Source organism: Triticum aestivum, chromosome 2D, assembly GCF_018294505.1.
Source record: "Triticum aestivum cultivar Chinese Spring chromosome 2D, IWGSC CS RefSeq v2.1, whole genome shotgun sequence".
In the NCBI taxonomy this organism is placed as follows: domain Eukaryota; kingdom Viridiplantae; phylum Streptophyta; class Magnoliopsida; order Poales; family Poaceae; genus Triticum; species Triticum aestivum.
The window spans coordinates 12,064,246-12,136,334 of record NC_057799.1 but is presented as its reverse complement, the minus strand read 5'-3'; the positions used below and the strand labels follow the sequence as shown (position 1 = coordinate 12,136,334).

Sequence of the window (72,089 nt, the reverse complement as noted above, 5' to 3'; positions counted from 1 at the left end):
AGAGTTTGGTAGCTTCTCCTAAAGTGATTTCCATAAAAGTGCCTCCCGCGGCGGAATCTAAAAGATTTCTAGAAGCAAAATTCAATCCGGCATAAATTTTTTGTATAATTATCCATAAATTCAAACCATGTGTAAGGAAATTACGTATCATTGTTTTCATCCTCTCCCAAGCTTGTGCAACATGTTCATGATCAAGTTGCTTAAAATTCATAATATCGTTTCTAAGAGAGATGATCTTAGCGGGAGGAAAATACTTAGAGATAAAAGCATCTTTGCACTTATTCCATGAATCAATACTATTTTTAGGCAAAGACGAAAACCAAGTTTTAGCACGATCTCTAAGCGAAAAAGGAAATAGCTTCAATTTAACAATATCATTATCCACATCTTTCTTATTTTGTATATCACACAAATCAACAAAGTTGTTTAGATGAGTAGCGGCATCTTCACTAGGAAGGCCGGCGAATTGATCTTTCATAACAAGATTCAACAAGGCAGCATTGATTTCACAAGATTCAGCATCAGTAAGAGGAGCAATCGGAGTGCTAAGAAAATCATTGTTGTTGGCATTGGAAAAGCCACACAATTTAGTATTATCTTGAGCCATCATGACAAGCAAACAATCGAACACACAAGCAAACGAGAAGCAAGCGAAAAAGAGGCGAACGGTAAAGAGGCAAATGGCAAATATTGTAATGCGAGGGATAAGAGTTTGTGATGGGTACTTGGTATGTCTTGACTTGTGCGTAGACTCCCCGGCAACGGCGCCAGAAATCCTTCTTGCTACCTCTTGAGCACTGCGTTGGTTTTCCCTTGAAGAGGAAAGGGTGATGCAGCAAAGTACCGTAAGTATTTCCCTCAGTTTTTGAGAACCAAGGTATCAATCCAGTAGGAGACCACGCGTGAGTCCCTCGTACCTACACAAACAAATAAGAACCTTGCAACCAACGCGATAAAGGGGTTGTCAATCCCTTCACGGCCACTTGCAAAAGTGAGATCTGATAGAGATGATAAGATAATATTTCTGGTATTTTTATGATGAAGATTGAAAGTAAAGAACGCAAAATAAAAGTAGATCGGAAACTTATATGATAAAGAATAGACCCATGGGCCATAGGTTTCACTAGCGGCTTCTCTCAAGATAGCATAAGTATTACGGTGGGTGAACAAATACTGTCGAGCAATTGATAGAATGAGCATAGTTATGAGAATATCTAGGCATGATCATGTATATATGCATCACGTCTGCGACAAGTAGACCGAAACGATTCTGCATCTACTGCTATTACTCCACACATCGACTGCTATCTAGCATGCATCTAGAGTATTAAGTCCATAAGAACAGAGTAACGCATTAGGCAAGATGACATGATGTAGAGGGATAAACTCAAGCAATATGATATAAACCCCATCTTTTTATCCTCGATGGCAACAATACAATACGTGTCCTTTCCCCTTCTATCACTGGGATCGAGCACCGCATGATTGAACCCAAAGCTAAGCACTTCTCCTATTGCGAGAAAGATCAAGTTAGTAGGCCAAACCAAACTGATAATTCGAAGAGACTTGCAAAGATATCAAATCATACATAAAAGAATTCAGAGGAGATTCAAATATTGTTCATAGATAATCTTGATCATAAACCCACAATTCATCGGATCTCGATAAACACACCGCAAAAAGAATTACATCGAATAGATCTCCAAGAAGATCGAGGAGAACCTTGTATTGAGATCCAAAGAGAGAGAAGAAGCCATCTAGCTAATAACTATGGACCCGAAGGTCTGAGGTAAACTACTCACACATCATCGGAGAGGCTATGGTCTTGATGTAGAAGCCCTCTGTGATCAATGCCCCCTCCGGCGGAGCGCCGGAAAAGGCCCCAAGATGGGATCTCATGGGTACAGAAGGTTGCGGCGGTGGAAATAGGGTTTCGTGGTGCTCCTGGATGTTTTTGGGTTATAAGAGTATATATAGGCGAAAGAAGTCGGTCAGGAGAGCCACGAGGGGCCCACGAGGGTGGGGGCGTGCCCAGGGGGCAGGCACGCCTCCCTGCCTCGTGGCCTCCTCGGTTGTTTCTTGACATCCACTCCAAGTCCTTTGGATCACGTTTGTTCCAAAAATCACACTCCCGAAGGTTTCATTCCGTTTGGATTCCGTTTGATATTCCATTTCTGTGAAACACTGAAATAGGCAAACACTACAGGAAACAGGTAATTTGCCGTCTGTGGATCACAGACGGCAAAGAGTTTGCCGTCAGGAAGCAGACGGCAAAGTCAGACGGCAAAGATAAGTCGGCAAAGAATACTTTGCCGTCTGCTTTTCATCAAACAGACGGCAAAGACTTTGCCGTCAGCCAAATCTACTTTGCCATCATCCTTATAAATCACAGACGGCAAAGAAAAGTACTTTTGCTGTCAGCCAGACTATATCTTTACAGTCAGCTATTTTTGTCTTTGCCGTCAGCCTCATATACACAGACGGCAAAGAAAAGGATCAAATAAAAAAACACATCAGTGTTGTTCCCAAGGAATGCGGTCAACGCACGCAGTGCACTGCCCATGTTTCTTCTTCTTTTAACAGGCAAAGGCTCGGCCATGTTTATTGCTTTCATTGCATGACAGTGCTGTCAGTACATAATGTAAACATGACCCAAAAAACTAAAGCTACAGAATAGTCCTGGAAATTAACACAAAGGACCCTAAAAATTAAATCTAAAAATCAATCGGGTCCTTCTTCTCCCCTGCAGTGCTCTGTTCGCCCCGCTGCCCGTCCTCAACGCTGGCCGCACTGCTCTGTCGTGCTCTGCTCGCTGCGCCGTCTCCAAGACCTGCTCAGCCATGTCGCTCCGGCCTAGCCGCGCTCGGGAGCTGACTCGCTCCGACGCCACAACGAGGCAGCGAGGGAGGTCGGGGATGGGCGGTGCTTGACCGACGAAGCTCACGAGGTGGAGCGCCCGGCTGCTCTGGCGGCGGAGCTCGCGAGGCGGAGAGCATGACCAGCGGGTGAGGAGGAGCTCGGAGTGTGGACGGGCTCGGGTGCGCGACCGGAGGAGCTGTGGTGCGAGGCGGTGGCAGGAGGATGCTGGGCGCGGCAGCGGACGGGCGGGAGGGCGGGCCGGAGGGCGGCGGCCGGAGGATGCTGAGCGTGGCGGCGGATGGACGGGCGGGAGGGCACTGGCCGCGGCGTGCACCTGTTTGGGGACGGGCGAGCGCTGGGATCAGCGTTCGGCTGCTCGGGGCGCCTTACGGGCGGGCGGGCATTGCCCTGCGGCCAGTGGCAGCTCGGGGGAGGAGCAGGGAGCAGGCAGCAGGAGAGATGAGGGCGCTGGCCGGCGGGGTGCTACTGCTCGATCGGGGAGGTGGAGGCTGGAGAGAAGAGGGAGCACGGGGGAGGAGATGGGAGTCGTGGGTCGAGCAGGTGGGGTCGTGGCCTCGTGGGTGGGGGCGTGCGTGGGGGTGCGTGCGTCGTGGGTAGGTGGAGGCGTGCGTCGTGCGGTGGGTGGAGGCATGCGTCCGACGGCGTGGGATGTGCGTTTGAGATATTGCCAAGTCATCAATCCGTGTGATTGATCCGCGTGATGTGCTTCTTCTTTGCCGTCTGCGAAAATAAATAGAGACGGCAAAGAGATCACTTTGCCATCTGCCAAAAAAACACAGACGGTAAAAAATCTTTGCCGTCTACCAAAACAAATAAAGATGGCAAAGTTTCTTTACCGCCTGTGATTTTTGCTGCAGACGGCAAAGCGAGCTTTTTGCCGTCTGTATTTATTTTCACAGACGGCAAAGTTTTTTTTACCGTCAGTTTTTCTTTGTCGTCTACTGATGACGGCAAACCCACTCGTTGCCGTCTTCCCGACGAAAAGCTGACGGCAAAGACGCCTCCTAACGGCAAATTACCTGTTTCCCGTAGTGAAAAAAAATGCAATTTGCACTGGGCCTTGGGTTAATAGGTTAGTCCCAAAAATAATATAAAAGTGTATAGTAAAGCCCATTAAAGATCCAAAACAGAATATATAATAGCATGGAACAATCAAAAATTATAGATACGTTGGAGACGTATCAAGCCGTCTCTAAAGCATAACCCCCAAACGATAGTGGTAAATCGATAAGAGACATCATAGATCGCACCATATCTGATAAAGTACGATTATGATGTTCGGACACACCATTACGCTGTGGTGTTCCAGGTGGCGTGAGTTGCAAAACTATTCCACATTGTTTGAAATGAAGACCAAACTCGTAACTCAAATATTCGCCTCCGCAATCAGATCGTAGAAACTTTATTTTCTTGTTATGATGATTTTCTACATCACTCTAAGTTTCTTTGAACTTTTAAAATGTCTCAGACTTATGTTTCATTAAGTAGATATACCCATATCTGCTCAAATCATCTGTGAAGGTCAGCAAATAACGATACCCCCGCGAGCCTCAACACTCATCGGACTGCATACAACAGTATGTATTATTTCCAATAAATCAGTGGCTCGCTCCATTGTTCCGGAGAATTGAGTCTTAGTCATCTTGCCCATGAGGCATGGTTCGCAACCATCAAGTGATTCATAATCAAGTGATTCCAAAAGCCCATCTGCATGGAATTTCTTCATGCGCTTTACACCAATATGACCTAAATGGCAGTGCCACAAATAAGTTGCACTATCATTATTAACTTTGCATCTTTTGGCTTCAATATTATGAATATGTGTATCACTACGATCGAGATTCAATAAAAATAGACCACTCATCAAGGGTGCATGACCATAAAAGGTATTACTCATATAAATAGAACAACCATTATTCTCTGATTTAAATGAATAACCGTCTCACATCAAACAAGATCCAGATATAATGTTCATGCTTAACGCTGGCACCAAATAACAATTATTCAGGTCTAAAACTAGTCCCGAAGGTCGATGTAGAGGTAGCGTGCCGACGGCGATCACATCAACCTTGGAACCATTTCCGACGCGCATCGTCACCTCGTCCTTAGCCAATCTTCGCTTAATCCGTAGCCCCTGTTTCGAGTTGCAAATATGAGCAACAGAACCAGTATCAAATACTCACACGCTACTACGAGCATTAGTAAGGTACACATCAATAACATGTATATCAATATACCTTTCACTTTTCCATCCTTCTTATCCGCCAAATACTTGGGGCAGTTCCGCTTCCAGTGACCAGTCCCTTTGCAGTAGAAGCGCTCAGTTTCAGGCTTAGGTCCAGACTTGGGCTTCTTCCCGGGAGTAGCAACTTGCTTGCTATTCTTCTTGAAGTTCCCCTTCTTCCCTTTGCCCTTTTTCTTGAAACTAGTGGTCTTGTTAACCATCAACACTTGATGCTCCTTCTTGATTTCTACCTCCGCAGCCTTAAGCATTGCGAAGAGCTCGGGAATTGTCTTTTCCATCCCTTGCATATTATAGTTCATCACGAAGCCTTTATAGCTTGGTGGCAGTGATTGAAGAACTCTGTCAATAACACTATCATCCGGAAGATTAACTCCACTACAAAAAAAAGACACATGCGTGACATTTTGGGCCGAACGAAAAAATATTCTGTCATACATATGACACTTCTATGACGATAATTGTGACAAAACCCGGTATCATCATAGATGTGGTGGGCTCCTACTTCTATGACAAAAAATCATGATAGAAAATGGGCTTTTCGTCCTGGGCAGGCCGGAGACGCAGCTACATGACATTCTTTGGGCCGTCCATGACGGAAAAAACCGTGGTAGAAGCGAGGGGGAGGAAAATTTCGGGGAGTTCCCGGTTACGGTGGGAGGTCGGGGGCCGAGCGATGTGCGTTTCTGTCGTACACGTACGCGCGTGTGTGCGAGGCGTTGGCTCTAACTGAACCCGAGCGAGGCGTTGGGCTCTAACTGAACCCGAGCGATTGCACTGCAGGCTACGCGTTACTGAACCCGAGCGATCGATCGATGGCTGTTAACTGAACCCGATCGAGCGATTCCTTCGCTACTGCTGCTAACTGAAGCCGAACGATTGGATGAACAATGAGCGTTGCGGGGGGGTGGGTTGGATGAACAGTGAGCGGTGGAGTTGCCTCTGGATGAACAGGACCCCGTGGTGTGGTGGAGGGCTGGATGAACAGTAGACGGTGGAGGGGTGCCCGTGGAGGGGTGGTTGAACAGTAGCCGGTGGAGTAGCGCGCGGTGGAGGCTGGATGAACAGGAGCCCGTGGAGGCTGGAGGAGGTCGACGGTGAAGATGAACAGTATCCCGTGGAGTCCCGTTTTGCGGTACGCCACACCCCTCCCGATGAACAGGACCCCCGTTTCGACCGTAGGAGGTCCGTTTCGTCCATTTTGCGGTACGCCACACCCCTCCCGATCAACAGGACCCCCGTTTCGACCGTAGGAGGTCCGTTTCGTCCGTTTTGCGGTACGCCACACCCCTCCAGATCAACAGGACCCCCGTTTCGACCGTAGGAGGTCCGTTTCGTCCGTTTTGCGGTACGCCACACCCCTCCCGGTCAACAGGACCACCGTTTCGACCGTAGGAGGTCTGTTTCCTCTGTTTTGCGGTACGCGACACCCCTCCCGATCAACAGGACCCCGTTCCGAACGTAGGAGGTCCGTTTCCTCCGTTCTGCGGTACGCCAGGCCTCGTTTCCATCGCCTGTTCCGTCCAAGCCCTCCTGATGAACACGACCACGCATTCCGTTCCGACCCAGCTGGTTGGCTCCCACGTGTTCCGTTGCCTCCCGATGAACACGACGCATTCCGTTGCCTCCCGATGAACACGACGCATTCCGTTGCCTCCCCATGAACACAACGCATTTCGTTGCCTCCCCATGAACACGACGATGACGCTGTTTCTCCGTTCCGACCCAGCCATGTACACGAGCCCTGGCCGTACGTATGCGCGAGTAGGCGTTCGAGACCCTGCCCGTATTTACAAATACGTGGCCGTATTTTCTTTCTTGCACCCTGGCCGCTGTACGTGCGCGCCTCTACTACGACACGTGCGCGCCTCTACATCGACCAGTATGTACGTACACGTTCGCGACCAGAATGACAACGCTACGTACGCTTCGACCAGGTGGGTCCCAACTGTCAAGCACTTCCTTGCCTGCGAAGATGTAGCTGGTGGGTCCCAGCAGCCAGGGGGCGAATCGTTTTGTTTTTGTTTTTGCCCGGACGCACTTCCTTGCGTGCGAAGGTGTAGCTGCTGGGTCCCAGCAGTCAGGGGGGCGACTCGTTTTTTTTTGCCTGGACGCACTTCCTTGCGTGCGAAGGTGTAGCTGGTGGGTCCCAGCAGTCGGGGGAGAATCTTTTTTTTTGGACGCACTTCCTTGCGTGCGAAGATGTAGCTGGTGGGTCCCAGCAGTCAGGGGGGCGAATCGTTTTTTCAGACGCACTTCCGTGCGTGCGAAGATGTAGCTCGTGGGTCCCAGCAGTCAGGGGGCGAATCATTTTTTCGCGAAATACGGTGGCCCGTCCGGTGGGTCCCCGCTATCAGGTGGAGGAATAATTATTTTGCGCGTAATAAGGAGGCACTTCCTTGCGGCTACCGTGGACCCAGCTGTCAGCCTCTCCACGTACAGTCCATGTCCGATGGAAGTCGTTCCATGACCACGTTGACCACGCCGCGCCGAGAGCACCAGGGTGGTGGACGACGGCGAGGCTTAGGAAGGGGACGACGCGGAGCCGGGGAAGACGCGGCAGTGGATGCACACGCGGAGAGGAGTACGAGGGTTCACTGGTTCGGCTGCGCTGCCGTCGCCGCAGAATAACAGGGGGTGTGGGTGAGTGGAGGGATGGCCTGGCCAGCGGTGGGAGTAGTAGGGGGCGGTGAGGCCTCCGCGGCAGCACAGCCGGCCACGGGAGGCAGGAGCAGGCGGCACGACCGGCGCTGCTTTGGGCGGCTGGAGCAAGAAGACCAGAGGTTGAAGAAGCACGACGGCCGTTGGATGGACATCGTACGGTCACTGCAGCTAGAATCGTTTATATTGACTAAGTTGACAAAGCCCTTGGTACGTCAACTTAGTAGGCCCACAGGTCAGCTTCCGAAACGGTGCGCCCCAGATGTCAGGGGGAGGAATCATTTTTTGGGCGGGTGAAGCTAGAATATCCGAGATTGAAGAAGAAGCACGGCATCCGTTGGATGGACATCCAACGGCCACTGCTGCTAGAACCGTGTGTTGACTATAAGTTGACAAAGCCTTGCATACGCGTCAACTCTGTTTTTTTAGGGGACGCGTCAACTTAGTAAGGCCAGAAGTGTGTGGCAGAGAACTTATAGCCCATTTGAGATTTGTAAGAATGTGTAGCCCATTTTTGAATTCTAATGGAATTTACTACAGCCCATTTACAGTTTGTTAAAAGTACAGCCCATTTCAACCAACCGTTCAAAACAGAATTCAATAAAATTTCCCACATTTTGATGGGATCCGAAATATTTTTATCCCGAAATTTCTAGTCAGATTAAATACAATTTCAATATAAATTTATATTACGTAAAAATCCAACGAAACATTGCGCTCGCAACAATTAATGAAATTAAAATTTTCAATATCCAAAAATAATATTTTATAAAGTAATCACGTGTTTGGTGCATTTTTTTATAGTTACTGCCCAGTTTTTATAATTACATCCCATTTATTATTTCTTAAAGCCCATTTTCTTGTTAAGCCTAATGCATCCCTCCTAGGAAAGATTTGCAGCCCAGCGGGGCGGAGAATAACAACTTGACCTTGCCTGGGTATTCCTAAAAAAAGTATAGCTGGGCTAGCCATTTTCTGCTTGAAAAAAATAATATCTGGGCTGGATATCAGGCCTGGGCTAGACGGGCCACAGCCCGCCCAGTTAATACCTGCAGCGATGTTTTCGTTGTTGTTCAGAGGAGAAAAATTAATATCTGGGCTAAACATTGAAAAACTCTGCAGTGCTCACACCTCAAAAACACAAATACTGCTCGAGCTGCTTGGTCCCAGCTGTCGGCCACTTCTTGTGCAATTCTCTCGTTTATTGACTACTACATAGGTTGACAATGGTGTGGGACCGTGATGTCAGGAAACCAGGAGGAAGCAAAATAAATTATAGTTTATATATATATATAATAAGGAGGCACTTGCGTACGTGAGGCTATGGACCTGGTGGGTCCCCATTGTCATCCTCTCCAAGTAAAGTCATCTCCTCGCCCGCGCGCGCTTTCCGCCCGAAACAGTCAGCGCCGCTCCGCCTTCAAACGACACAAGTGCCGTCCGTCCGTCCATCTGCCGCCCACATTAATGATACATGGTTGCCGAGGCGGCTACTCCGGCGCCAGACGTCCGTCCCTCCGCCCGCCCACCATTGCTATATAAACTGCTGCGCCGGCCATAGCCGCAGTCATCCGCATCCGTTCCCTTTCTCCTGTCCACACCACCACTGCCCACCATGGCTTCCTCGCGCTCCAGCGCTCTTCGGGACGGGCGGACGACGGACCACAAGGAGATGGCAGCCATTGCTGCCGACCGGCTGGCCGGCAGGCAGCCGGAGGACGACGACGTCCCAATGGAGAACATGGTAGTCGATGATCCGGCGCCAACCCCCTCCTCCGCGCCATCCTCGCCGGTGCATTGCACCATGACCATCGGCGAGGCCCGTGCCCAATATATGGACAGGGTGAGGCAGATGCGTGAGGAGCAGTTCCGGGAGGCGCAGGCCGACGCCGCGTACAACCACCATCTCCTCCAGGAGCACCTGTAGGCAGAGGAGCAGATCGCCGCGGAGCGGGCGGAGCAGGAGGCGCTGCTCGACTCGTACCGCTCCGCCCGCAAGGGCCGCCTCGAGCGCTGGCGGTACCGCATGCGGGTGGCGGAGGCTGCGGCCGCCTACAAAGAGGCTAGCAAAGAGGGCGATGAAGCGGGCGAGGCGCTGTTTGGCGAGACCGAGGACGAGGCAGAGGACAATGCCGGCTCCTACGAGTCCCCACTCCGCTGGCGTCGACGAGGCCCTGCTTCGCCGAGGCCCCGCGGCGCCAACAACAAGGCAGAGGACATCGCCGGCTCCGCCGAGGCCCCGCCCCGCCAACAACGAGGCAAAGGACATCACCGGCTCAGCCGAGGCCCCACCCTGCCGGCAATGTGGGGGAGGATTTCCACCGCTCCGCTGAGGCGCCGCCCGCCGGCAACGAGACAGAGGACATCGCCGGCTCCGCCGAGGCCCCGCCCCGCTGCCAATGAGGCCGCGCCACACAGAAAACGAGGAAGAGTAGAACACGGTAGGTCGCCGCCGCTCGGGTCCAAGTAAGGCCACCGCTGCTACCCTCCGGTTGAAGCCAAGCTAGGCGGGTTGACCATTGACGGCCGGTTAGCTTCTTGGCGGCGACGTGGAGTCGGAGAGCTGCGCTGGAGAAGAACGCTGCTTCTACTTAACTGCTGGTGCAGTTGGCTGACTGACACGTGGGCCCAACAGGCCACATGTCAGTTACGCAACTGCACCTGCAGTTAAGTCACTGAAGCTTCTGTTCGGCTCAGCGGGACACAGGTGGGTAGCTTCGGTTAATTAATTATACCTCCAGCGCACCCCTTTTTAGTTGAAGAATGTATGAAATGTAATGAAATCCGGCATGTTTATATGAAATCCGACCGTGTATGAATGAATTTATTTCGATTAGTTCGAATTCCTGTATCACTGGCATTGGATGAACATGCAAAACAATACGTACTAGCATTATTCCCAGGGTGATCACCTCGTTTGCAGCAGTTTCACATGTACTCCCTCCGGTCCTTTCTAGTCGTGCATACAAGTTTTGTCTGCAGTCAAAGTATCTCTACTTTGACCAATCTTATACAAAAAAGTATGCACTTTCACAATGTGCGAAGTAAAAAGGAACAGAAGGAGTACAAAGAGTTTGAGCAGCTTTTTAGCGTTTCTGTACATTGCAATCAAACACACAGGCCTGGCAATTCATAGAGAACATTCAAAACAATCGATGATTATGCATCTCAGCGACTCACATGTCAGAGGCAATATTTACTTCACAACTAAAGAATAAAGAAAAAATTGATCGACGCTGCTGACAGCAAAGGGCGTCCCATTCGAAAATATCAAACGCATGTCTTGCTAAAATCAATGAGCAAAATTTGACAAGGTTGTCCCATTCCAAAATATCAAATGCCTACGATTGTGGAATGGGCAGGGTTTGCCATCAGTTCGGACATTGACATGGCACCTCGTGCTAAATAAACCAGCTGTTCTTTTTGTGCAGTTCCACCAAAATCAACCAAATTCGCGCGTAGCTTGTATGATTTCGCCCTTATATGTTGCAACGCCTTGAACTTATCGGCACCTCCTTTCTTGTGGTGGAAATGAATGATTCGATGTATTCATGAACATTTTGTGCAGTTCCCATTGAAATCAAGCTGAGCACCCCTGTTTGCACAAATACAAAAAAGTGATTAGTATAAAGCAAACTGTACTATGAATTGACAGTTTCAACAGGCACATACATGGTCCATGTAGAGCACACTTTTAGAAAAATGGAACTCACCAGAAAGAATCCTAGAACAACATTGTACTCGCGCATCACAGCAAAAAAATGGAGATTTGTCAGTCCTTCTGAGCTGAAGTTAGTTTGGTCTTGTGGGGAGTAATGTAACCATCCTTCAACTGCTCCTTCTGATGAGAAGATAGACAGGGCTTCTTCATCCTGGCATAATCGGAACTAGTCACTTCACGTACTCCATATTCTTCTTCAGAGGAAGATGATCCTGTTGTGCAAAGACAAGAGGACTACTAAATGCTAGCATCCCTGTTTGCTCGAAAAAAAGGAAAGGAAATATTTAAAACAGCACAGATGAAGCACTTCTCAAGGACAATACCACTTTTTCATGACAGTATCTAAACAGTAGCACAACACCAATAGAGATGACAAAGCTCAATCATATGGATGAAATCAGTGGGCGAGTACCAACCTTTGTCAGGAGGCTTATTGTGTAGAGCATACAGATGAAGCACTTCTCCGGAACCATCTGTTGCTATCTACGGTGGTGGCCATGCTTACTATATACTCCTCGATTAGTTTAATGTTTCCAACATCTTCTTGTGCAGTTCCACTAAAATATATGGTATCTTCAAAGAAGATCCCTGTTTGCACAAGTAGAGATAATTACATATTACATTAAGAGTGGCATCAAATCAGTGGCAAAACAATTGCTCGTTCCAGCCATAGCAATAAATTAAGATGCAAAACTATATCATTACTTGTGTCATCACAGTTCCAGTGCTTCATTACAGCACCGGGAGTTGATTTTTGTTTTTCTTCCGCTTGTTCTTCCCCTTCATCACTTGGTTCAATAACAGACAAGCTTCGCCTTCAATGTAAGATTTGGCATGTCAATTAGGGAGCACAAGTATAGTACTAAACTTAATTTTCTGATGAAAGTGGCAAAATACAGGCCAGCAGTTGTGAAATATCCTTATCTTACCTCAATGGGATATTACGGTGCACATACAGATTGGAAGTCTTGTCTCCATTTGTGCAGTTCACTAAAATCAAGCAACATTATCGTACAAGTAGCACAACATATGAAAGCACACTGCAGAATCATGTGAAAGAAGGCTAGTACTGACCTCTCATGATGCGGAATTCAAACAACTCACAAGAAGAAGATCTGAACCAAATTCGCCTTAACGGATAGGAAGTAAGATCTCCTCTTGTGCAGTTCCACTAAGATCAAGCAATCAAGCAACGTTGTCGGTGTGACATTTTGGTTGAACTGCACAAAACACTCTTAAAACAAAAGTGTTTTGTGCAGTGCAACAAAAGGTCACAATGGCAACGAGGTGAAGTAGATAACCCTGTTTACACAGAGGTGCAAAGGAAACAATTAGTGGTCAATAACGGTGGATGACACAGAAGCCAACAAAAAGAAGCATCTACCTTATCTAAATGGGAAAGAAAGCAAGACAGTAGCATTTCTCAAACGGTGGCATTGATTAATATTAACATAGAGATTATATTAACAATAAAATTCGTTAAACATGTAATTTGCTTTTAACTGTGGCATTGCATCAATTTTCCAGCGGCATTATTAGAGGGTGTTTGTTTACAGGGACATTTTGGTGTAGGGACTAAAAAACTCCGTGTCAGTCCCATCTAAACCAAACAGGAGGGACTTTTAGGGACTAAAAGTGGGCATTTGGGACTAAAGAAAGAAGACCCCGAGGGAGTCTTTTTGGGACTTTTTCCAACAGTTGCCCCTGCCACGCATCGCACCTTGTCTCTATTAGTTCATTACTAGGGGTAACATGGTCTTTTAGCATGTCATTTAATAACCTCTAGTCCATGTTTAGTCCCTGGAACCAAGCAGGTAGGGACTAGGGAGTTTTTAACCAAACAGGGCCTTAGATTAACAACAGCTAATGAGTTGCACGGGACAGTGGACGCACCAGCACCATGTGCATCTACCGATGTACTGTGGTCATGCACAGTCTGTTGCAACAAAGAACAAACAACCAAGGAGCATATTTGTGTTGGTCCCAGTTTTGTTATCTTTAGACACCTTTCCCTATGTGAGCGCAGCAAATCTAGTCCTGCTCAAACTCTACAGCCTTGTCCCTTCCTTTCCTTTTTGAACTAGTACTTTCGCCCCTTCCTTTCCTCTTTGAACCACGTCCTAGATTTATGCGATACAACTTTCCCCACTACTTTCCCCCATTCCTTTCCTCTTTGAACCACGTCCTAGATTCATGCTATACAACTTTCCCCCTTCATTTCCTCTTTGAACCACGTCCTAGATTCATGCTATATACAACTTTTCCCACTACTTTCCCCCACTCCTTTCCTCTTTGAACCACGTCCTAGATTCATGGTATACATGCAGCTAGAGCAATGCATGTGGAGTAAGTAAATTATACCTTAAGGTTCTTGGGGCGTGGTTCGGTGGGCGACGGGACGGCGGCGAAGAAGAAGGGGTCGGAGGCCCTCCCGCGCCGCCGCTGGGTGGAAAGTGAACAGCTGCGCCGGTAGTCCCTCGCCGACGGCGACAGCGTTAAGCCTCCTTCCCTTCCCGGTGGACGGATCCTGCCGGCTCTTTGAGCAGCAGTGAGGGGAGAGAGAGGCCAACGAAGTCTTGTTTAGATCTGGAGAGGGCGAGAGAGTGTGAAGAGAGCAACTACAAGCGCTGAGGCTCCAGCGGGAGAGGGCGAGAGAGTGTGAAGAGAGCAACTACAAGCGTTGAGGCTCCAGCGTGTATATATATACTGGAGAGAGAGTGTGAAGCGTGCAAACCCTAGAAAACATTTTGACCAGTCAAAGAATCCTCCTGGCACAAATTATGCTCAAGTGTAGTTATCGAACCCGAGACCTCAAGTTTGATGAGCGAACAGGCTAACCAGCTACACAACCCTCCCGTTATGTTCAACGAGAGGGAAATAACCTTTTATACATTCCTGCATTCGTGTGACAAGCATGCCGTGTTTTTTTGTGTGTGTGGGAGTCATTGGGATTTCAATCATAATCGTGTCATGTGGCTTTGGTGGTAAGACTATCCACAGTGGTGCAGAAATAATGCAGCCTTAGTCACCTTACCTCTCTCCACGTAGTACGTTGGGTCCCACCAGTCAGAGGGTGAAACAAACAAATTAATAAGAAAAATTAAAAGCGCCAGCGGTGTATCTTACCTCACACATCTCGCTACTGCTCGGGAACACTGTCCAATTGATCCCTCTGTTCGCTCACGTACTATTTTAAGTGAATCCTTATTATAACATGCACACAAATTTTGGGCACTTGTATTCGACTTAAGTCAGTGTGCCACCGTATCTCGTATACTTACTACTCCCTCCGTCTAGGTGTAATAAGTCACGTTAGAAGGTGCAACGGGACCAAGGTGCGTGCGTGTGCGTGTGTGTGTGTGTTAACAGCATGTGTGTGTTAGAGAGAGCGACAGATCGACCTACTCCTACAGAGAGATGTTGTGTAGTGTACGATTTTAGCCGCGAGAGTCGGTGCATCCTCTCGTTTCCGGGCATGTCCGGTAGGGACATGCGGACAGCTGCCACGCCCGCTCCTGACCAGCCTGGCCCACCCAAAGCCCCTCCATCGCCCGCGCGCGCTTCCCGCCCGAAACGGTCAGCGCCGCTCCAAAGAATCGGTGCTGCATTCATGCCCGGGCAGAGCGGACGCGACCTCTCACTGGCGCAAGAGTGATGGTTGCTTCGTCCGTCCAACTTACTGCTGGGTCTATGTGATTTGACGGCTCATTGGTCTTTATTACTGAGGTGGTAGGACTGCTGGATGTCCCACGCTTTCGGCGAAAGGAGGTACTACTACTAGATTACAATTTTCTCCATTCTTACAGCGGAGGCGTGCAAGAGCAGTGAAAACACGCAGGCTCAGTGATTACATGGCCCACCTCACACTATCACCGTGCGACACCTAACTCTTTACATAGTACTCCCTCCGTTCCTAAATATTACTAGATGAGTCCCCGCGCGTTGCCGCGGAACAGCGGTATATCTCTCTGCGCAAAATTATCGATTTCATAGAACTAAAAAAACTCTATAACCGCATGACAAATGTGGTAGCCAAACTAAATAAACTCCCATCATCATTTAGATCATCCCACGTAAGGAAAAAAGATCAGCCAACTCCTACTGCATAATGGGATTATATTTTTCTTTTTGACATGTTAATGGGACTTAAAAGCTCACTTACATGCATGCTACCGGTGCATGCTTGCATGCAGACATGTTGATGTGATTTAAAACCCACTCACATGCATGTGCCACGGTATTTCTGCATGCTTGCATGTGGCTTAGTGCGGAGCCTCTCAACGTCTAGATCAGACGGCTATTATGGACTGATTTACTTCATCTAACGGCTACATCAATTTTGATGATGTGGCTCAAGGAGAGGATAGAGAAAGTCTTTGTAGAGATTCCACTACATACGGAACAAAATGAATGAATCTACACTTAAAATGCATCTATATACATCCGCATGTGGTTCATGGTGAAATCTCTACAAAGACTTATATTTAGGAACGGAGGAAGTACTAGTATAGTACGTACTGTAATTTATCAGCGAGATAAATTTGTACAATGCTATGAAGCTTCCAGCTTCTGTTACATGTATCTTGCGTCCAAGGTTGCCCGTTGCAACATTTCATCAAATACAAAGGAGACTAACATGCATGCTATTGCATCTCAATGATTGACAGATCATAGCAAATATGTACTCCCTCCGTTCCAAAATAAGTGTCTCAACTTTGTGCAAACTTTAGTACAAAGTTGTACTACTACTAAAGTTGACACTTATTTTGGAACAGAGGCAGCTAAAGAAAAAAACGATCCATGCAGTCCCTAGCCCTTGAACCGTGAACCCTGACCAGGCTTCAATTTGCTGGCAACGTTCGAGCTTCCTAATAAATGAAGTTTGCAACCTTTTGACCATCGGATCATTTTGTGCAGTTTCACCAAAATCGAGATGAGCATCCCTGTGGCAAAGAAATTGAAGAAGCGTGATTAGAATAAGATTACTGGGACTAGTTGATGAGACATAAACTCATCACAAATACAGTACGTAGAAGCCAGTAGAGGTATGTGCGGGCAAAGAAGTAGAGAAATATCCACAGGGAGTGATGTGGGCAGCTGGAGCAGTGGTGCAAGCCGGCTGTAAAGGGAGTTGTACCTGAGGGACGTAGCTCAACCTTGAGGAGGGCGGCGGGAGGCGGCAACTGCCCACGTCGCGGCAGTGAGCAAGGGACGAAGGCAACCTCACCGGCTTTGTGAGAGAGAACGGCGGGGACCCCTGATCGGGACGTGCCGACAGTGGGTTTTCGCCGTCGGCGACGGCCACCGCATCTACACTAAGCATCCACCCCTTCCCCAAGCGGACGTGATCCGCCGGGATGTTAGAGATGTGGCCACAGTCGTTTTGTGCGAGAGAGTGTGAAGAGAGCAACCCCAGCAAGCAACCGTGTAGGCTGGCCCGTCCTGACTATGTATATAGTGGAGCGGTTTCCTTTTCTCTCCATATGAACCTATCATATTGCGTACGTGCCACTGAAGAAAAAAAACTTTATTTATAAATGACGCGGCACCTACTACTCGTTCTCCTATAACCTTGCGCTTGGCATCTCCAAAATATTAACCTTGCGATTGGCTCTTCGCCTCTTCGGGAAGTCGAGCAATAATGGTAGTGCAGTATATATCGTTCTGGCTATATGAGACCGAATGAATTGCTGCACGTCCACCACGTGGGCGAGGGTCGAGGGGCGAGGGAGAGTGCTACATACGGAGCAAAATGAGTGAATCTACACTCTAAAATACGTCTATATACATCAGTGTTTGGAGTATGTACTAGTAGTTCATATTGAAATCTACTAAAGGACATATATATTCCAAACAATATGATATAATCTCTATAACCAAGGTAGTAGGGACGAGGAGTAAACGGAGGGAGTAGTAAATTTTTCTCCTCGTCCTGCGAGCCACCGCGCGCATGGGCGAGGGAGCGGGCGTAAGGCGGAGCAAGCTTCACCTCATCCTGCGAGCCACCGCGCCCGTGGGCGGGGGAGACGGCGTACTAAGCAAGCTTCTCCTCGTTCTGCGAGTTGACGGGACACATCAAAAGTACTCCAGTGTATAGAGCCTTGCCTCTAAGGTAGGCCCCACATGGTTTGCCTCTTTTTTTAACATAACACGTCAAGTCGCAATTTGTTTGTTCACCCGTGGTAGACGATCCTCCCTCCACCAAGTGGACAACCAGTACACGTGCCAAATTACCACGTGGGCTGCCTTTTTCGTACAGAAATGAGCTCCACCGTGTACCCGCGCGGGTGTGGTTGGGAAAGAGACGGGAGTACGTGCGCCGTGCATGCACCTCTTCTCTTCGTGCACGTCCCCCACCTACGTGGGTGTGTGAGAGAGATACAAACCGCGTTCGTGAGTGTTTTTTGTTTTGGGGTGGGGTGGGGTGGGGTGGGGGTTGATTTCGTGAATTATTTGTGGGAATATGTGTCGATGACATCTCAAACAAAATTTTGCATGCAATGTGTGTGAAATGGAGGCCTATCCATATCATACATAGAGGGTCGGGCAATCCACGAGAAGAGAGGGAGCGGTCATAGCTATCGATAGAGTCGAAGAGAGGATCAAGTGGGTGGGTGCGAGATCGATGAAGAGAGCCATCGAAATTGTGTGTGTGTGCAAGTCAAAGATATAGGGCGACTGGCCTACCGGAACGTTAGAGGGCACATGTCAAGTTTGTGTGTGGCAGGGAGACATGACTAGAGCGCTCGATGTATCGGTGTGTGTGGGGGGAGGGGGGTGGGGGGAGGGGTAGGCAGAGGCCTAACTATAGAGGTAGAACGACTCGTATATGTGTTGAGAAGGAGAGACCCAGCTATGTCTTGAGGGAGATCGGTCGACATCCATACATAACTGAAGGACGGGAAATATGATGGGACAGAGAGAGAGAGAGAGAGAGGAGAGAGAGGGAGGGAGAGGGAGGGAGAGGGGTAGAGTGCTGGATGGGTGATGGAGTTGCTTCTCGAAGATGGTGGGAGAGGCCTACTAGACAAACTGAGGGTGGAACTGCAATGTTATCAATAAGAGTGGGGATGTGTTTCTGTGTGTGCCTGTGCGTGATAGATCTGTCGGGACGCATCCATGGATGATGAAGGGGAACCATGTGTTTGGTAAGCAAACCTAACTAGATCGGTAGATCAATTGTTGTTTGTCGGAGGAAGGGAGAGACACAACTAATGAGGTAGATCGATTGACGTGTGGGTAAAAACGAGTTATAAGGACCTAGCTAGCTATATGTATAGCGAGAGATCGGTCGGTGTACGTCCATTTGTTAGAGGCAAATAAGGCCCAGCGAGACGGATAGACAGAGAGAATGGAGCTAGGAGGTGGTGCGAGAGGCCCAACTACTAGCTAGATAGGGGGAGGAGTGTGCGGTTGTGAGATCGATGAAAAGAGGGGCGAGAGTTTACACGTGTGTCTGACCGTATGAGAGACACGAGGCAAGGACACATAAAGGAGGAGATTGAAGGTGTGTGTGTATGTTGTAGGCAGGCATCGCTGGAGAGGTTTATCGATCGGTGTGTGTCGGAAAGGAGTTGTGGAGACTCTGGGAGAACGACCTAAAGAAAAAAATGAATGTGCCCGGTGGATAGAATGCCGAGGGAGGGGGAGGGCGAGGAGGGCGTGTGCATGCACGAGAGAAAGTTAGTGGTAGCTACAAAGGTTAGAGGATTGTGTGGGTGTAAGAGACTAACAAAGATCATAATTTGATATGAAAGCGGATTCATATATTTGAATAGGAGATCATAGTGTTTTAAACATTGCATGCATGAATATAGCGGTGATACACGTGCTGTGCACATGTTATACCATAATGTGATAATGCATGGCGTTTGCAACTCACAGCTAAATGCCGAACAATCTAAACCATACTATACATCAAACAATCTCACATTTTATTTGAATTTGTGATAATGTGTGGCGTTTGCAGCTTACAACTAAATATCGAACAATCTAAACAATACTATATATCGAACATTCTCACATTTTATTTGAATTTGTGGTAATGTGTGGTGTTTGCAACTCACATCTAAATACTTGTAGGCGTAGGGGGCGGGGCACCATACATAATGTGATAAACACATTATACATATGAGACATGGTTTAGATTATGAAGATCTAGCTAGAGCTAGAAATGTAATGTGATTTGAAATCAAAATAAAGTGGATTCAAAAAATCTAGTTCGAGTTCATATAGTACACATAGTTCATATGTAACTCGAGACTAATCATGTGGTGTGCTGTGAAGATAATACACAAACGATGGTTTAACTTGACAATAATGATGATTGTAGATCTTATTAAAACAGAGAAACGAATTCAAATGCTTTGACTTCACAACAATCATTACTGTAGATCTTATTCAAATAGAGAAACGAATTCAAATTTAGTTCATATTGAAGCGGTAGTATATACGTTTGGAATGCACTAAAACGTTCATTTGAGTAGTAGGTTGCATGCATTATACACGTAGAGAAATATTTTAATTGAACATAACATGAATTCAAAGTTTTGAATGACATTTGTAGTGCGCATTGATTTGGTACAGTACACGTTAGGCTTGTCCGGAAATTTCAACCCGCGCCTTGTTAGCCCGAAATATTTAAGATATATCTTTGTCTCGTTGTGCTCCGACAACTCCCTCCATCTCAACCCGCGCCTTGCTATTCCGAAATTACAACGCGCGCGAAAACTCCCACCTCCTGTGAAATCCCGACACGCGAAATGCCCGTGGTACCCCTGAACCGAAAGAACCGCCTCAAATCGGTGGGGGTACTTACGTAACTTACCCCACATTTCGGACAAGCACGTCTCTAAGCCATGGTTCCCCACTGTCATCCCATCCGCCCACCCATTCGTACACCGAGGCCTCGAAAACCCGTGACGAAACCCCACACCCTGCTCCGTCCGCCACCCAGCCGGAGCCTCTTCCCCGACGACGTCGTCCACAGCAACACCTCGACGTCCCTCATCCACCGTACCGGATGAGGATCCGTCGTCGATCTCATCGTCCCGCCGGTTCAGCCACCCCGTCCTCCACCTCCAAGGAGCTGCCCCGACGTTCCCCTCATCTTTCGCGCCACCTCCATTCCCACACCGCCGTCTTCACCTGCACCACCGGAAGAGCATCATCATCACCGTTTCCTCGGATGAAGCTGCGGCCTAATCGGCGCCACCAAAGAGGTTGTACACTAATCGCCGCATTTTCTTCTTGATTCGATCTCACGGTGCTGCCGGCGCTCGGTCCCGAGCCGACAGGGCACGGCTCCATCCACGGCGGCGTCGCCGGCCACTTCCTCCACGGCGTCGCACCCTCGGCGGCAACGTCCACATCAGTAGGAGTTGCTGCTGCTTTAGCTCTCGCTCGCGCTGCTGCTCTGCTCTCGCTCTCGGTCCCCTGCCTGGTCTGCTCTTGCTATTGCTCTGCTCGCGCTGCTGCTCTCGCTCTTGCTCTTGCTTGCGATGCTGCTCCGATTTAGCTACACTTCAGTCGACTGAATCGACTTTTGGGTCAGTCGATTTTCAGGGGGTGGGGGGCTCGCCGGGGTGAAGGAAGAACCAGCCGCAGAGGGGAGGGGGCTCGCCGAAGAGGTACCCCACTATCTATCTTAGGGTTCAGGATGGGGGCGGTGGTCGCCGGCCATGGCGGGGCGTTGGCGGGGCGGTGGCGTGGGGATCGCCGGAGAAAAAGCTCGGCATGGGGGGCCTAGAGGGATGGCCAGGGCGGCGGCGGACCGGCGGTGGGGAGTGTTTTCGGGGCGGGTGGGGCGGCGAACCACCGGCCGCGGGCGGCGGGGGGCTGTTGTTTGGCCGGTGGTGGCTGGCGGCTCAGGGGGGTGGAGGTTGAAGATGAACCGCAGGCCCTTGATTTCGTATCCAACGGCTGCAAAATCGACTGACCAGAGATGAAAAAGTCAGTCGACCGACGTGTAGCCTCACCTTGCTAGTGCGTTCAGTTTTGACAGCAAAATTCAGTTTCGACAGTTAAGTTCAGATTCGACAGTTAAGTTCAGTTTCGACAGTTAAGTTCAGAGATGAGCGGCTGATGTATTTTACATCTAGCACTTTGTGGTTATGTATTTTACGTCATGTATTGGAGATGCTATTAGAACTCCACTCAGGTTAATGTTGTTCGTTGTCTCTCTTGTCCTGCTTCAGCCTCGGCGTCGTACAACTCATCGGAGCTGCTCCAACGACGAAACCCTCCATCACAGCGGAGCAGTACCTCGGGCTCCATCTCCAGACGCCTAAGATCTTCTTCCCCTCCTCCGACAGCAAAGTCGGCCGAAGCATCCTCACCGGCCAACCCAATCACGCTGAGATCGACATGGCTTCACCAAAGAGGTTGTACACTTGTTGCATCTCTTTTTTACTCTCCATGTTATATATATTGTCCACTGAGCACACGGATTTGTTCCTTTAGTGTCTCCTTGAAATAAAAAATGTAGGAATTTTAATTTTCACTTGTCCTCCTTTTCAAATTCCTATTCATGAAGCACAAGACTAAGAGATAGTAGCATAATAGCATTATAACCGTACATTTTCTTGTGGTTTGACTTAATCTCACCATGCTTCTTTGCATCCTGTGATCTTCCAATTGTTGTGAATCAAACACCCAGATTGGCAGAAATCCTGTGTCTTTAAATTCTTTGTTTTGCATGTGCATTCCTATCCTATTCCTTTCTATTTCCTATCCCTGCATTGTTGGAATCCTCCAATTCAAACGAGCCCTTACAGAATTACTTCTCTTACAGATAGTTGTCAAAGAAAACCTTGTGTGGTTTGTCCCGCTCCTGCTGCGCCGTCGTCCACCCCAGCTCAGCTGCTCCAACGACAGAAGGGTCCAGCACAGCAGGGATCCGGCCTCCAGACTGTCTTTCGCCGCCTCAGATCTTCTTCCCCGCCACTGGCAGCCATGAAAACTGCATTACCATCATCAACCGAGCAGATGACCTCGAGGACTACACGGGTCCGCAAGAGAGGTCGCACTCTTTCGTGTCTGGTTACGTTATGCATCGCTTAATATTACATGCTACTTTATCGTCCTGTTCACCGATTAGACTCTGAGTCAGCTCCAAAATAATGGTCAAACTTGAGTTTTTAAATGGTTGTGGGGTACATATCGGGGCCCCTATCAATAGTATCTATCTACTATCTGGTTAATCTTTGGTGTCTACTATGAGTTTCATGTTGGGTGGGAAACAAACAGTAAAGAAGCCATTATCTGTATTTTTTAACTGAAGCCATTATCTGCCTGCTATTATTGGTTTTGGGTCTATCCACAGGTTGCTACCATCACTCTGGATTTCTGCATGCACTCCTTACATAATCTCACTATGTTTTATTCCTATGCATGACAGTTATTGTAAACAATGGAACTGAACATGTAGAGCAAAAGAGACGAGCCTTGCGTGGCAATAAAATTTCATGCAGACGTCGCTCCATGGTAGGCGCAAAGGCAGCCTCCCCTCCACTCATTTAGGATTGTAATCGAGAGGAAGATATCTGTTCTGAGGGGGATTCAGAAGGAGAAGACAACTCCTATTTACCCCCTGAGGTCTTCGCTCTAACTTGGCATGCTGATGTTGGTTATATCATGTATATGGTGTCTTGCATTGCTTACTTTATACATCAAATATGTCATCTGCTTAGTTTAGACATCCTTTGTGCGAATGCCATCTGTTTAGTTTATTCATCGTTTATGTGAATTGTGCAACGCCATCTTGTTTAGCCAGGCATCATATATGTGAATTTTGCAATGCCATCCTGCTTAGCCAGTCATCTTATATGTAAATTATATCAGGCCATCCTTTTTTTTTGTTACATATTACATTTGTCAACAATGTTAGTACATTCAACTGCTCTTCGTGTGCATCAGCCATTTGACCCGGTGATGGCAAATTCTGGAGTGAAAACAAGGTCTTCAGAGCAGACTATGCTATCTGACGAAACGCATATCTTGTTGGTTACGGAGAGCTCCTCAGAGGAGGATTCAGAGACAGATGACCAGTCCTATTCCCCCCCCCCCCGAGGTGTATGCTCTAACTTGGCAGGGTTATGTTGCTCATATCATGCGTATGGTGTCTCGCATTGCTATGTCATTTGATTAGTTTAGACATGCTTTGTGTGAATGCCACCTGTTCAGTGTCTAATTACCATATATGTGAATTATGCATTGCCATCTTGTTGCAAGACATTATATATGTGAATTATACAATGCTATCTTGTTGCAAAGGCATTATATATGTGAATTATGCAATGCCATGCTGTTTAGCCAATCATCATGTATGTGAATTATATCATTCTATCATTTTTTTTTGTATTACGTGTTCCATTTGTCGACAACGTTTGTATATTCAACTACTCTTCCTGTGTATCAGCCATTTGAAGCGGTGATGGAAGTATCTGGAGTGAAAACAAGGTATTCAGAGCAGACAATGCTACCTGCTGAAGCAGACATCTTGCTGGTTACAGAGAGCTCCTCAGAGGAGGATTCCGAGACTGATGACCAGTCCTATTTCCCCCCTGAAGTCTATGCTCAAACTTGGCAGGGTTATATTACCCATGTCATGCATGTTGTCTTGCATTGCTTAGTTTTTACATGATATATGGATTGCCATCTGCTTACTTGCTTACTATATAAATCATATATTTGAATTATATCATGCCATCATGTTTACATAGTACATACACATCATCTATCTGAATTATGGCATGGCAACCCATTTAATAAAGACATCATATAGTTATATCATCTCATCCTGTTTAGTGTTTACAGTCATCATATTTTGAATTATGGCATTCTATCCGTGAATATATGTGAATTATGGCATGCCAACCTATTTAATAAGCACATTATATAGTTATGTCATGTCATCCTGTTTACATAGTCTCATATTTTGAACTATGTCTTTCCGTCTTTTTTAGTTAGCCATCATAATGTGAAATTGTGTCATGCTTTCCTGTTTAGTTAGCCATCATATATGTGAAATTTGTCATGCTATCCTGTTTGGTTAGACAACATAAATATGAATTATTTCATGCCCTCTTTTATTCCCCACTATCCATTGCACCTGTCTATCATACAATGTCTATACTTTCAATTACTTTTCTTGTTTATCAGCCATTTGAATTGGAGAGCGTGATGGCAGTATCTAAGGGAGTAATAACACGGTCTTCAGAAAAGATAGTGCTACCAGTTGATGCAGATAGAACCACGGTTGTACTTGCCCAAGGACCAGATCCACCACACATAACCCAGACTCTCGCAGATTGTACCCCTACCCAGTTGGACAGAGAACCAGCTACACCCCTTCTAACCCCAGCCCCGGTAGATAGTAACCCAGTTCCAGTTGACACAGCACCGTCTCCACCACAGAGCACCCAAACACAAGCAGTTAGTAAGGGAACTGCAGTGCCCAAAGCACGAGGACCACCACTCCGAATCCGTAATACATCATCCCGTTACCAGCAAGTCTCTTTACTCGTTCCGTAATACATCATCCCGCAACTAACTCATTAGTTACAATGCTTGCAAGGCTTATAGTGATGTGCATTACTGAGTGGGCCCAGAGATACCTCTCCGACAATCGGAGTGACAAATCCTAATGTCGAAATACGCCAACCCAACAAGTACCTTTGGAGACACCTATAGAGCACCTTTATAATCACCCAGTTACGTTGTGACGTTTGGTAGCACACAAAGTGTTCCTCCGGTAAACGGGAGTTGCATAATCGCATAGTCATAGGAACATGTATAAGTCATGAAGAAAGCAATAGCAACATACTAAATGATCAAGTGCTAAGCTAACGGAATGGGTCAAGTCAATCACATCATTCTCCTAAGGATGTGATCCCGTTAATCAAATGACAACTCATGTCCATGTCTAGGAAACTCAACCATCTTTGATTAACGAGCTAGTCAAGTAGAGGCATACTAGTGACACTATGTTTGTCTATATATTCACACATGTACTAAGTTTCCGGTTAATACAATTCTAGCATGAATAATAAACATTTATCATGATATAAGGAAATAAATAATAACTTTATTATTGCCTCTAGGGCATATTTCCTTCACTTATAACACCCGATCATCACGTGGTGTCTCGGCACGACGAACTGTACCAACGGTGCATACTCAGGAAGAACACTTATACCTTGAAATTTAGTGAGGGATCATCTTATAATGCTACCGCCGTACTAAGCAAAATAAGATGTATTAAAGATAAACATCACATGCAATCAAAATATGTGACATGATATGGCCATCATCATCTTGTGCCTTTGATCTCCATCTCCAAAGCACCGTCATGATCTCCATCCTCACCGGCTTGACACTTTGATCTCCATCGTAGCATCGTTGTCGTCTCGCCAACTATTGCTTCTACAACTATCGCTACCGCATAGTGATAAAGTAAAGCAATTACATGGCGATTGCATTTCATACAATAAAGTGACAACCATAAGGCTCCTGCCAGTTGCCCATAACTTTTACAAAACATGATCATCTCATACAATAACGTATATCACATCATGTCTTGACCATATCACATCACAACATGCCCTGCAAAAACAAGTTAGACATCCTCTACTTTGTTGTTGCAAGTTTTACGTGGCTGCTACGGGCTTCTAGCAAGAACCGTTCTTACCTACGCATCAAAACCACAACGATTTTTCGTCAAGTGTGCTGTTTTAACCTTCAACAAGGACCGGCCGTAGTCAAATTCGATTCAAATAAAGTTGGAGAAATAGACACCCGCCAGCCACCTTTATGCAAAACAAGTTGCATGTCTATCGGTGGAACCGGTCTCATGAACGTGGTCATGTAAGGTTAGTCCGGGCCTCTTCATCCAACAATACCGTCGAATCAAAATAAGACATTGGTGGTAAGCAGTATGACTATTATCGCCCACAACTCATTGTGTTCTACTCGTGCATAACATCTACGCATAGACCTGGCTCAGATGGCACTGTTGGGGAACGTAGCATGCAATTTCAAAAAAAATCCTACGATCATGCAAGATCTATCTAGGAGATGCATAGCAACGAGAGGGATAGAGTGTGTCCACGTACCCTTGTAGACCGAAAGCGGAAGCGTTAGGTTAAGGCAGTTGATGTAGTCGAACGTCTTCACGATCCAACCGATCTAGTACCGAACGTACGGCACCTCCGAGTTCAGCACACGTTCAGCTCGATGACGTCCCTCGAACTCTTGATCCAGCAGAGGGTCGAGGGAGAGTTTCGTCAGCACGACGACGTGGTGACGGAGATCGTGATGTGATCCGCGCAGGGCGAATAAGCACTACGACGCTATGACCGGAGGAGTAAACTTTGGAGGAGGGCACCGCACACGGCTAAGAGAATAACTGTTGTGCTATGGGGTGCCCCCTACCCCCGTATATAAAGGAGGGGAGGAGGAGGCTGGCCACCAAGGGGGCGCGCCAAGGGGGGAGTCCTACTAGGACTCCACTCCTAGTAGGGTTCGCCCCCCCCCCCCCCCCTATTTTTCCTTTCTCATCGGAGGGAAAAGGGAAGGAGAGGGAGAGGCAAACAGGAAAGGGGGGCGCGCCCCCCTCCCCCTTGTCCAATTCGGACTCCCTTGGGGGGGCGCGCCACCCTGCGGGCTCCCCTCTCTTTCTCCCCTATGGCCCATGAAGGCCCATAACTTCCCCGGGGGGTTCCGGTAAACTCCCGGTACTCCGATAAATACCTGAAACGGTCCGGAACCATTCCGGTGTCCGAATATCATCGTCCAATATATCAATCTTTACCTCTCAACTATTTTGAGACTCCTTGTCATGTCCGTGATCTCATCCGGGACTCCGAACAATCTTCGGTCACCAAAACACATAACTCATAATACAAATCGTCATCGAACGTTAAGCATGCGGACCCTAAAGGTTCGAGAACTATGTAGACATGACCGAGACACATCTCCGATCAATAACCAACAGCGGAACCTGGATGCTCATATTGGTTCCTACATACTCTACGAAGATCTTTATCGGTCAAACCGCAATAACAACATACGTCATTCCCTTTGTCATCGGTATGTTACTTGCCCGAGATTCGATCGTCAGTATCCTCATACCTAGTTCAATCTCGTTACCGGCAAGTCTCTTTACTTGTTCCGTAATGCATCATCCCATAACTAACTCATTAGTCACATTGCTTGCAAGGCTTATAGTGATGTGCATTACCGAGAGGGCCCAGAGATAGCTCTCCGATACTCGGAGTGACAAATCCTAATCTTGATCTATGCCAACCCAACAAACACCTTCGGAGACACCTGTAGAGCATCTTTATAATCACCTAGTTACGTTGTGACGTTTGATAGCACACAAGGTGTTCCTCCGGTATTCGGGAGTTGCATAATCTCATAGTCAGAGGAATATGTATAAGTCATGAAGAAAGCAATAGCAATAAAACTTAACGATCATTATGCTAAGCTAACGGGTGGGTCTTGTCCATCACATCATTCTCTAATGATGTGATCCCGTTCATCAAATGACAACACAGGTCTATGGTCAGGAAACTTAACCATCTTTGATTAACGAGCTAGTCAAGTAGAGGCATACCATATCACACATGTACTAAGTTTCCGGTTAATACAATTCTAGCATGAATAATAAACATTTATCATGATATAAGGAAATATAAATAACAACTTTATTATTGCCTCTAGGGCATATTTCCTTCACAGCCCCCCTCCCTCCCAAGGCCATTTTTTATCGCCGGCGCGAATAAACGGCCCAGTCGCGCCCCCAGAAGCCCTTTTTTCGCCGGCTAGGGCCAAATTTGGCGCCGTCGAACCCACGCCGAACCCGGCACACTGGGGGACGCCGGGGGGAAAAAATTCGCATGAAAGCTTGGTGGACCCGTCGAGTCAGCGACTAGGCGCGTTCGTCATCCTCATCGCCTCGTTTTCCCGCGGGGAATCAATGTGAAGGTTGCCGCCGGTCAGCCTTCCATTGATTCCTCGTGGGCGGCGCAGTGAAGGTGCGCCGCCGCGCGCCCCGCCCCCTCCCACCATGCGTCCATGTGGCTGCCGCCCGCTCGCCACCCACCCGACGCTATAAAAACCGCTCTCCCTCGTCGCTGGCCGCACACTCCCTCGCCACAGTCCCTCTCTCGCCACTGACGCCCCCTCTCTCTCCACGTCTACAGCCACCGCGTCTACAACCGCCGATGGGCGTGTGATTCCCCGACGACGGAGCGGCTGCCAACGGCTTCGGCCACCGCCACTTTCACGAGTGGGAGGCGTACCTCCTCCACGAGGAGAACTATCCGACGCCGCCTGACATGCACGTGCCGGGCTCGTGGAGGCTCAGCGCCGGAGGCGTCCCCGTCCCCCCGCCGCCTACCGCCGCCTCGCCGATATCACGCGCGTTCGGGCGTCCCTACCGGAGGAGGTGTGGGGCCTTCCAAAGTATGCCGACGACAACCACGTTTTGTGGACGGTGTACTGCCATCGCCGCCACGAGGAGCAGCTCGCCTCCACCAACAATGCACCGGTGAGGGGATGTCACAACACCGACGGTCGCCGCCTGTGGTGGGGCGTCCCCAGGTGCATGCTCCATGCCGTCCTCGAGCACCTCAACGGCGGCAACGAGCCGCAGCTCGAGTACCCGGCGGCCCCGGCACCAGTCACCCACGAAGCGGCAGCTCTTAACTGCCGAGGCGCATGGTGAGCGGCTCCTCCCCCTCCTCCTCCTCCCGCTCCTCCGGCTCGCCGGCGCTCGCCACCGTCAAGGCAGAGCCAGTGGAGACGCCGCTCGGGTGCGGCGCCCTCGTCATCAATGAGGGTGGCCATGGCCCGTCACCTGCCTCCTCCCGCCTCGTCAAGCCGAAGACCGAGCCGGGGCTCCTCGCCGTGAAGACCGAGCCGGGGCTTCTCGCCGTGAAGAAGGAGCACGAGGACATGGCCGCCGACGAGGAGACCGCCCCCAAATGGGCGCGGGACGACTACGTCCGGCTGAAGATGGGGCGCTAGTGTCGCGCCCTCGAGGAGATCGCCGCTCGGCGTTGCGGCCGCGACGAGGCCGGCGTCATCGTCCTTGAGGACAACGCCGACGAGGCACCGCCGCCCACCAACCCCGTCCGGCAAGGCGACCCAGAGCAGGGCTACAGCAAGGACGGCGGCGGCGTGCAGGACGACGACGAGGACGGCGGGGACGGGGCGACTAGGGCGGTGATTACACCACCTTCTACAAGCTCCTCAGCATGTAGAAGGCTCGGGACGGCGGCAGTGGCGGCGGTGGCGGTGGCGGCGTAGTTTTAGGTTTTAAGTTACGTCTTTTAAATTATGTATAAATATGAATGAATGTCGTCCAAATTCTTCAAACTTTAGCCGAACTATATTCTCAAAATAAGTCGTATGGGGGCCAACTTGGGGCGGCAAGTGGGAACCCGGCCACCCCTACCGCAAAAATAACGCTGGCTCGCCCCGGGAGGCACTATTTTCATCCCTAGGGGTGCCGAACGAGTGGAGATGCTCTAACTACCAAGGCTAGATGTTGGCAAAGGAGAGTCTGGATCAACCATCGAGTCTAGGAAAGCATCAACCAGAGAAGTAGTTGCATGAAAAAGCCTCCTTCCACGACCCAGGGTATGCCGACCTTCCACCATGTCTGGATCTAGGGGGGAAATCAGCCATTTCAGCAACTGGCATCCGGCTCCACTTGATCTAGGCGGAGGCAGCCACAGGCCTATGACAAGAGCGGGACAACCCCACCCGCCAAGGCACAAGCCCCACGACCCTGCGAACAGCATCCAGTGAGAAAGCTAGAGGAGGCAACGGCGATGAGCACAGCACATGAGAGAGAGGGGGGGACCTACCGCCGCCGTGGCACCAACCGACATTGATGAGGGGGAGATGTGGCGGGTCGGCGTTTGGGGCGTCACCCGAGTCGTCTTTCGCGAGCAATGCAGGGGCCTAGGGTTTCTCTTTGTTTGCAACATCTCGTTCGATCATAAATGATATCTAGGTTGGCTTTAAGAATATATATGTTAATTTGTACCAACTCCTTTCTAATTATAAGACGTTTAGATATTTCAATATGGATTGAAATGAGTGCACAAACACACTGAAATTCGTCTATATACATCTGAATCGGGAAAAAGTTACAACATCTTATAATTCAAAATGTAGGGAATGGTTTAGATAGTCGTAGAAGGCTCGGGAACACTTTTGTTCCACAACTTCTTTCCTAATTAGTAGTTTTTTTTCTAATTGAGAAGCTCACGCTTGCTCAAGTTATGTTGAGCCGATATGAACATGCTATGTTTTCATGTGGTTGTTTTCGCAAATTACAGTGTTATTATAATCCCAAATGAACATTGCTCATCTCCTACAGGATATAAATTGCCCAAAACTAGAAAAATTAACATGGCCCCAAATTATTTTAGCGGTCCATATGTATTCTTTTCTCCAGAGGTCATATAATCTCCTACCTTCTAAGAGGTAAGATTACTGAATAGGTAATATTTTTCTGGAATAACAACAATTAATGATATAAAAATAAATTGCTAACAACTCTTACCATATCGAGTATTAGGTGAAAATAAAATACTATCTTTCATAGTACATTGTGCATGTTAATTTGTATACTCAGCAAGGTTGATAAATTACTAATTTTACATATGTGCTAAATACAGTTTTAAATTATTGCATATGTTTTCGATCAGATATGTCTTTCTATGAAACAAAACTTGAGAATCCATTGATAATAGTTTGTTCCACATACAACTTTGGTTTATTTTTATTTGGATTTTTTAAGGCACGTACAAGTTTTGGAGTTATTGATACATATTAAAATTGTTTTTCTAATGCATTAGAACATTTTTAAGTATGCCAAATCCTTGCACTTTTTTTGCATGGTGCCAAATCCTTGTACTACGGGAAGTAAAAGCTCTTTACAATTCGTATGTTTGATTTTCAAATATGTGGAGTTAACTAATGTGATCCCCTTGATTTGGTGAATAAAGTGTATAGTTTATAGCTCAAAAAAAATACTACTATATGGTAGCTTGTTTAGGAAATATTGTACATTAGTATTCTCTTTTTATGTGATGATGCATTAATTGGAGATGATCCCACATAATCTTTTTATGTGACGACGCATTAATTGGAGAGGATCCCACATAATCTTTTTAAGTACAATAATGTGCATTAGTATTCTCTTTTTATGTGACGACGCATTAATTGGAGAGGATCCCACATAATCTTTTTGCACAGTGAAAACATCCGCAATCAAAGGCCAGGATTCATTACGACCATGGTCCTGTCACTATTATTACCTCCGTGCTAAAATATTTGTCTTAAAATTATTTAGATACGGATGAATCTAACATCAAAACATGTCTAGGTACATCTGTATCTAGACAAATCTGTGACAAAATTTTTAGGGACGGAGGGAGTACTTGTCAACAAGCAAGTGCAATTTTCACCTCGAGCGCTCTTCTACAAATACTTGATGATGGCGACAAGCAGCAGCTCATCACTGAGCCAACATCCACGAGGTTAGAGAGAGAGAGAAAGAGAAGACGGAGAATGCTTACGTTTACCACTGCAGTCCAGCATGTTCCCGTGCTCGGCCAGTCGACAGCCGAGCCATGGCGACGACGTTCCCTGCTAAACTCTCAGCGTCGACAATGTGGTAATCTCCTGACCAAAATGCATGCATGGTTAAGAAAGAACTTGAGCGCTCCGGAAAAAACTCTACTTAATCAGTGTTCCTTGCTCACCTTCCCACAAAAAAATGTTTTCATGGTAGCTTTTGTCGCCTCTCAAAATAAATAGAACTTCTTCTATGCATCTTGTCTCTTGTGCACCTAGCGCTTGGAGTGATGTTGATCTAGAGGTTTAGGCCGGAAAAAAATCCATACTGCATCTAATCGTGAACACTTTTAATTTGGTACATCCCCTAAACACATGAATGGTTAAGATCACTCCGTACTCCTTCATAATTAAGGGTGTGGTGGACATTAAGAATTTCCTTTTTGAAATGTTAAGAAATAATTAAGTGAAGTCTAAAATTACGTACTCTGATCAGGGACAACGCTGATCTGGACGGATGAAGTAGGCCCTAAGCCCTGATTAATTGCTGAGTAATTGAGGGGATTAATTATTTGATTAAGGTGGATGGACGATAATATCCTATTCAAAGTTTTAGGGGGGAGGGGGGTGTGCCGAAGCAGGCCTCGTTGGTGAATTGGTGATAAGGTGCTTCAGTTGATAATTTTAAATGGGTATTAATTCCATATGACTTACATGTTATTTTTCCATTTGTCATGCCTGATATTTAGGGTTGATGCTAACTAGCAAATCCCCATCATATCCAGAGGTAGAAGTGGGTGAATTTTTTTTTTAGAACGAAGACGCTAGGAGCGTCCGGCTTTAAATTAATAAAGCCCACAACATAGGCAGCGTAGCAGACAACAACTCGAACACGAGCACGGAGGCTCAGGCATAGGTTTCGAAACAGAGCACGGAGGCTCAGACCACGACGGCACGAGGCGCACAAGTCTAGACCAGGCCAGCAGTCGCAAAGGCAAAATACAGGCCCGGAGGCAGAGCATAGAGCACGCAGGCTCGCTCGCAAGACAAAAGGGCCACTTCATGGCGCAGAGGTGGCAGATGGCTCCCTAGCCAAAACGTAGATCTGACGAAGGCGTTCTTGGGCGCGATTCAGTCTTTCAGCATCCTTGCGCTTCGCCAACGGACTCCACTGCTGCAGAAGAAGGTTGCATTTGTAGATTATGTTAGCAGGGTGAGAAGGGAAGATACCCTCGATTGCAAGTTTGTTCCTAGTGAGCCAGAGTGCCCAGGACAAGGCACCGAAACAGCTCCAGAGTACTCGGTTGATGCCACCGTGAAAACAGCCAATTATGGTTGCGAGGTCAGACGCAGACCGTGGGTCCCAGGAGGAGTTGGCTGCTGCACGGACGGCGCTCCAAGCAAAACGTGCCAGAGGACATAGGAAGAAGACATGGGTCGCGTCCTCCAGGACGTTGCAAATCGCACACAGACTAGTCGACGGCCCGTTACGTTTGGCGACGTTAGCGGAAGTGGGCAGTCTATTGCGGAACATTTGCCAGAAAAACACCTTAATCCTGAGCGGAAGGCGCGCGTTCCACAAGCCCTTTGGCACCTGGAAGGATGGGCCTAGGCACAGTTTACGGTATAGGGACTTGACCGAAAACTTGCCAGACTGGGTGAGGGCCCAGGTGACTGTGTCCACCGTCGGCGACAGTGTGACCGGCGCAATGGAATCAAGCAATTCCGTAAGGTGTGCTTGTTCTTCTTGCGATAGCTCTCTCCGGAAATGCAGTGCCGGAGGGGAAGAGGCAAGCGCCGTGGCCACTGAGATCTCCGGGTTGACAGCCAGGGTATAAAGGCTCTGGAAGTCGACCCAGAGGGGATGGGCTCCCACCCAGTGATCAAGCCAGAAGCGAGCCGAGCGACCATTACCAATGGAGAACTTGGCTCCCAGAGCGAAAGCTGGCCGTACCGCTTGCAGATCGTTCCAGAAAGGAGATCCCCTCGCCACGCCCTCGAAAAAATTCCCGTTCGGGAAGTACTTGGCCCGAAGCAGATCAACCCATAGACCCGTCGCTCCCTGCGAAAGTTTCCAGATCCATTTGCACAAGAGTGCAACGTTCTGGATTCTGGTGTTTGTGATCCCAAGCCCTCCCAGATCCTTGGGGCGGCACACCGCAGCCCACTTGACCATGTGGTACTTGCGTTTTGGTCCCGAGCCTTCCCAAAAGAAACGGGACCGCGGTGTGTCCATCTTGGCGTGTACCCCTTCCGCCAGGAGGAACAAACCCATTGCGAATTGTGGCAGCGAGGAGAGGCTCGCGTTCGTGAGCACTAACCTAGCTGCAGAGGAGAGGAACTTCCCCCTCCACGGACTGACCCGCTCTCCCACCTTGGTCCAGAGCGGCGCCCACCCGTCGATCTTGATGCGCTTGGCATCCAATGGGAGACCTAGGTAGGTAAACGGCATATTGCCAAGTTTGCAATTGAGCAGGTCCGCTATGTGTCTACCCTCATCCGCCTCCAATCCCATGGGCATCACTTCGCACTTGTGAAAGTTGATCTTAAGCCCTGACATAAGCTCGAAGCTAATCAGTAAGGCTTTGACCGTAGCCACACTATGGAGGTCGGGCTGGAACAGCAGTAGCGTGTCGTCTGCGTATTGCAGGTGCGAAATCCCCCCTGGGATGAGGTGTCCCAACGCCCCTTTAATGTGTCCTGCCTCCGTTGCTTTCCGCAACATCGCTGCCAACGCATCAGCGACGAAGTTGAACAAGAGCGGCGACATGGGGTCGCCTTGGCGTAAGCCACGCTTGTTCCTGAAGAAGTGCCCTACTTCTCCATTCACCGAGACCGCAGTTTGGCCCCCCGAGACCAATTGCAAGACTCGGTGCACCCAAACCGGTGAGAATCCTCGGCTGGTGAGGATCTGCCTGAGGAAGTCCCAATTAACTCTGTCGTAGGCCTTCTCAAAGTCTAGTTTAAGTAGAATCGCTGGTTCGTGTGTGCGCTTAAGCTCGTGAAGGGTCTCTTGCAGCGCTAGTGGTCCCTCCAGAATGTTCCTACCCCTAATGAACGCCGACTGGGCACGACTAATGGTGCGGTGGGCGATCGGCGCGAGCCGAGTGGCACAGCTTTTGGCGCAGATTTTAAACGGAACGTTAATCAGCGCGATAGGTCTGTACTGGCGTATGTTGTCCGCCCCTGGCACTTTTGGGATAAGCGATAGGACGCCGTAGTTTAACCTAGCAATATCCACAAAGCCACGCATGAAGCCATTACACACCTCGTAAATGGGCCCGCGGAGCAATGGCCAAAAGCGCTTAAACATCGCCACCGGCCACCCATCCGGCCCTGGAGCCGTGTCAGTTTTCATGCTTAAGAGAGCGTTGTCAATCTCCTTAGGGAGAAACGCGAGCCCCAGCTCTTCGTTCTCGCTGTGTAGTACCTTTTGGTACGGGAGCCACACCTCCGTGCTGAGGCGCGCTTGTTGTGCCTCGTCGGTCCCCATCAGACTTATGTAGAAGTCGTAGATATGATGGGTGATTTCCGAGTGTTGTAGAAGAAGCCCCTGCTCCGACTGCAACCTAAGGATTGAGCATTTCCTACGTCTGCCATTCGCGTACGCGTGGAAATACTGGGTGTTCGCGTCTCCTTTGAGCGTCCACTTGAGACCACCCCTGCGCCTCCAATATTCCTCCTCTGCCCGCAACAGAGCTTCGACTTGCCCTTCCAAGGCGTATCGATGCGCCCATTCTTGCTCTGAGAAAGGACGAGTGTCCGCTTGGTTATCAAGGACGATTAATTCAGCAAGAAGCCTCTCCCTGAGGATCTTGTCAGCACGCCCCTGGTTCGCGTCCCAACCCTTTAGGCTTGCGCGGAGGCGGCCTCCGACTGCGATCCAAAACTCCATAGGGCCACGTTGCTGGCCTGCGAGTTGGACGCTTCGCACCCATCTCTCCCTAAAGATGGAGTCGAAATCTGGGACCTCAAACCACGCGGTTTCGAAGAAGAACCGCGGGCTGCGGCGAATCCTGTCCTCCCCTGAGGAAAAGATGAGGGGCACATGGTCCGAACCAATCCGGGTTTCTGCAAGGAGTGAGCAGAGTGGAAACACCACTTCCCAGTCTGGAGACAGGAAAACCCGATCCAAGACGGATCGCACCGGGGCTAGTTTCTTGTTAGTCCAAGTGTACCTTGCCCCAGTTCTGGCCACTTCCCTAAGTGCCATAGATGCAACAGCATTGTTGAACATCGCCACCCTTGGCCAATTGATATTATCGTTGTTTTTGTCTACTCCTGACCGAATCAGGTTAAAGTCACCTCCCACCAATAACGGGAGTTGGGCTGCCGAAACCTCCCTCACCTTGGCTTCAAGTTCTCCCAAGAACTCGGCCGAGCGTGAGTGATCTGCTGGACCATAGACTTGCACGATCACAAGCTCGCGAAGCGACGCTCGCACGCGGATGTTGGCAGCAATGAAGAAGATGCCGACCTCCCAGGTCAGCACCTCAAATGTGGCGCTGCAGAAACCGAGTAACATGCCACCCGAATGGCCCGTTGCCGGCATATGGTGCCAGACAAAGCGCTCAAGGGGATCGATGGCTAGGATATCATGGTGCCTAAACTCTGCTCTAATCGTTTCCTGGAGCCCGACGATATCGATGGCTTCTTTCCTAATATACTCTTTAAGTTGGGTGCGCCGCCCTGCGTGACCGAAGCCACGGATGTTCCAAAGAAGCGCACGCATCTAGATGACGCGATTGCGCAGGCGCACCCCCCTTGAGGAGATCGCCTTGGCCACACGCCTCACCTTGCCGCAGCGAGGCGAGGGAGGAGCAGCAACCCCTGTTGCTGTCTCCCCTTCGGGCCGGACCGCTAGCGACGTCGAGGGCTCAGCCTCAAGTGCCAGACAATCCGCGTGTTGAGCAGCCGCCGCTGTCAGCGCCGCCTGCGCCATCTCCTTCGCGCGCACCAGTGAGATGAGTTCGCGCATCCCTCCCTCACCCATCGGTACAACCCCACTCCCTCCCAATACCTCGCTCAAGTGATCATCCGAAAAGGAGTCTAGAATCGTAAAACGAGGCAAGGGATTACCTGAGGTTTCGAGGTTCTTCTAAGCTTGGAGGAGTTGGGCACGTTGGAGAGACGGGAGATTCCCTTTGGCACCCTTGGCCCGAGCGCTGACCCGCACAGGGGCCGCCTGCCCCTCCACCACGGCCTTGGAGCGCTTGGCCTTCGGGAAGGACGTCGCCTTGGTCGCCTCCTGAGCTGGCGGGCCGGGAACAGGCACCGCCAGAGCCATGACCGCCTGGCGCGGCGTCGCCGGCGCGCCTAAGAGCTCCGCTGCACGCCCGGCCTCCACGATGACCTTGCGAACCGCCACCTTCTTGAGCTGCTTCACCACGCCAAGCTTGTTGCTGCTGCGGCCGCCTTGGGTCGGGGAACGCGAGGAGAGAGGCAACGAGGCTGCCGACGCCACACCCGGGGTGCGGGTATCGTCCTGCGGCTCCACCATCATGTCCGAAACCACCCCAACCTCCATCCGCGCCGGAGGAGACGTGACGGACCCCAGGTTGGAGCCGTACTGGTTTGGGATCGAGAGCTCCAACTCCACGGACCCCCCCACCAGGGGCTGCTCCATCATTGGCCCCTGCACTTGGTCCGCCGCCCCGCCTTTGTCGGTGATGCCCAGCTTCTCCCACGCCGCCGTATCGATGGAGTCATCCTCCATGCTAGCATCTTGATCCTTGTCGCCTTCACGCCCCGGCCCATCCGGGTCCCGGCCACGGTTGGGGGGAGGGGGGTTGGGGGACGGGAGGGCTGGAGCCGCGAGTTGCTCCGGGGGAAGCTCGGGCTCGATGGAGATGTTGAAGCCTTCGCCGTTGAACCAAATCTGGACCTGGCCACGGAGCTTGCTTGGATTGCGGCAGGCGAAGCGCATGCGGACAGGCCCCGGACGGGTCAAGGACGCCTCCTCGACCAACAGGGGACGGCCGAGCATGGTGGTGGCCGCCATGAGCCGGTCGGAGCGACGGTGCTTGGGTGGGACGCCGCCCAGCTTGACCCACACCTCCGGCATGGCCAGACCCTTGGGCGCGTCGAGAACCGCATCACGAATGTCCACCATGAGGTTGTGGAGGGAGAGGAAGAGCTTGCCGCTCCGCGTAGCCATCCTGAGCATAATGGGATCTGGGAACACCACCAGGAACTCGCCGCCGTGGATAGGCGAAATCTGCCAGTCCCAGTCTCCCTCAAAGAGGTGTGGCAGCTCCACTTCGAGGATCTCTTGCGTGAGCGCACCAGAGGGCATGGAGAGCACCGCCGAGTTGTCCCCCCTCAGAACCTGCGGCTCCTCCGCCGACTCTTCCGGGAACTGGAGGCAGAAGAAGCCCTCTCCAGATATGGCGTGGCCCATGGTTTGGAGGAGTAGGGGTTTGCCACGGGTCGGACACTGCGCCGAAGTGTGCCCCTCCTTGGTGCATACCACGCACAGCGGCTTGAAAGTGCAGAGGTTCTGGAAGTGACCCGCACGACCACACTTGAAGCACTCCGGGCCGTCGGCTTCTTCGATGGGGATCGGCTCCTCCTCCGTGCCCTTGGACGAGCCCGGTGCCGCAGATCTGGGCGGGAGGGGCGGTTTGGGAGCCGCCGCCCCCGCAGGCTTGAACTTCTGCTTCTTCACAAAGGGGTCGCCGACGCGGTCGCCACCCGCGGCGGACTGCTGCCCCTTGCGCTTGAGCTCGAGGCCGCGCTTCTTGTACTCTTCCTTCTTCTTCTTCTTGCGCTCCTGCTCCTTGATCCACCAGGCGGGCGACGGACCCCAGCCGCGCTCGTCGTCGGCCCGCCCAATGTTGCGCTCCCGTGGCGGCTCCATGGGCGGCTTCTCCCCCCGGCGGTCTTGCTTGGAGCCCATCGCCACCACCTCCGCGAAGGATCTCACCAGAGGAGGTGGGGAGGGAGCGGGTGAGGGATTGGGAGAGAGGAAGCGGGCGGAGTGGCCGAAGCGCCGCACTTCAGAAAAGGAGGCCGGAAAACCTAACGCGGTGTTTAGGGTTCCACGGGGAAGCCAAAGCCATTTATATGGCTGCGCAGAGCGGGTGGACCTGGGCTGGGCCTCCACCATTGGGCCAGGCTGTGACCTGAGGGCCAGCGGGGCTCCCTGCACCACTGGCTCGACCCTAGGCTGGGCCACCGCACACACAGGTCCCGCACTTGGGCTACAGACGTCCCGATGGGCCAGGCCCACCAGCGCCCCGGGCACCTCGTCCCCAACCCTAGCCAGGGTTCCGCCCGGATCCGCCGCCGCCGCCGTGGCCGCAGGGGCCGCCCACACCGAGCAGCGCAGCGGCTGCGCTGGCTGCAGGAGCAGCCCCGCTGCGGACGCGTCAGGGCTACCTCGACCCTCGCCCCGCAGAGATGCGCGCGGCGCCCTGCCCCCTAGCAGTGCGGTCCGCCTTGGGCCATGACCTCCGGGCGCAAAAGCGCGCCGGCGTCCAGCCTTGAAGGAGCCCCCGAGCTCCTCCGCGCGCGACACGAAGTCGCCAAGGGAGCAGGGCACACGGCCGCCCTCCCCTGACCCCGCCTCGCCGCGCGACTCCACCTCCTCATCGTCGTCAGAAACCTCATCTGCCAGAACCCAGAAACGACTCCCCGGCCGCATGTCCGCGCCCGGAGCAGGCGCGACCGCCCGCCTGGCCGCCGGCGAGGCAGCTGCCGACCAGCCTCCCTCCAAGGCCTGGGCAGAGCCGTCGGGAGCAAGGCCAGGCGCGGGCTCGCCGCCGTCGGCGCCTGGGGCGCCTGCAGACGCCTCCGCAGTCGCCTTCAACAGCCTCTCTCTCTCTCTCTCTCGCACGCACACACGCGCGCGCGCCATCCACAACGATTTTCCTTCAAGTGGGTGAATTGGATGTTGATAACAACAGACGACACATGGTGAGCATACATTGCATATGAATTAACTCATTGAGCAGATTAATTGGCTACTACACACAATCTTACAAACATACACTACTATACTGAACACTAATCAAAACAAAATGGCAATGTTCCTAAAGGATGAACCCAGCGAGATGCAACAGATGATCGATGCCATAAGAATGACGCTGGAGTTATTGGGTGATGGTGAAACGTCGACGAATATTTCTGCCTATGACACGGCATTGGTCGCCCTTGTCAAGAACCTTGAGGGAGGTGATGGACCGCAATTCCCCTCATGCATTGACTGGATTGTTCAAAATCAACTACCGGATGGTTCATGGGGTGACCCCGCTTTCTTTATGGTCCAAGATCGGATGATTAGCACCCTGGCATGTGTGGTAGCACTGAAGTCTTGGAAAATTGACAGCGCCAACTTGTATGATAGAGGTATATCGATCGCTGGATTCTTTCTTTTGACTAAGAATTGACTTGTTTATCCCCACAAAAAGATCATTTGTCTAATGTGTGGAGGACCATTTCTGTTGTAGGTGTGTCATTTATCCAAGAAAATATGAGCAGGTTGGTAGAAGAGGAACAGGATTGGATGCCATCCGGCTTCGAGATTAACTTCCCAGCACTCCTAGACAGGGCCAAGGACCTAAATTTGGACATCCCTTATAATCACCCTGTTTTGGAAGAGATATATGCCAAGAGAAATCTAAAGCTCTCGAAGTATGCATACCTACATCTAACCTTGATTTGCACATTCAGTTGAATAGTTTATGTAGTATTAGGCAATAATTAATCTGAGTCTCAAACTATAGGATCCCTCTGGAACTACTACACGCCACACCAACTACCCTACTTTTCAGCTTGGAGGGAATGACAGACTTGCAGTTGGACTGGGAAAAGCTACTCAAGTTGCAGTGCCCGGACGGCTCCTTCCACTCCTCGCCTGCTGCCACAGCTGCTGCCCTCAGTCACACTGGTGACAAGGAATGCCTTGCATTTCTGAGAAGTTCGACGGGGGAGGTAATTCAAAATCTCTCTACTTGTATAACCGGCACAAATTCACACTTTTCTAGGGTAGGAGACCCTTGCAATGCCCAATGTGTAGACTAAGAATTTCCCTTTTTTCAGTGCCATGTACCCATGCGATGGATATTTTTGAGCAGTTATGGGTGGTCGATCGGCTGATGCGTCTGGGGATATCAAGGCACTTCACAAGTGAAATTGAGCAGTGCATGGATTATATTTACAGGTAGAATAAACTACTTCTGTTGTATTGCAAATAAATGATGGAAATAATTCCACTCAAGAGTTCCTAACTTAATTGAGGCATATACACGACTATTTTGTTTGGTAAAGCCATCAAAGTATCAGCAGATTTATCATAAAATACATGCTCATATATATATTTTGTTTAGCAACATATTGCGTATCAAAATAGCAGTTAGAGGCATGGTGGAGACTTCCAAATCATAAATCAGATTTCACTTTTAACCAAGGGAGTACATGTTTGGAAACTCATTGCCTAAACTTAAGTCAGACTTTTACTTTGATCTCCCACATTCATGACCGCTATTATTCATACCTATATATTAGCACAAAACTAGCCAAAATCATATTTTATATGACTAAATGTTAATAATTTCAGTGATACTACCTTCACCCAATACATTTAAGTACTAGTTATATATTTTTTGAAATGGAGTATTAATAGTGTTTTTCCTCAAGACCAATAGGGTACTATTTTGAGCGGAGCTGTGTATATATACACTTTGAACAGGCGCTGGACTCAAAAGGGACTGGCTCATAATGCGCACTGCCCAACCACGGATATTGATGACACGGCCATGGGTTTCCGTCTCCTCCGTCAGCATGGCTATGACGTCACTCCATGTATGTAACTAATATTTTGTCAGTCAAATTTATGAATGAAACTAGATTCAAAATTCGAGAAGTGCTTCTTTGTTTGTTTTGAGGTAGTAGCGCTTTGGCATGTATAACTACTCTGTCATGCTAGATCAAATTTTACTAATGTGTATCCACAATGCAGCCGTGTTTAAGCACTTTGAGAAGGACGGCAAGTTTGTATGCTTCCCCATGGAGACCAACCACTCATCTGTCACCCCAATGCACAACACTTATCGTGCATCTGAATTTATGTTCCCCGGTGACGACGATGTCCTAGCACGGGCTGGGCACTATTGCCATTCATTCCTCCAAGGGAGACAAGCCTCCAACAAACTGTACGACAAGTGGATCATCGCCAAGGACCTGCCGGGTGAGGTATGTCCCAACACATTCAGGTTAATTATATATGAGGGAATGCGGTCCAGCTAGAACTTAATTTCCTTGGTTGACAATAGACACAGAGTAATGAGTAATTCTATGGTGCCTTGTGCTTGTAAAAATAGGTTGAGTACACACTGAACTTCCCCTGGAAAGCAAGTTTGCCTCGAATTGAAACAAGGATGTATCTGGATCAGTATGGAGGCAACACCGATGTTTGGATAGGCAAGGTCCTCTACAGGTAACAACCATCCTATATGTAGTGTGTAGTAATGGTATTCAGCTAGCACCAAGTCTTAATTGCAGTTATGGAAGTCATATATTTGGTTCTGACACCTGACTTTTCAGAATGAAACTTGTGAGCAATGACTTGTACCTTAAAATGGCAAAAGCTGATTTCAGAGAATATCAAAGACTCTCCCGACTTGAGTGGAATGTCCTCAGAAAGTAAGTCACGGTCAATTTTATCTACCACTCTATCCTCGCGTTCAGTTAATTCGCTTCTACATAAGACAACTAGATTTGGTTGTATGACGAATCCTTGTCATGCAGAGGCAGGGTGTTGACTCATTTTGCTTTGCATCCTATTGATGTTATGTTAAGATTTAATAAAAGGGATCTTTGCTAGGGGGAAATGACAACTACTACCTCCATTCCTAAATATAAGACGTTGGGTCAGTTTAAAGATTCTTACTCGAGAGTACATGCAGGTGGTATTTCAGGAACCGTCTGCAGAGGTATGGTGGCACTCCAAAGAGTGCGCTCACGGCTTACTTCTTAGCTTCAGCAAACATCTTCGAACCTGATCGAGCAGCAGAGCGTCTAGGGTGGGCTCGCATGGCGGTGCTTGCCGGGGCGGTGACCTCTCACTTTCGACACACTGGGTATGAAATGCATACGGCTTCATAGTTTTTTCCCTCTCCGGAGTCTAGCTTTAGTGGTGGTCAATGTAACATGGCGGGAAATTTCTTTTGACCAAAACTGTTGAAATAATTTGACCGAAACACAAAATTTCAGTACATACAACAATTACTGAAATTGCCGAAAATTCACTAAAAATATTTTCCATACTGCATACAACATTGCCTGCTGATTGAAGGAATCCGCTTTTGTGAACCAACTAAACCTATTCAGAATCATGCTTGTACTAACCAAAGGAGTAGCTTAATCAGAAGCTACTTATAGAAGGCTCGACAATCAAACGGGCTAAGAACAATCATTCAAACATATTTGTAAATTTGTGGAGAAAATGAGCTCCATGTAGCCCGAGCACCAAAAGCCATTTCTGTAGTTGTTTGTAAATTATACGACAAAAACTATACATTGGGAAAATTTATTTCGAACACTAATCTAACACAGGTATAATTTTGTGTTACATCATTACATGTAACTTATATCTTGCTACTCAAATTTATAGTTAAAATTTTGTAAAAGAAAAAATACGAGGGGGGCTTACAAACCGGAATCTAGCGAGTATTCGTATTTTTGTGCGAAAAACATCACTACTATATGGTGCATGTATTTATATTTTGTTTGCTTATCTACAAAAGAGATGCATACTATACAGCAAAGTTAATTACTGGCTACTACTCTAGATACGAATATTATACAAAAGAAAGTATAAATGGGGTTACTTGGTAAAAGATAAATATGACGCGGCAGAACACAGAAGTTGGAAAACGGAAGCGGGAAATGTGCCATCTTTGCTCCACTCTCTCTGGCTTCCGTTGCCATTTTTCCATCTATCGGGCATCAAAGTTTTTAGGCTTCCTGCACAGTTACCCTGCGATTAACCTGCAATGTCTCGGCCGTGCTGCCATGGTCTCATCCTCATCTTGGCCACCGTGATCTTCTTTGCGCCACCACCGTTGGCGAGAGCAGCTGCTGCCAAGCTCGCCGACGTCGATGATCATGGCGGGGACCTGCCGGCCGACGCCATCTACCTCGTGCTGCTGCGCGGCGAGCCGCACCTGAAGGCACCGCGACGGCGGCAGCACGACAACGCGACGTGGTACCATGAGCTCGAGCTGCGGGCACAGGAGAAGAAGAAGATGAGGAGACAGCGGGCGCGTCTCCACGACGGCATCCTCCGCCGCGCCATGGCCGGCGCAGGCGGCAGCAAGTACCGCAAGCTCTACAGCTTCCACCACGCCGTGAACGGCTTCGCTGTCCATGTGGCGGAGGGCTCGCGGGCGGCTGAGAGGCTGAGAGCGGCGCCGGAGGTGGCGGCCGTGGAGGAGGACAAGGGGACCAGGCTCATGACCACCTACACGCCGCGCCTCCTCGGCCTCCCCGGCCGCGTGTGGCGGCATAAACACGATGGCGGCGGTAGCGGGGAGGGCGTGCTGGTCGGCGTCGTCGACACCGGCGTCGACCCGGCGCACCCCAGCTTCGCGTACGTGCCGTCCTGGCAGCCCCCACGCACGGGTGTCTGCAGCGCCGGGCCACGGTTCCCGCGGAGCTCGTGCAACGGCAAGATCGTCACGGCGAGGTACTTCGCGGACGGCGCCGCGGCCGTGCTCCCGCTCGACACCTCGCGCGACCTGTCGCCGTTCGACGCCGATGGCCACGGCAGGTATGTGTATGCGCGGTGTTGTTCAGTCAGTGTTCACTGTTCAGTTGGGTTGTTTAGCTCTGATTTGAAGGAATGCCCGGCCTAACACGCACGCACTTGTCGCTCTGTTTCTTCTTACTAGCTTTTCTTTATCTTTTGTGAAGTCCCAAAATTCTGTAAATTCAAAATATATGGAAGTCCCAAAAAATATGAATCTCTGAAAGTTTTGACAATCGTGAAAATTTCAAATTCTAAAAGCTATGGCAAGAATTTTCTGAAAGCGGTGTACTACATTTTCTGAAAGTGTCAAAGTGAAAACTTGACATGATCAGTGCGATGGACAGGGCTATCTCGAGGCGATGTGAAGTAATTTGCCTTCCACTTATGGCATTGTACCGTCGGAAGTGATCGGCAGGCGCCCGCCAGATAGCCCTGCCCACCATAGTGCATTGCCCATTAACATTAGGTGGGACCTGGCGTTTAGAGTCTTGACTTTTATGATTGAACTGAATCTTATGTTCGGTTATCCTTATGATAATTGAACCCTGCTAAATGTTGGTGGTATGGAAAGAATGTGTGCAAGAAAAACGACTTCGATGTTGCTTTAATCCTTCATCTTGGTTAAACTTGCATTCATGATTGCTCGAGACCAATACAATAACATAAGTGGTGTGGATTATTATTGTAGCCATGTGGCTTCGATTGCCGTGGGGAACAGGGGAGCGCCCGTGGTTGCCGGTGGCGCAATGTATGGCTTCGCCAGCGGAATGGCACCACATGCAAGGTAAGACATGCATATAGCCAAAATCAGAACTGTAATCTACATAAATATCAAGTGCAACTTGAATTTTATTCACCACTAAAATGTTGCAGTTTAACCAAAACATTTGGAATAACCACATTTTGTTTTCGCTACGATATACTCAGATTAGCTGTGTACAAGGCAATGTACCCGGCAGGGGGGACTACCGCCGATCTGATTTCTGCCATTGATCAGGTAAAGATATGCACATTTTTCTTGTAATAATCAAACAAAGAAGTAGGAACATGTATGATTTTTGTTTAAAGAAATGATATTTTTGCTCTTGAATTCATAGGCAGTGCAAGACGAGGTGGACGTGCTAGTGCTGTCCATCGGGCCAGACGCGCGCCCTCCCACCAAGGTCACCTTCCTCGGCATGCTCGACGTGGCTCTCCTGTTCGCGAGGAGGGCCGGCGTGTTCGTGGCTCAGGCCGCCGGCAACGGCGGCCCGGCTCAGTCATCCGTCACCTCCTACAGCCCGTGGGTGACGGCCGTCGCCGCCGGCACCACTGGCCGAACCTACACGCCGTGGCTGGTCCTCGGCAACAACCGCCGGGTCCCAGGGCTCGGCCTCTCGGCACCCACTCCGGGCGGTGGCCTGCTACAGCACAGGCTTGTCGCCGCCGGAGAGGATGAGGAATGCCAGGACGCGGAGGCGCTGCGGAGGCGCGTTGGTGGGGTGGTGCACGGCAACGTCGTCCTCTGCTCGTTCTCGCGGGGATTCTACGAGGGCAGGTCGACGGTGGCCGCCGTCATCACCGTGGCGGAGGCGCTCGGGCTCGCCGGCTTTGTCCTTCTCGCCGATGCTCGGTACGGTGACTTCGTCGCGCAGCCCATCCCGTTCCCCATCCCCGGCGTCATGGTCCCCCGCGTCGCCGATGCCCACCTGGTGTGGTCGTACTACGCAGAGTGCACGATGTTCGGTGGTCTCGCCACGGCGGCGATCACGGAAGGGAGAGCCGCGGCGTTCACAGACGCGGCGCCGGTGGTGGCACGGTACTCGTCTCGGGGGCCGGACCTGGCCGACGCAGAGTCCACGCCCGCGGACGTGCTCAAGCCGGACGTGCTCGCGCCCGGCGACCAGATATGGGCGGCCTGGAGCACGCTGAGCGCCAACGAGCCCATACTCGCCGGCAACCATTTCGCGATGATCTCCGGCACCAGCATGGCGGCGCCGCACGTCGGTGGCGTCGCGGCGCTTATCAAGCAGCGGCACCCGTCATGGGGGCCGTCGGCCATCGCCTCCGCGCTGTCGACCACCGCGTTGAGGCATGACAACCGCGGGAGACCCATCATGGCGGAGGGCTTCGAGCTTGGCATGTCGCAGCCGGCGACACCATTCGATTGCGGCGCAGGGTTCATCAACCCTGCCGGCGCAATGGACCCCGGGCTCGTTCTCGAGTCCGGGTTCGACGACTACATCAGCTTCCTCTGTTCGTTGCCGCAGCTCAGCCCCGACGATGTCCGAGGAGCCACCGGAGAGACATGCCAGGCTGCACTTGATTCTCCAGCGGACCTCAACCTGCCGTCCATCACCGTCTCTGCGCTGCAAGGGTCTCTGACCCTGCGGCGCAGGGTGACGAATGTGGCCAGCAATGCCGAGAGATACCTCTGCTCCGCCCTACCGCCGGACGGGGTAGTCGTCGGCGTGCGGCCGGGGTGGTTCGACATTGCTCCAGGAGAGACACAGGAGGTTGTGATTGAGATGAATGTGAGCAGGGCGTCAGGGGCTTTCAGCTTCGGAGAGATAGTCCTTACTGGCAGCCTAGATCACCTGGTCAGGCTGCCTCTGGCAGTCCGGGCGCCCTCAACCACATGATCAAGTGTACAAATGGAAATGGCTGATGCTTAATTAAACTGGTACACATATTTGCCTTTTCAGAACAAATAATTAATCTGGCTGAAAAGTCTACTGCTGTTAGATAATCTGGCTTGACGAGGCTTTGTATTTTACTAATTTACAAGTTACAGGCAGTAAATCACTCTGAAAATAGAGAATGTGTTTACATGGCACCTCTAAATCTCTGAATCTCTTTTTTTTTTGCGGATTAAATCTCTGAATCTCTTCTGAATGGAAGGGTAGACAGAGGCGGGCCTTCATCATCAAAATCTCTTCTCCATGTCCCTCGACAACCTCGCCAAGAATGAAGTTCAGCATTGCTCAAGTATCCGAGATTACACCGGCAATTGCAGACCACCTGCAAAATAAAATGCAAATTCTGTGTCTTATGATTTGGCTGTAGATAGCTTGCACGGTATGGCAGTAACCATTTCAGCTAAAGGCCTCGAGTTGCTGAATAAAAAGCACATGAATTCATATCTCATGTTTCAACACTAATTTGATACTCAGACTCATCGGGCAATGCAGCGTCTTAGATAGCTTGTTACCATAACAAAGATCAGGACCTCGTCACCTTTGTTACCATAACAAAGATCGGGACAAATAAAAAATGCAAATTCTGCATCTTATGAGTTGGCAGTAGATAGATAGATAGATAGATAGCTTGCACGATAACCATTTCAACTAAAAGCTTCAATTTTTCGAAGAAAAAAAAGCAGGTCAGTTCATTTCTCGTGTTTCAACGCTCATTTGATATTCAGACTCTTAGGACCGGACCTTCAATTATACATTAACTTATTCTTAAGTGTGCATCTTACAGAAAAAGGGCCAGACCATCCAATATACATACCCTGATATCCATATTAACACGCTGATACTATATGAAGATGCAATAATTAATACAATTTGGAGAAACTGAGCAGGCAATAAGAGTACCTGTTATGAATTGTAGTAACACATCAGTTGCGACTGAAGGAAATAGGAATCCTTATATTTTCTGCCACTCCCAACATGAACACCATTTTTAATCCAATCTTCTCTATGGATCCAAGCATCACGAGTAGTATCAAGGACGCCCAAAATCTGTCCGAGCGTGTAAAGTAGGATTTAGGGACCCGAAACATTGGAGCACAAGAAAGGACAGATATAAAGGTATGAGCAAGACACACCACCTTCAACAAATGATAGCCAAATTCAAAATAGATACTACTTACCACTCCACCTTTCCATGGGATAAACAATGGATTCCTCCTTGACTGTAATACCTATGAATTTAAAATGAGAGGTTAAGCCAAGAAAAATAAATCACGAGTCTAAATTACGGTATAATGTAAAACTGGGATATAAACCTCACACAATCAATCCAGGTATGTTAATTTCAAGAAATGGGGTGTGCATTCTAATTTATAAAAAGATACAGATGCATATCCTTGCAAGAAGACATACCTCAACCTTCTCAACGGGTTGATTCGATGGAATAGTATTAAGAACCCTGAAAAAAAAAAATTGATCAATAAATTTATTGTTGATTTGCAAGACATTATGTTGAAAAAAATTCAAGTGTCATAGTATTTTCTCCCGAAAACACAAGAGCCACATTAGCAATTTTTATTGCACCAGCTCTGTGCTATTCATTCTTACAAAAATTCTTTCAACAAACAATGTTAACAATAAATAGTAAATACAAAAAAGGATCAGAACAGTTGCTTGGCACACTTTTTGCTACATAGGGTGGCACATTTTTATTCATTAGCACAATTATTCCAGTAGTCTTCCATTAAATAATGCCAAAATAAGGTAACAATTAACCTTTGTTCAAGAACTGGTGCAAGACCTGCTGTTGAAGCTGCGCCACCAACCTGCAAAGATCATTCCTCTCAGCTATTGCTTCTTGCGTAATACAGCAATACTGATATGAAAAACGAGACTGATACTTTACCAGCTGAATACTACAGAATAGCTTCCTTTGGAGGTCAACACGTCCTGTTGTAGGAAGTTGTTAGAAAAGATTCTCTCAGGGAAGCGAGATACAGTACTAAGAAAGAGACTACCTGTTGAAAGAACACTGCTGACAATGGCTTCTACGAGGCCGATATTATCAAACTTCTTTACTCTAGTGGGAAGCATTTGATAACTGTCCCATGCACCAAGCCCACCATTTCCAGAAAGACCGTCGTTTGTTTGCCAAGTATCTTCCAGCATGTCATCACAATCTTGGAACCTGCAAACATACACATATCTTGTCTGAAGAAATCATCGTATCAAAGGGCACAATCACCAAAGTAGAGAACAAAGTCTCACCAAGGTCGGGGAGGTGGAGGGAACTCTTCTGGAATGAGAAGCCGGGGATAAAGAAGCCCCATAGGAGGAACCTATTTTATCACAACAAATATGAATTTGTAGATATATGATCTAACAGGAAACACTTTAAGCATACATATAACTACTCCAACTACAACTCAACCACCACTACAGATTTTACAAATAGAGTGAAGGAGCGAGGGAGGGAGGGAGAGTGCCTGCAGTCGTGCACTTTTTCGAAACACACCCTCAGCAAAAAAAACAGACAAAAGGAGAAGAGAATAAGTGGTTTAAAAAAATTACACTGAGAGCTGACAGCCTTGTCTTCTGATGCCCAACAGACTTTTCATGCTCATATGAATGAACAACAGAAACAGCATCGTAACTCCCGCTCTGTGGAAAACAAAATACTAGAAAAGTTCAAGGGAAGCATTCTACCTCAACTAAAAAAATATCATTTCAGTTTAAGAATTAAGAAAATCAAAGTTCAGAGGAGGAGGTTGGATGTTATGGGTTCAAGCATCCACTGAAAGACTGCAGTTCTTTCTGGTTTCTACGTATACTAGTTTTGTCTTTTGTCCATTTTCATTTTGTTCAACAATTTGCACACAAACTGTGTTGGTATATAATATGTAAATATATGAAGTTTATGTTTACAACGAATTCATCTGTATTGATAGATGATTGTATTTCTTCGTGACTAAGAGGACAACAAAAGGGAAGGATCTGAAAATGGAAAGGTAGCAACACTAAAAACAAAATGCACACGGGCAGTACTTAGGCAAATAGGATAGCTCCAAACCAGATATCTTTGTCTTCCTAGAGGATTCATCGACTTAAACATAAAACAGAAACAGGGGATATGCCCAATGTCATCGGCAAATTATATCCAATGTTATCAAGTTTATTCATCTTCCTATTCCCCATGTATGAATGTTTCCACAAGGTCAGCTACTAATTTACTATCTTTTGATGAGATAGGGCAGAGCTCACACGCAAAGAGATTTAGAGAAAAGGTTTCTGGTTATGAATGTATTGATTCTAGAAGTGCTCTAGTCCCATGCACTGGAGAAAATGTGTAGAAATGATTTGCACGAAGGCACATGCATATGTTATTGCGATTTATCCTCTTTGTATACAGTTTCAGGTGAAATTAATCAATATACAACAATATTATAATGAACTTTGCGCAGAGGACACAAATCTTGCTTTCCACAGGGAATATTCAAACTGAAACACAAGCAGACTGTCCAACAATCAAATCCTTTACAGATACGAGCTTTCAAGATTTAGTAAAGCTTATAACAAGCCACTTACCCTTATTTGGCTATATCCCTCTTTTATCTTGTTCAGCATTAGCATATCTATAGGCTTCTTCATGGGATCGGTTTTAAAGTTTGGCCATGTCCGATGACGTTGTTGAACCCAAAGTAGGCATCTGGATATGTCCTACAAAAGAAAATAAAAATGGCAGAGGATGTAACAGAAGGAAACATAATGAAAATAATAATGTAGAGCACAAGCAATTGACGTTCAAAAGCCATAAAAACAAGTCATGCAGTTGTACAAAGTAAAGTAGGAATATGATCATCAGACTATCTAGCATGTAGCCTCGAGGGAGATCCTCCGTAAAAAAGAGCACTTGATAACTGACAATAATACCATCCGACAATCATGTTATAACTAAGGTGACATCACAATGACTGATATTTACAGAAATATTCCATTGAAGTTGTCCTTGGCAGATCAGTGTCATCAGAAAGGCCCAAAAATCATCGGAAATACTGTCAATGTAATGGTTCAGCCAATTTTCATTTTAAAGCCAAATCCCACACTCATATACTCTCCGGGCCTTCCCTCCCTCTCATTGCCACTTACGGATAAAAGCCCCCCCCCACCCCCCCCCCCCCCCCCCCCCCCCCCCGCCATAAACGACTTGTGCCAAGTGGCACTGACAATGAGTTCTGGTTGTCATGATACTTTCCATGCCTTTGCAATGGCATATTGCTAGATGTTGCTCTTCACAATGACAATGGCATAATTTTTCGAAACCACAGTACAGCCAAATCTCAACTGAGAAACTACTCAGAAGGAATAGATTGTTGCTCGTATTTGTAAGATGATATTACACTAAAAACAGGAGGAAAGAGCTAAAATATGCATATCTTCCGATTGGGAAAAGGTGGCATGACACAAAGTCGTACACAACAGTCACATGAGATGAAACCTAACAAAGATTCGTTTTTCTGACAGAAAAAAGGGACTGGGTGCATGATAGTAGATAATAACTTGAAAAAATAGAATCACAGATTTCTACCATGTAACCAAATTATACAGATATAATGACCATGAACAACAGATTGCTCAAGTAACGGAAATATCTTGTCTACGTTAAAGAGAACAGTTGAGAACATACGTCTCCACCATATGGGAGCGCCAAAGCTGTGTGGGGCAAAGCTACTCCATCCTGCAAAAAGACCATACATTAATATGATGATATCTAAATTTCGTGGTGGTTTCAAAGAAATATAGAAGTACTAAGGTTATTACCTCAACACAAACTACTTGTGTAACTTGAGCACCAATGTTGACCACACAAGCTGTCGACAAACCATTCCCAAATGCCGCAGCTAGAGCTTCCTAATTAAGTATTAACATAAGCAGAGTAAATAAGGAAGCTCAATTCTCTTCATGTTTCAATTTGTAAATCATCAAATACAAGAGCTTGGTTATATCTCTACAAGTCTATAGTCTGGAAAGGTATTCTAGACAAAAAAAAAGCCTATAGTCTGGAAAGTGGATAATATTACCCAAAATGAAGGTATCAAGTTCTAGTTTCTCACTAGTAATATTACATTAAACTTAGTTGTCATAGTACTATAGTAGTATATTAGTAGAGATAAGCTAAAATTAGAAAAAGGCAACTAGCACGAAAACAACTCCAGAAATGGGCTAACTCCCAAGTGTACAGCACACCAGATTAAAAACATGAAAGTTAAAATCCAGCCTTTAGGTGCAAAATATTAATATTTTTTGAGAAAACGCAAAAGACTTGCGTTTCTTTGTATTGACCCAATAGCATGAAAGGTTTCATGAGTACCTGATTTAAGGTACCAAGCTGCTAACAAAATATGGACTGGTGTTAATCCAGAATAGTTGGCACCAGGCAAGCAGTGTCAAGCTGTAGCATGGCAATTTCTCTCTACCCTTATCTTGGCTGCATGCCCTCCATAATCCCCGTTCTAGATGAAAATACACCTTATGAAAAGAAACGGTGGTATTGACTAATAAACGTACAGCTCCCTTTCGTCATATATATACAGAAAATTTTCACTCTTTTGAAATGAATAGTTTTGCTTCACCGCAAGTGGTTTTGACAATCGGACTCCCCTTGCCAGCATTATGTAGTTATGTAAAAAGAAAAAGAATATAAACATCAACCCATGAGTAAAATTACTTCATCACAGCAATTCCGTAAAGGCGACTGCATCATGCACTATGCCAGATCGCACTCCACTCGGGAAATACAACTTTTAAGTGGTTAGCATAGTACAATAGTCTCAGAATTGAGGAAATTATCCCAGCATCCATGGAGTAAACTTACATAAATTATCGAAAGACGTTCCATTTTGGGATGAACAGTCCAATTACTTTGCTTAGCAATTGCAAATGGAGAAATAAATCTTGCATTCAAAACATAATAGAAAGTAAATGCTAAATGGACGATGGGGATGAACCTGATGTACCACTGCCGTGCTAAACCCCAAATCGCAAAGTACAATGGACAGCATCTCCTTCATTTCTGATGGATGGATATATATTTAAAAAATCACAATTAAAAAAATAAGAAAATCTTCCTTATGCAGTAGAACATGCACTTTGCACTGGAACTGTAGAAGATGTTGAAAAAAGATAAAGCAAACAGTATGTACTCAAGATTTCCTATATGAATCATCAATTCAAGGCTATTACACTAACGGGGTAATGGATCATGGATTTCATGAAAGAATCTATTGAAGAACTAATGGTGTAAATTTCTATCGTTGCTAAGAAAGTGTGTTCTGCCCAGCATTTGAAATTCATGTCGAATGAACAGATTTGAGTTGTTAGAAGTTTAGAAAAAAGGAATTACACATAAACATCGGTATTGGCAGAAAACATGGGCATTGACAACTAGTCAAATGCTGGAATCTTGATCTTCACATACACAAGGTATTTCTGCATTTATTTTTTCCTGCGACTGTTGTTTAGTGCCATGTAATTTATAGGGAAAATAATAGTGAAAGGTATTCATTGCTGTTGTACATGTGGGATAACTACAGTGTTGATGTCCAAATTGACAGGTAAAGCAAAACGAGGTGATCTTTGTTCCACATCAGTGTAAACTACCAAGCAGAAGGTGGCCAGATGACATGGATGAAGGAGAGGGACTTAAGAAGAAAGAGACAATATATTGGGATGATGAACTTTAGATGGGAGATTTAATCTTCAATGCTTGATTAATAATGAATAGTGAATGCATGATATGCCTTTACTAGGGTGACAAACTTGATTTGAAACCAAATTTTTAACTGATCTCTACCTGCATGATATGCCTTTTCTTGGGCTCACAAACCTGATCTAAAACCTAATTAATGGATCTCTATCTCTAACCGAACTTATCTCTAAGGGCATATACAAAGGTAGAACAGCTGCTGACTCTTCAACCTTTCCAGGTCATCTTAAGTCAACACCAAAGACATCTTAGGCAATGGGTTATCTCTTAAGCCATTTACACGAAGAGTCAATACTAAGGGACAATAACGTTCAGTGGTATTGGGGTCGACTCTTCGGCTTTCGCCTCTTTAGAGTCAGGGCTTTCGCCACTATAGAGCCTGAGTTTCCGTGAAGAGATAACTTTCCACCCTTCCTCCACGTCAGCGATAACGCCTGTGAGTGAAAGTCAGCTACGGCTGTGTACATGCCCTAATGCATGGACTATATCTATAAGGAATAAAACCCAACTAACAAGGAGACTAATTACTTTTATTTCATCTTCTCAACTAATACTGCTCCAGCAGGGGGCATGTGAAGAGTATGCTGCTGCTACAGCCGTTCTACAGCACCGTGCCTGAGTTTCTTAGGTGCTTTTGACTTCGGAGTTGCCAAGATGACAATCGGACAGCCCTGGGATTGAACTAATGTCCTTCAATATGATGATTTCTTTCAAAGCCTAATTGATTTACTTGCTAGAAATCAACAAATTTGACAAGGGTAATTTTGTACTAATGTATCTATAATTTGTTGCCTTGGTCACCGTGCCCAAAAATATACACCTTAGATAAAGGAACGGAGGGAGTATATAGGTTTCAGAGATGAGGAAAGCTTGAGCAAATGTCAAGGATAAGGCAAGCGAACAAACTTAAAAACTAACTACCTAATTATTACTAAGGATATCCTGCTCCACCTGAGGATCATGCCACCAGCCCTAAAGGATACTCATCCTTGCGGCGGCACATGTGAGCAGCACTACATGACATACGTCTACATATCACAGATAGTATTACATGAAAAGAGAAATACCTCGGTTGTCAAATGTTTCCCCAAGAACAAGAATTGCAGAATATAGATGTCTGTCCTTTGGGTTGATATGCAACTTCTCCGTCAGCATCCAGTTCCAAATAGTGCGCAAATCTTCTAAAACCTGCAATAGCCAATATTTGCTTTTCCAAATCATCTACCATTATGATGCTATATATAAGGAAAAATGGTATGCACGCACATAGGTTTGGTAACCAGTTAGAAACAGAGGGTTATCATGTGCATCATCTCTTCTCCAACAATTTCTGCACCAGATACCATCAATTTCAACCAAGAAAAATAATCCAGCTGTGTTTTTAATGTAAATATTCTAATATGTAGGCCAGGGTTTCAACTCATGACCTAATTCTTAGTCTTTCTTTACGGTTCGTCACTGGCAGCAAACAAATGCAGTAAAAAAAATAAACCATCAAGGCAAAGAATAACAGGTAATATGGAACAATTTTAGTTCTTAGCTTTGAACCCAAGCTCCACAGTGTTAGCATAAGGACTTCATGGTTCAATTCCATTAAGCTAATATAGATACTCTAAAATATTAGACACAAGACTTTATATTTAAAACTTAATAACTGCCTTACCGGCAGAATAAACTGCTCAATTTTATGTTTTACCAGTGAAGTAGCTGCAAAATACAGTGTATGCAAGGTGCAGCGGGAGCTTTTTCATGAAGATCTGTTTAGGATTGGCTGATGGAACATTTGCGCGCAAACAAATAGGCAGAATTTCAACGTGTTCCTACTAATTGTTTCAGATGGAAGAGATTGGGTTAAAGCCTTCTTCAGTACATTTCTGTAGACCTCTCGCCTACTGTTTTCCATAAATTTCAGTAAATATTTGCAACTGGATTGACCAAAATCCTGGCACAAATCTGATTCAAAACATTTTTTCCCTTGATAAACAATGCTGCAAGAAATATCATTCCCCATACTGATTACAGTGGAGCCAAATAAATACACCCCTACTAGATATTCATAGAACTGACAGTGTAACAATGGAAAGTCTCAGCCAATGAACTCAAACTGAACTTCCCATTTAAAGGGCAAAGTTGTTTAATACATACCAAGAGGGGCATTACTATAACTAAATGATTCTTTAAGATGAGGATCATACGGAATCTAGAGGCGTACCTGATGTAACGAATAATTCTGAGAAATATTAAAATGGCCTCTCCTGATCGGGCGACCCAAACAGTATGGTGCAGAAGGAAGGATTTTCAAAGCATCCTCTCCAAATATCATTTCCTTGTACTTGCTTTCTTCGGAGTTGGGCTTGTTACCATGATCAGATGTGCTTTGTGAAGGATCTTCATCGGCGTCACTGTTTACTGACCTTTCTGGCGAATTTGAGGGATCATCAATATTTTGATATTATAAAATGCTCTGAAATATATGCTACTTAATATGCTGTAGAACTGCTCTTTGAACCTACTGTCAATACTTAATAATCCAAAGAACTGAGCATAACTAAGTAACTCTGATTATAGGGACAAACAGTCAGAAAATAATCCATGATATAACTCCAACAATTCCACTAAAACTGTGTGACGCCTCACCGAACAATCTGAAGCAGCTAAACAAAACAGAGTGATTGATGGGATGTCGTTCTGATGGGTACATGCCGTATGTAAGAAGAGATGGGACAAAAAATATGTGGATCTCGTACCAAAGCAATAGCTAACCTGACATAAGAATTTCAGTCCTCTAGGCTTCAGAGCTAGCTAGCTCCAGCACACACACAAAATCATTGTGTCATAATGTAACATCCAAGGTGTAGACCAAAGCGCCAACACCACATAGGCACAGACAAACATAACAACTCACTTAGGCTTTTGTCCTTGATTCGCAAAAAATAGGTTAATGCTGATTTAGACTCGTTCCTTTTTTGTATATATACAGTTCAAACGCATGAAAAATCTGATGTGGTACAAAATCAACCACAACCATGCACATGAGTGACACAGGCCCATACTAACTGAGGACAGGTGTTACATGTAAGTCATACCAAAAAGAATTACAGTTTCCTTCTTTAAAAAAATCAAAAATGCCTCCAAAACATAAGTACACTGTAACATTTTATTAACAACAGAAGATTCCAAAATTGAAAGGGGGGGAAATAAAAAGGTACTTCAGTTAAAGAACCAAAAGATCAGAAAGTACCAATTGACGTGGATGCCTTGATGCTTTTATCCATCACATCTGTCCATGTGAGTATACTATCATCTTTGTTTTGCTGTGAAGAAAGACCATCAAGACGTCCCATCTAAAGTGGTCAATATAACAAAATCAGCAAACAGAGACCATGATTTGACCTTTCTAAACAAAAGGAAATTGATGCCAAATCATATAATAGATCTATATTGCACACATCAAACAGGCATAGTTGTTGAAATAAGGATTTGTAAGATTGCAAGAAATGGCAACAATTTTCGAACTTGGCAATATATAATTCCAACATAATTCTATAAATTTGGAAGAGATGAACTAATGAGTTCATATTACTACAAATTTAGAATATTCACATGTAAATGCATGTCACATACTTTATAAATTATGTAAGGACAACCAACTAGGTAATAGTTTAAGCCCTGAACCCTAGGTAAACTCGGCTTATAAGCCTCAATGTCCAAAGCTTATCAAATAAGCTCAAGCTATGTTCTATTATGTTGTCCCTGGCTTGAGCTTACTAGGATTAAAGATAAAGCTTAAGCCATAGGGAAAACAAGTCCCAAAGTTCCTTTCCTCCCACTCGCTGTATGTCCCGTAGTGAACTGGATCATTATCAGAATATTATCATAATGCAGCGTACTACAGATCAAATAATTTCGGCAACCTAAAATAAAACAACTAATTTAGTGAGATGTAGCATATGGCCACTGTTTCACCGGTAACTTACTCTAAGTAGCTAGTTCTCCTTTAATGCCCAAGTATAGCATGCAACCAGATAGACAGACCAAATAACTCCTTGAGAAGCATAAGAATAACCATTGATAAGTAACCAATGTGTAGGAAAAGATAAATGCATTGCCCATACTCTAGACTAGTTGGACATTACTATGGAACTTCAAGGAGATGGTACTTTTCCCAGTTATAATATGAAAAAAAAAGCTTAAGCTGGGTGACAAAAGGTTATATATCCTACCGTCACAAAAAAAAAAACAGGTATGCAAAGTATTCATCACATAGACTGTACACGGTACCTTAGGAGGTAATGGTTGGTTCTCTGAAGGCGATACTTCACCCAAAAATGGGATTTTGAGCATTGAAGCGATCTGCAAGAGTCAGGCGTGATTAGTTCGAGCCGCACACATGATCCAAATGTAATTGCGAGAAGTAGATCTTTACAATATCATACGCCCTCTCCCGCTCTGCGTTGTGCGTCGACCCAGCACGACAGTTGAGCCTCTGCAAACCAAAACAACAGTCATACACTGGAGATTACATCGATTATGTTCCAATGCCAGTACAGTAAAGGCGAACCACCCCTGCATTTGCATCACCTGGTCTCGCACCGACAGCTTCGGCGCATCGTTCTTGTGCCGGGCAATGCAGTGCGGTATATTGAACGGCACGTCCTGACTAGCGAACCCCATGCGCACATTCATAGAGCCTGCAAAAAGGAAGGGCCCTCGGTCAGGTGACAACGTGTCCCAAGGCAAAAATCACCAACAATCCTGCTTCATCACCAGTTCTAGAACCTCAGCAGTAGTATATCGTACAAAATCAACCTTCTGATTCACATTATGCGTTTCACTGGGCGCTTTGAGCTTCTCGAAATTTGCTCGAACTAACTACACACGTTGTTTTTCACAACCAATTTGGATTCCAGCAGGCGTGAATCGTCGGAACAAACAGGCGAAGGAAAATGCGCATCTAGAAACGGGCGAGCGATTTAGGCGGGGGATTGGGGGATTTCCCTCCCGCGGGGCGGGGCGGGGCGCACCTGGGTTGATGACGACGAGGTTGGAGCCGCGCTCGGCCAGGAGCTGCGACGGCACCACCGTCTTGAGGTAATCCTGCGAGCACAAGCGTGAGCAGCAACTCGCTAGGGTTTCTCGGGAGGGGTTTAGCCCGCGGCGCGAATCGGGCCCGCCGGATTCGCGCGAGCCGGAGAGGGGGGGAAGGGGTGGCGGAGCTTACCATCTGGTCGTCGGCGGAGGCTGGAGGCCCGGACGGGCGGCCGCGGCGGAAGGGGGCGCCGGAGTTGAAGGCGGCGGCTCTTCGCGGCGGAGCAGGGCGGAGCGGGGCTTGGCTGTGCTCCCCGCGGGTTTGGGGGCGGGAGGAGGTAACGTCGGCCGTCCGATCGACATCGAACGGAGCTCGTTATCGAACGTGATTTTCCTTGGCTCTCCTATTGCGTTGGGGGTGGACATTCGGTTTGAATCCAAATTCGACCCCATTTTCTCGGCTATTTGAATTTGTTTGGAATCATAGGACAAGATACGACATTTGCCGGCCTTGTGAAATACGAGTAGTTTGTAAGTACAACGTCGTCATCTTGGAGTCGTCGCGGCAAATGTGTTAGGTGCTTGGTGTGTTGCTCTTTTCGTTTGGGATGCTCTGTTTGCTTCTAGACCGGAAAAATTAATTTACGTTTTTCAAGTGGTCTTTCATGCACATGTAACACAACTCTCTGAATTCATTATAACGAAAACGACATGCGGTAAGGATTTTCCTTACTGTTTTCTGGTAAAAAAAAAGGTTTTTCATGCCACCGATATAGAAGTACTATATTTATATGAAGAATAACACCATGCATAGGCCTTGCCTGAGTTGCGTTTGGTATTGTGGTAGATTATGATAACCCAGCTTATCTAACCGACTATTGTTTATTTTACCATTTATTTAACCCTTGTCACTAATTCAACATCTATTTTCATAAAATGAGTTTGAGCACAACATGTCCACAACTCCAAAACTAGGTTTTAGAATGAAAATCTTGTTTTGTCCTTGCCTTTTCGAGTCAAGGATTTCAAACTAAACTGAGGGCTCCTTTGATTCAAAGGATTTTTCATAGGAACTTTTGAGGATTAGAATTTTTAGGAATTTTTCCTATGCCTGTTGTTTGATAAATACGTTCAAATCCCATAGGAATTTTCCTACGAATTTCTTGTACCATTTCCCATAGGATTTCTAGCATCCACTCAAACCTTTTTTAAAGAATCCTTTGTTTTTCCTATGATACAATCAAACAAACCAAAATCATGTAGGATTGAGATGTGCATGGCATGCCAATCCTACGGTTTTTCTGTTCCCATGTTTTTAGAATCCTTACTCGATATGGTTTACTTACTCATATGAATATGATGCTGTTTGTTATAATTAGTGATACACCTCTAGGCCCCGACTTCTCGCTCAGTGCGACTTTTTTTAACAGTTTGGCCGAGAAAAAAGACTACTATACTACTTAAGATAATAAGATATATCCCCATATTCCCATGGAATTCCCTCAAAAAATCCTGTGGAATGGATCAACCACATACAAAAACACTAAATTTGCCTTGATGAATACATCTCTTTATCAAGTTTATTATGACTAATAAGAAATTATTAAAACACAAAACATCTGTGCATTTTCCCCACCAAATAAAAAAACATCTCCGCATTTAGGGATCAATGAAGGACACGCTCGAAATCAACGGCAGCCAAGAATGTATCCTTTGATCCTGAATGGAGACAAGCAGTTTTCTTCTGTAGCAAAACACAAGACTACCATACCAAGGCATAAAACCCACCGCGATAAAACCGAAAAACAGAACTGAGCAAGACGGCTTAAAACTCCTACATATCGAATTCTGCAGGTCCCCAGCTCACGAATCCTATGGGCAAAAAGCGGGACATGTACTGCTCCAAAAGTATGCGTAAAACACGACGAGTTTCCATATTGATAGCTTCCCCTCCTATCACAATCCCCTTACTGGCTTCAGGTTGTCTTAGCCTTTGCGGTCCTTCTCTTGGAGTGCCTCCTTGGGATGGAGTTCTTCATTCCCAGGAAGAAGAGCAGCGCGCCGAAGAGGGCCAGGTTCTGAGCAGAGAGAGAGAGGAATCTGAGTTAGAACACCTGATGACAGCTACTGATGGAACTGTTCAAAGAAGGTGAAGCTTTTCGCTGAGCGAGATTTTGTGTAACAAACCTGTGAAAACATGGTGAAGAGCTTGGCAAATTGCTGGGACTCCATCTCGTAGTTGTAGAAGTCGTACACGACAGGGGTTATGAATGCCAAGTAAACAAGCTGCACAAGTGAGCCGCATCAGTATTTCCATTTGTTCCAAAAAGGAAATTAAGAAATGTAACGGGGGAGAAAGAGCAACTGCAAAACCAACATAATAAATGCACAATCATTTTAACATGGATTAAATATAATTGGTTCCATATAATAAGACAGAATATATATTTGGTTTCTTTATATATAAGCATAAACAGATATGCCCAGTTATCATGGATTGATGTCTCAAAGAACTGTTGCATTGTCAGATATAGATAACAATGCAAACAATAAATATAAACATAAACACATAACTTTGGACTACAGCAAATCAGTTGCACAAACTCAACAGACATGAGCCTATCAAGTGGTTAAACAAAAAGAATAACCTGCCACCACATCTGGAATCTTTCAGGAAGGTTAGTGTTAAAGCATTCCACTGTCAGATGCTACAACAGGATATTGCAGAAGCAAAACGTATGAAGATCAAACATCAAAGCAGCAACAATGCCAGATTTGGCATTTTACAGCCTGTGACATGGACACACTAAAAGTTTTTTAAAACTACCTAAATGGCATGGCAACCGTACTTCCTTTTTATTAGTTTGAGAAGACATGGTGCTGCAAGTTTACATTTAATGGCAACCACAACAGTATGCATCTTGATACCCGCCTCAAGATACAATAATTCTTGATAGTGCATGCAGAAGAAGAGTACACACCAGTACGAGCGCTCCGAACGAGCTGCTGATGATGAAAAGGAGACCACCAAAGGCTTTAAGAAACATGGTAAAGGCAATGACAGACTTGATCTGCAAACAAACAGAACAAAAGCCATAAAAAACAGGAACTAGGTGAATGGATCCTTAAAAAGGAAACAATGATGTACAATGGGGCAATCAACCAGAAAATATCCATACGTCAATGTGTGGCACCGCCATCCCAATGCCGGCGGACACCTGCTTGACAAACAGGTTGAACTTGGGCTTCAGAGACTTTGCTGCTGGTCCTCCATCCGTTCCAAACTCACTGAACCTGCATGTACATTGGAAGAACGAACCAGAAATTTAGCGACTAGGAAGCGATACTGGGCCTGTACAGCCAACTCGGAAGCATAACAGGACTAGCATAAGAAGCAACACAGCACTTCCTGTACTACTACTACTACTACTACTACCAGATAAAAAATGAAATTCAAACAATGACAATTGACATGGCCCCTGATATGGAAACAATTCTGCAGGTATGCCAGTAAAATGGGGTTAAATGAGAACCAACGGCCCAACGCCCAACAAAGGCAGGCCAGCAGGATGAAGTTATAGCTAGCTAGCTATGCACCATTGAGTCCATTGTTGTGCTAGTACCATGGAGAATTTGGCATCCAAATGCACCGTAGCCCTTGGTATCGAACCAAAATGCCAGCAAAGCAACGCCAGCTAGCTAGTAAAAGATGAGCCCGGATGGCGTTCACGGCGAGACGCTAGACTTGGGAGTAACCGGAGCAGATGGGGCCACCACGGGATCCGCGCGCTTCTACCCGCTACGCTATCCGCATGATGAAATGGACCGCCAGCCTGATCCGAAACCCTCATCAGCAAGCAGGCAACATGCGTGCTCCCCGGCGTGTCGCCACCTCTAGGATTTACCACGGCGGGCCGACATCTACCCTACACCGCCCAGATCTACCGCGACGGGATGCACCGCCCGGCCGGATCTCGGCACGGCGCCGCGTCCGCGCGAACCAGCCCTCGATTCTCCCAAGCGCAGGCGCCAACGAAGAGGAGCGCGGGGCCTAGCTCCGCCGGAGGCCCGCGCGGGCGTCCCCGGGAGGCGGCAGGGCCGAGATCTGGCGGGGCGAGAGGGGGAAGAAGGGGGTGCGCGCGCACGTACTCTTGGTAGGCGGAGAGGAGGAAGACGGAGGCGAAGAGCACCCTCCCGACGAAGGAGACGAACCCCATCGCTGCTGGCCCTGCCCCGACTCGCCGCCGCCGATGCTGCTGTCCCGCAGGCCGCCTCGAGCTCCCCGCCCGCGTCTGGTGTCTGGTCCTCGGTCGCGACGACGACTGGGCTGCCCGAGGGGAGGGGAAGAGGAGTGGGAGGGGATCGGTCGACCGATCGGGATGGATTTGTTTTGTCTTTGTCTTGTTTTGCGTCGACGGACGGATGGATGGGTTGGGTGGTCGACCCGGTGTGGGGGGCGCGACGGCGATGCGCACGCGACGCGGCACGTCCCGCTGTGCCGATGGCTTCCCTTCCGGACGGGTTCCGCGAAGATCGCACTACACTAGTGGAGTACGAGTACTCTTTTTTTTTGAAAAAAAATGTACTGTGAGTAACGGTCGAACGTTCGCGGGGAAGCAGCTCCCAGCGAACATCAAATGGATGCCCCGTGCAAAATAAAATCACACTGCATCCACAGGCAACTCATTCTCCCTTTCCTGCGCGGCGAGCCCGTACCAAACGCCGGCAACTCTCTCCGGGCGAACGTTTGCCGGATATTCGCGTCTTTTTTTTCTTTTCTCTTGAAAAAAGGCCATCGGGTTCGTTACCCACCTCTATGAAGGTACACACGTTCAGCCTACTCCTATGAGCACCTTCAACAAACTGAACCGAAACAACATCTTGAGATTGACAAAATTACCACATACACCTTCGTAGTTGACGAAAACGTTTTCTCCCACTGAACGCACATCACCAGAAGGCCTGAAATGAATTCAAAAAAATGCGGACCATCAATGATACAGAAAAACACACACCACCAATTGACTTTAGTAGCACATATGCCCGTGCGTTGCAACGAAAAAGATATTTCTTTACGACAAGCAATGGGAGAGATAATTGATGATCTCCCACTACTAGGGAAAAGCCTAGCAGTAGCACGGGTGACCGCGCTACTGCTACGGCGCTACAGCTAAAGGTTAGCAGTAGCGTTTGTTCATCCGCGCTGCTGCTATATCTACTTAGTAGCAGCGCTTCCTGCAAAACGCGCTACTGGCAATTACTAGTAGTGCGTCTCACTGCCCGCGCTACTACTATTATTTCGTATTCTATTTTTTTCATGTCGTATTCATACACCTTTATACAAGTTTTCATACAGTAGCAATTTAGAGATTGTTTGTACATTATAATAAATTATTAAATCACTAGGTGAAAGAACCGCGGATTAGTTTCAAGTGAATGGGATAACTAATCTGCGGTTCTTTCACCCAATGATATAATAACTCATCATCATCATCATCATCATATTAATATATATATATATTTGCATCATATCATCACCAACAACGCTAGCTAATAATCATCATAGTCAATACCACCAACACTATTTAATCATCATAGTCATAGTGTAGTTATCTAATCACCACCAACACTAGCTAATAATAATAATCATAGTCATTACCATCAACCCTAGCTATTTAATCATCATAGTCATAGTATAGCATACATCATCATCTTCAAACTCATCCTAGCTATCTAATCACTTCTGCTGCTCTCTCTCAGGTAAAATAGCATAGAACATGTGTAGCACTCCTGCTTCATCATATTGGAGCATGTAGATGAACATGTCTCCTAATTATGGGCCGCGCTTCTGATTGCTGCCCCCTAGTACTTCTCTGCTTCGCTCCTTCACAATTTTGCTTCAGTCTTTGACCATTAAGACTTGCTCGCTTCGAGAAATCTTAAATGCACGAAAGTGCAATGTAGGATGTCTTGGCGGTAAGCTAACCATTGTCATGCGACCATTATGCTCGATCCATTGAGGCACAACTATCATCGGGAGTCCCCGTTGAAGAACATCGTAGTAACATACTTAGCAATGAAGTTTAGCTTAAAAAATAATGTATGCAAAAGATGCACTGAGAATAAATAGTAAAAATCTTACCATATTTCCTAAATAGATGTGACCGTAGTTCAATACGCATGCTAGTGGTCGCGCGTTTTGAGTACTATTTTGAAGTCCAGGAAAATAATCTCTCTTCACAATATCAAGATCCTCAAGCCATGAAACATAATGACTTATCTCCTCGTAGTTTAGTTCAGCCCCAGGACAGTAGTAGGTCATGTCTACCAAGCACCGGACATGTTTGCTTGAATGAAAATAAGCTGTCAATAGAAATTAGTTGTCAACTATTTTTGAATAAACAATATCCAAGACATAAATATGGTTGAGAAACTCACATAATGGTAGAACTAGAGGCGTATGCACATCGACCCAGATGTCGATATTACCTTCAACTTCATCTTCCGGACAAATATCAAAGGTGATAAGCATATCAGGCTCAAATGCATAAGCCTTGCATAGTGCTCTCCAATTTTTGCATTCAAAATAGGTGTAGGTGTCTGCATTGTATAATTTTATGGTAAAAATATAACCATACTCGGTCCTCAAGTGAACTCTCTATACCTTCATAGTTTCCATAGTACTGAAACCATACTCGATCCTCAAGTGAACTCTCTATATCTAGCACAAGGAAAAGAAAGAGAAGCGACCCCCACGACAACAGTCGGCATTCTTCTTCTCTCATATATGGTGGACACTCCCTCACCGATTTTTCGACCGTCGATGGTGGTCGCTACTCCTTCTTCCCCTAGTGCATAACAAAGGTCTAGCACAAAGAGAAGAAGGAGAAGCGACCCCCACGACAACAGTCGGCATTCTTCTTCTCTCATATATGGTGGAGACTCTCCCTCACCGATTTTTTGACTGTCATGTATGGAGCCCCAATAGACTTAAAGTCAACTCGAAATGTCGATTAATTCTCTTTCTAGGAAATCCGGGGCACTCGATATTTCGTACATATTCTAGCACAAGTCATGCTTAAATTCATGGAAAAATCCGGCATGACCTTTGCTAAAATAGGACATATCGAGCGCCTGAAATTTGCCGGAACGGAAATGAATCAACACTCCGGCAAAACATAGGCCACTCGGATTTTCCTTGTGATACAAAGATGTCCCTTCTCTCATATATCCGAATCAGTTATCATAAGCATTCGCACCCGAAAATTTCAATATATCTTATAACCCGAACATTTCATTTGGTTAAGAAGCATAACTAAATACCCTAGTTCTACTGTATTCAACACCGAGGAGTAGAGAAGGAGGATGTGGACTTTTAGCTCACCGACTCGGGTGTATTCAACACCGAGAGGTAGCTCGGATGACGACCACTCCAAGGATACACGACTCTACAAAGCCTGCATATTCCACCGAGTAAAATTTTAATTAGATCATCAAATCTCATATAGCATTCTTTGATGACAAAGTGATAATGACATAAATTCAACTAGTTCAACTAAGCACTTACTAAAAATAAACTAGTTATATTAATTTTCTTACTAAAAATAAACCAGTTCTATAGTAAAATTTAATTAAATCATCAAATGCCTATTCACTAGTTTTCTATTACTAAAATTTTAGTAAGATTCTGTGTACTAAAATTTTCTATTACTAATTTTTTTTATATTACTAAAATTACAAACTATTTCTATACCTAATTATTTTACTAAAATTTTCTATTACTAAAACTTTCTATTACTAAAACTATTTCTATACCTAATTACAAACTTGTAGAGGAAGGGAGGAGGGAGTGTTGGAAATATGCCCTAGAGGCAATAATAAAATGGTTATTATTATATTTCCTTGTTCATGATAATTGTCTATTGTTCATGCTATAATTGTATTAACTGGAAACCATAATACATGTGTGAATACATAGACCACAACATGTCCCTAGTAAGCCTCTAGTTGACTAGCTCGTTGATCAATAGATGGTTATGGTTTCCTGACCATGGACATTGGATGTCATTGATAACGGGATCACATCATTAGGAGAATGATGTGATGGACAAGACCCAATCCTAAGCATAGCACAAGGTCGTGTAGTTCGTTTGCTAAGAGCTTTTCTAATGTCAAATATCATTTCCTTAGACCATGAGATTGTGCAACTCCCGGATACCGTAGGAATGCTTTGGGTGTACCAAACGTCACAACGTAACTGGGTGGCTATAAAGGTGCATTACAGGTATCTCCGAAAGTGTCTGTTGGGTTGGCACAAATCGAGACTGGGATTTGCCACTCCGTATGACGGAGAGGTATCTCTGGGCCCACTCGGTAATGCATCATCATAATGAGCTCAATGTGACTAAGGAGTTAGCCACGGGATCATGCGTTACGGAACGAGTAAAGAGACTTGCCGGTAACGAGATTGAACGAGGTATTGGGATACCGACGATCGAATCTCGGGCAAGTAACATACCGATGGACAAAGGGAATTGTATACGGGATTGATTGAATCCCCGACATCGTGGTTCATCCGATGAGATCATCGTGGAACATGTGGGAGACAATATGGGTATCCAGATCCCACTATTGGTTATTGGCCGGAGAGGTGTCTCGGTCATGTCTGCATGGTTCCCAAACCCGTAGGGTCTACACACTTAAGGTTCGGTGACGCTAGAGTTGTTATGGGAAATAGTATGTGGTTACCGAAGGTTCTTCGGAGTCCCGGATGAGATCCCGGACATGATGAGGAGCTTCGGAATAGTCCGGAGGTGAAGATCGGTATATTGGACGATGGGTATTGGAGTCCGGAATTGTTCCGGGGGTACCATGCTATGGCCAACATGTCCGAAAGGGGTTTCGGAGGCCCCAGCAAGCGTTGGGGGGCCTTATGGGCCAAGGGGAAGGGGCAGACCAGCCCACTAAGGGGTTGTGCGCCCCTCCCAACCCCTCTCACGTAACCAGGAGAGGTGGGGCGCCACCCCTAGGGCAGCCGCCCCTCCCGGCTTGGGGGCAAGTTTCCTAGGGGGTGGGGGCGCCCAAACCCATCTAGGGTTTCCCCTGGCCGCCGCCTCCTCCTCTAGATCCATCTAGAGGGGTCGGCCCCCTCTCCCCTTCCCCCTATATATAGTGAGGGGGTGGGAGGGCAGTCACACCCTTCCCTTGGCGCAGCCCCTTCCTCCTCATACATCTCCTCCTCCTCCGTAGTGCTTGGCGAAGCCCTGCCGGAGAACCACGAGCTCCATTGCCACCATGCCGTCGTGCTGCTGGAGTTCTCCCTCAACTTCTCCTCTCCCCTTGCTGGATCAAGAAGGAGGAGACGTCCCCGGGCTGTACGTGTGTTGAACGCGGAGGCGCCGTCCGTTCGGCGCTAGATCGGATCTTCCGCGATTTGAATCGCCGCGAGTATGACTCCATCAACCGCGTTCTTGTAACGCTTCCGCTTAGCGATCTTCAAGGGTATGAAGATGCACTCCCTCTCTCTCGTTGCTAGCATCTCCTAGATTGATCTTGGTGATACGTAGGAAAATTTTGAATTATCGTTACGTTCCCCAACAGTGGCATCATGAGCTACGTCTATGCGTAGATTCTATGCACGAGTAGAACACAAAGTAGTTGTGGGCGATGATTTGTTCAATTTGCTTACCGTTACTAGTCTTATCTTGATTCGGCGGCATTGTGGGATGAAGCGGCCCGGACCGACCTTACATGTACTCTTACGTGAGACAGGTTCCACCGACTGACATCCACTTGATGCATAAGGTGGCTAGCGGGTGTCTGTCTCTCCCACTTTACTCGGATCGGATTCGATGAAGAGGGTCCTTATGAAGGGTAAATAGCAATTGGCATATCACCGTTGTGGCTTTTGCGTAGGTAAGAAACGTTCTTGCTAGAAACCCATAGCAGCCACATAAAACATGCAACAACAATTAGAGGACGTCTAACTTGTTTTTGCAGGATATGCTATGTGATGTGATATGGCCAAAAGGATGTGATGAATTATATATATGTGATGTATGAGATTGATCATGTTCTTGTAATAGGAATCACGACTTGCATGTCGATGAGTATGACAACCGGCAGGAGCCATAGGAGTTGTCTTAATTTATTGTATGACCTGCGTGTCAATGAAAAACGCCATGTAATTACTTTACTTTATTGCTAACGGTTAGCCATAGTAGTAGAAGTAATAGTTGGCTAGACAATTTCATGAAGACACGATGATGGAGATCATGATGATGGAGATCATGGTGTCATGCCGGTGACGAAGGTGATCATGCCGCGCCTCGAAGATGGAGATCAAAAGGCGTAAGATGATATTGGCCATATCATGTCACTTTATGATTTGCATGTGATGTTTGTCATGTTTACATCTTATTTGCTTAGAACGACGGTAGCATAAATAAGATGATCCCTCACTAAAATTTCAAGAGATGTGTTCCCCCGAACTGTGCACCGTTGCGAAGGTTCGTTGTTTGGAAGCACCACGTGATGATCGGGTGTGATAGATTCTGACGTTCGCATACAACGGGTGTAAGCAAGATTTACACATGTGAAACACTTAGGTTGACTTGACGAGCCTAGCATGTACAGACATGGCCTCGGAACACAAGAGACCGAAAGGTCGAACATGAGTCGTATAGTAGATATGATCAACATGAAGATGTTCACCGATGATAACTAGTCCGTCTCACGTGATGATCGGACACGGCCTAGTTGACTCGGATCATGTATCACTTAGATGACTAGAGGGATGTCTATCTAAGTGGGAGTTCATTAAATAATCAGATGAACTTAATTGTCATGAACATAGTCAAAAGGTCTTTGCAAATTATGTCATAGCTTACGCTTTAGTTCTACTGTTTAAGATATGTTCCTAGAGAAAATTTAGTTGAAAGTTGACAGTAGCAATTATGCGGACTGGGTCCGTATACTGAGGATTGTCCTCATTGCTGCACAGAAGGCTTATGTCCTTAATGGACCGCTCGGTGTGCTGAACCTCGAGCATCGTCTGTAGATGTTGCGAAACATCTGACATACACGTTTTGATGACTACGTGATAGTTCAATGCGTAATGCTAACGGTTTAAAATTGTGGCACCAAAGACGTTTTTGAAACGTCGCAGAACATATGAGATGTTCCAAAGTCTGAAATTGGGATTTTAGACTAGTGCCCACGTCAAGAGGTATGAGACCTCTGACAAGTTTCTTAAGCCTGCAAACTAAGGGAGAAAAGCTCAATCGTTGAGCATGTGCTCAGATTGTCTGAGTACTACAATCGCTTGAATCGAGTGGGAGTTAATCTTCCAGATGAGATAGTGATAGTTCTCCATAGTCACTGCCACCAGGCTATTAGAGCTTCGTGATGAACTATAACATATCAGGGATAGACATGATGATCCTTGAGCAACTCGCGATGTTTGACACCGCGAAAGTAGAAATCAAGTAGGAGCATCAATTGTTGATGGTTAGTAAAACCACTAGTTTCAAGAAGGGCAAGGGAAAGAAGGGATACTTCATGAAACGGCAAATCAGTTGCTGCTCTAGTGAAGAAACCCAAGGTTGAACCCAAACCCGAGACTAAGTGCTTCTGTAATGAGGGGAACGGTCACTGAAGCAGAACTACTCTAGATACTTAGTACATGAGAAGGCAGGCAAGGTCGACAGAAGATATTGGATATACATTATATTAATGTGTACTTTACTAGTACTCCTAGTAGCACCAGGGTATTAGATACCGGTTCGGTTGCTAAGTGTTGGTAACTCGAAATAAAAGGCTACGGAATAAACGGAGACTAGCTAAAGGTGAGATGACGATATGTGTTGGAAGTGTTTCCAAGGTTGATGTGATCAAACATCGCACGCTCCCTCTACCATCGAGATTGGTGTTAAACCTAAATAATTGTTATTTGGTGTTTGCGTTGAGCATAGACATGATTGGATTATGTTTATCGCAATACGGTAATTCATTTAAGGAGAATAATGGTTATTCTGTTTATTTGAATAATACCTTCAATGGTCTTGCACCTAAAATGAATGGTTTATTGAATCTCGATCGTAGTGATACACATGTTCATGCCAAAAGATATAAGATAGTAATGATAGTACCACATACTTGTGGCACTGCCATTTGAGTCATATTGCTATAAAACGCATGAAGAAGCTCCATGTTGATGGATCTTTGGACTCACTTGTTTTTTAAAAGATTGAGACATGCGAACCATGTCTATTGGTATGTATGCATGAAGAAACTCCATGCAGATGGATCGTTTGGACTCACTTGATTTTGAATCACTTGAGACATGCAAATCATACCACATGGGCAAGATGACTGAAAGGCCTCGTTTTCAGTAAGATGGAACAAGAAAGCAACTTGTTGGAAGTAATACATTTTGATGTATGCAGTCCAATGAGTGCTGAGGCACGCAGTGGATATCGTTATGTTCTTACTTCACAGATGATTTGAGTAGATGCTAAGAATATTTACTTGATGAAACACAAGTCTGAATTATTGAAAGGTTCAAGTAATTTCAGAGTGAAGTTGAAGATCGTCGTGACAAGAGGATAAAATGTCTATGATATGATCATAGAGATGAATATCTGAGTTACGAGTTTGGCACACAATTAAGACATTATGGAAATTGTTTCACAACTAATACCGCCTGGAACACCATAGTGTGATGGTGTGTCCGAACATCATAACTGCACCTATTGTATATGGTGCATACC

At 47.0% G+C, this 72,089-nt stretch overlaps 2 protein-coding genes and 1 pseudogene across 2 annotated transcripts; 2 read left to right on the top strand and 1 right to left on the bottom strand.

Annotated features, from left to right (window-relative positions):
- The first annotated feature begins 32,096 nt into the window (after positions 1–32,096).
- On the top strand, positions 32,097–43,208 carry LOC123055483 (syn-copalyl diphosphate synthase-like; annotated as a pseudogene).
- An 890-nt stretch (positions 43,209–44,098) lies between these two features.
- Positions 44,099–47,674, top strand: LOC123051076 (subtilisin-like protease SBT2.4). Its single transcript, XM_044473837.1, has 4 exons — positions 44,099–44,874; positions 45,542–45,637; positions 45,781–45,850; positions 45,951–47,674. The coding sequence occupies exons 1-4, from the start codon at positions 44,099–44,101 to the stop codon at positions 47,472–47,474; spliced, it is 2,466 nt and encodes an 821-aa protein (XP_044329772.1). The 3' UTR covers positions 47,475–47,674.
- On the bottom strand, positions 47,486–63,771 carry LOC123051077 (actin-related protein 9). The gene is made up of 25 exons (XM_044473838.1): positions 63,469–63,771; positions 62,499–62,613; positions 62,301–62,390; positions 61,968–62,027; positions 61,507–61,605; positions 59,966–60,058; positions 59,316–59,388; positions 58,873–58,982; positions 58,573–58,644; positions 57,533–57,635; positions 56,504–56,709; positions 55,359–55,479; positions 53,534–53,598; positions 52,347–52,436; positions 52,213–52,263; positions 51,114–51,245; positions 50,100–50,189; positions 49,797–49,867; positions 49,547–49,716; positions 49,435–49,478; positions 49,305–49,354; positions 48,942–48,987; positions 48,710–48,760; positions 48,432–48,578; positions 47,486–47,853 (listed from the first exon to the last, which is right to left on the bottom strand). The coding sequence occupies exons 1-24, from the start codon at positions 63,534–63,536 to the stop codon at positions 48,435–48,437; spliced, it is 2,214 nt and encodes a 737-aa protein (XP_044329773.1). The 5' UTR covers positions 63,537–63,771; the 3' UTR covers positions 47,486–47,853; positions 48,432–48,434.
- Between the last annotated feature and the right edge of the window lie 8,318 nt (positions 63,772–72,089).

Bases quoted from the DNA above. Each gene is read 5' to 3' on its own strand.
- LOC123051076 (XM_044473837.1), top strand. From the start codon at position 44,099: ATGTCTCGGCCGTGCTGCCATGGTCTCATCCTCATCTTGGCCACCGTG. The intron at 44,875-45,541 runs GTATGTGTATGC...TTATTATTGTAG, and splicing joins GACGCCGATGGCCACGGCAG to CCATGTGGCTTCGATTGCCG. The intron at 45,638-45,780 runs GTAAGACATGCA...CGATATACTCAG, and splicing joins GGAATGGCACCACATGCAAG to ATTAGCTGTGTACAAGGCAA.
- LOC123051077 (XM_044473838.1), bottom strand. From the start codon at position 63,536: ATGGGGTTCGTCTCCTTCGTCGGGAGGGTGCTCTTCGCCTCCGTCTTC. The intron at 49,868-50,099 runs GTAATTTTTTTA...GTGATAAAATAG, and splicing joins CAAGGCTGTCAGCTCTCAGT to GTTCCTCCTATGGGGCTTCT. The intron at 48,988-49,304 runs GTTAATTGTTAC...TTTTTTTTTCAG, and splicing joins GCACCAGTTCTTGAACAAAG to GGTTCTTAATACTATTCCAT.